This window comes from Pongo abelii, chromosome 4, assembly GCF_028885655.2.
Source record: "Pongo abelii isolate AG06213 chromosome 4, NHGRI_mPonAbe1-v2.0_pri, whole genome shotgun sequence".
Taxonomy (NCBI): Eukaryota; Metazoa; Chordata; class Mammalia; order Primates; family Hominidae; genus Pongo; species Pongo abelii.
In genome coordinates, this window is record NC_071989.2 from 29,877,619 (window position 1) to 29,949,707 (window position 72,089).

General features: G+C 35.4%; 1 long non-coding RNA gene across 1 annotated transcript; it reads right to left on the minus strand.

Moving 5' to 3' along the window:
• Positions 1 to 12,879: 12,879 nt before the first annotated feature.
• On the minus strand, positions 12,880 to 28,698 carry LOC112133477 (uncharacterized). Its single transcript, XR_008525190.1, has 3 exons — positions 28,583 to 28,698; positions 17,044 to 17,140; positions 12,880 to 13,075 (listed from the first exon to the last, which is right to left on the minus strand). It is a non-coding gene; the product is annotated as an uncharacterized LOC112133477 (long non-coding RNA).
• Positions 28,699 to 72,089: the final 43,391 nt, after the last annotated feature.

Consider the following 72,089-nt stretch of genomic DNA (forward strand, 5'->3'; position numbering starts at 1 on the left):
GTGCAGGTATTTTTATGTGGTAATGATTTCTTTTCCTTAGGGTATAGACCAAGAAAATGGATTACTTGGTCATATAATACTTATATTTTTCCTTTCTTTCAAAATTTCCATACTGTTTCCACAGCAGCGATACCAATCTACATCCCCACCAGCAGTGCACAAGAGCCCCCTTTTCTCCACACCCTCACCAACATTTATTTCTCATATTTTTTATAATAGTCATCCTAAAAAGTGTGAGGTGATATGTCATTGAGATTTTGATTTGCATTTCTCTGATGATCAGTTCTGTTGAAAAGTTTTCATATACCTATTGGCCATTTTTACAACTTATTGGGAGGAATGTTTACTCAAGTTCTTTGCCTATTTGACTTCTGTTAAATATTTATGTATTTTGAATATTAACCCTTATCAGATAAAAGGTTTGTGAATATTTTCTCTCATTCTGTAGGCTGCCTTTTCATTTTATTGGTTGCTTTCTTGACTGTGAAGAAGATTTTATCTTAGGGTGGTGCCATTTACTTATTTTTGCTTTTGTAGCCTGTGTTTTTGGAAATTATATTTTGCAGCTTGTAACAAAGTTAAGCACATACCTTTTATTTGTGTTCACCCAGATATTGAAGTGCAATTACATATGCATGAATGCTTGATCAACATTCGTCCTCATAAAATGTTATTCTCAGTTACTTTAACTCAGTTAGCCATATTGATACTGACTGATTCTGGAACCTTGTATTTGTGTCATAACTGTTGAAGTTAGTTTCCACTAATATTATATCTTTAGTAAAAAAATCCAGATTAAAAATCGAAGGTGGAAACCAAAATGCAATATAAAGGAAATCTGAGGGAGAATGAGCGAGATGGAAACAAAGGTATTCATAATTGACTACATGAATAAAATTACAATTATGACAAGCATCAATAGAGCACTTGAACAAGAAAATAGAGGGTTTTGCATAGAGTGTAGCAGATTTTCATAACTTCTATTATTTTCAACAATATTAACTTGGAAATTTTTTGTATATTTGTTTAAAGTTTAGCCATTAAATATTTATTGATAACATACATAAAATATTTTTTAAGGAGACAGCTTTTAAATTTATTTCACAATGGTATTTTTGTTTCTAAAAATTAAACTAAGAAATACACTGTAACAAGAAAAAATACCCCGAACATTTTCCCCATACACACACTCACTCACACACACCCCCCCCCCCCACACGCACATACACATTGAAGGTCTTACAAAAAGTCATACATTTCAGACAATGGAACAAGTCACAATGTGCCGTAAGAGGAAGAGGTAAGCTCATGTCCTGCTGGGTTAATCAGAGACCTATTCTTACAAAAGGAACTCAAAAGTTGAGCTTTGGAGAATCAGTCAATAGGATTTTGAAAGCTAAGGAAGAAAATAAACGACAATAACAGGTACTCTCAATAGTGTGATAAGGAACATGGGGCGATATCTCCAGGAAATTAAAATAGTTCAATCTGTTTGGAGGTTTGAATGCATGCAGTACTGGCTGCCTCCACTTGTCGTCAGTATTGACAGCTTTCACAGTACAGTTATGACAAGGATCAATAGAGCCCTTGTTGAAAAAGTAAGTATGTGGAGGGGTTTGTGTAGTGTGTAACAGATTTCTTAGGCATCACAATCAAAGAGACCAGAACATCAATACAAACAAATAAAAAAACCCTTTCCCAAGATATTAATTTCCATAAAATATATTTTCTCTAAGCACACTGTGGGCCTTTGTTCTTCCCTTTATTAATTTCCCTTCTGGAGGAATAGAATAACTAATTATTAAGTTTGGAAAGAAAAGCTGGGCATTCAATGCACATCTTCACCATTTATTTAACCTCTCTTGGTAGTTGTTGTTTAGTAAAAAATCCAGATTAAAAATAGAATGAAAAATAGAATGAACCTCAGAATGAACCAGTTAGCTGCTCTCTAATGACTGTCTTAGAAGTACAGGCCTCTTGCCTATAAGTTGAGAGTAAGTCAGTCTTATTCCGTGATTTTATTCTAAATTCATAGTTCCAAATTACATAAAGCCATTCAGAATCTTATTTCATAATTTTTTGCAAAATTGTAATGTTAACCCTTCAAATCTCTCCCAAATTACATTATCATCTATACCTGCGTGTTTAACAAATCCCTTAACTCACGATGGTTGCCCTACATTTCTCATGTTCTTAACATTTGTTTGAAATTCCTTCCCTGTATGAAGAGTGATGTGCCCATCTACACATACCCGATGTTACCCATGAAACATATTTCCAATATCCAGCCTGCCAAGATATGGTTTCCTTTGTATTTCTTATTTACGCTACAAATCCTGACATTTGCTGTCAAATAATTGTACCTTTTAATGAAATCAATAATACCTTTTTTCTCTCTCCTAAACTGGTGAAAAATATTCTTAAGCTACATTACATGTAATGCCATATTTGTGAAAATAAGTTCATAGGAAATATTTGTATTAATCTTTTCTTGCATTGCTATAAAAAAATACCCGAGACTGGGTAATTTATAAATGAAAGAGGTTTAATTTGCTGACAGTTCTGCAGGCTTTACAGGAAGTATAGTGATGGCCTCTGCTTGGCTTCTAGGGAGGCCTCAGTGTGCTTTAAATTATGGCAGAAAATGAAAGAAGAGCAGGCCAGGTTACACGGCGAAAGCAAGAGAAGGCATGAGAGAGAGAGAAAGAGAAAGAGAAAGATGGAGAGGATGTGCCACACACTTTGAGACCACTAGGTCTCCTGTGAACTTAGAGAAAGTGGTCAATTATCACCAAGGAGATGACCAAATACAATCATGAAGGTTCTGCCTCCATGATCCAAACATCTCCCACCAGGACACACCTTCAACAATGGGGATTAAATTTCTTCATGAGAATAGCATAGGTGCAAATATCTAAACTATATCAATATTGACTAATGTATTGATTAAACAAGAAGTTTGCAGCCATATGCAGGTTTTCTCTTCCGATTTCCACCAGGGAATCATAAGAAAGTTTAGGGGCAGATGAAGAGACAGAGAAAGCACTCCTTGTGGTGAAGGACTGGGCGATAAGAATGGTTGCCACTGGTGAAAAGCGGAGCTCTTCTTGGCTTGTTTTTTTTCAGGTAGAGCAAAAGTCTTAAGCTGTAAGAGAATGGTCAGTAAAAATATTGGTTTCAGGGCAACAATGGTAAGGCTGAAAGGAGCAAATAAAACGAAACAAAAATACCTCCAAAACTGGAATATGAGTAGAATACCATCTTGGGCTCTACTATCAGAGGTCTTCTACTATTGGGAGTAGAGTAAGATCACTAATAATGCCTGAACCCTGAGATTCAAGGACACAAGTCCTGCCTAAAACAAAGATGGAAATACGAAAATAAAAATATCCCTGCCATTACTACAAGACTGGACAGCAGCTAGCCTTAAATATTATAACAGCATTCTACAAACAGGAGATTTAAAAAGAGTGTAGAGACATTTCATGTTGTGAAAGGGCGGGGGAAAATTCTAAAGTTGGGGTTGGATCAGGCTTACCATCATAAGCAGAAGGCAATGGATAAGAATTAGAAACAAATGGAGGACCGAAGGTAGCCAGAACAATGTAAAACAATAACAAAAGGGATAAAATGAAATCAGCTCAAGAGGTGATTAGATCGATTCAACTGCCCATAGTGGAGACCTAGGTTAGGAAGAGGCAGGCCCATTTCCAGGCATAATTACATTTATCTGCAATTTCTACTCTCCACACCATGTGCAGCCTTTAACCAAGATTTTTGAGACATACACACACAACAAGGAAATATAAGCCATTATTGAGAAAAAGTAATCAACAGATGAGACTCAGCCAAAGACCACATGTTGGCACAATATTGCAGGGAGCTTAGAAAAAAACTGTGAGAAATATCATAAAGGTAAACAGAGGTGACAAATGCCTTTGGTGGAAAGTAAACCCATCAGAGCCAATGACAGATACAGTGAACTTGATGATAGAATAATGAAGTAGGGGGAAGAAGGAACAGAGTGCCCAAGAATTGTGGAGCAGCATTAAATGGCTACGATACTTCAATTAAAATCCCAGAATGAGAATTTAGAAACAAAAAAAAATGAAGAAATAATGCTGAGAATACTATAAATATTATACATATTTCCAAGGAAATATTTTTATACATAGTATAAATGATAATCTTTATAAACACTATAAAGATTTCCAAGGAATATTATAAATATTACAAATATAGAAATGCTATAAATATAATTTTAGAAATATTATAAATATTTATGATATTCAGAATGTCATAAATATTTCCAAGAACTATTATGAATCTATCCTATGGACATACATCATCATATTTAAACTGCTAAAGAGCAAAGATAAAGAGAAAATCCCAAAGGCAACCAGAGAATAAGACACATTCCATACAAAAGGAGGAAAAAAACTTCAGAATTATTATAGAGAACTGTCACCAGAAACTATGCAAATCAGAAGAAAAACAAAAGCTCAACTTAGAATTTTATACGTAATGAAAATATCTCATAAAATTAACAGGAAAAAAGCTTAGGTAAACAGAAAATGAAGAATTCATTAGAGGGTAACTATATTAAAGCAAATATTAAAAGATGTTCAGAGACACTGCATGTGAGCATAGACATATCTTTGGATCTTCATAAGTAGATGATGATTTCTAGAAATAATTAAAAAGAAGATAAAACAGATGTTTAGTAGCTCTAAACTATAACTGGCTGTATAATAAATAATTGGCCTTAAATACTTTTTGATGTATTACATATTATTTATACTGCATTATGGTTTACAGTATATATAAAATCAAAGCTGGCAGTTAATTATCAATCAGAACTAAATCATAACTATATTTTGTAATTAATTCCATGTCAATATAAATAGTTTCCTGGACCAGGACTGGTGGCACATGCCTGTAATTCCTGTAAGTCAAAAGGCTGAGGCAGGAGGATTGCTTGAGGCCAGGAGTTTGGGACCAGCCAAGACCCCTGAATGTTAAAAGAAAAAAAAAATAGCTAGGTACGGTGGCATGTGCCTGTAGTTCCAGCTACTGGGGAGGCTGAGGTGGTAGGATTGCTTGAGCCCAGGAATTAAAGGCTACAGTAAGCTATGATCATGCAACTTCACTCCAGCCTAGGCGGCAGAGAGAGACAGTGTCTCTCAAATATATGTAATAGTTTTCTTACTACATTTTTGTTTCCAGTGTTATTTGTTCTGTACTATCTGCAGCCATTTACCTAAACTTATATTTAGTTTGATTTTTTTTTTGGCCAAAACATAATGAAATGAATGAATCATATGATAAATAGTATATTTTAAGATACATTTTTAGGAATTGTATTGCTATAATAAAGGACATGTGTAACTTCAGATTTTGAAAATAATTGTCAAATTGTCATTTCCAGAATTTGGGACAATTATATTTTTAGCAATATATAAATATCCGTCATTCCCCACTCTCTTGCTAACACAATGTGCTATGTGTTTTTACAATGATTGATAATTAAATAATTAGCATTCTGACAGGTGAAAAAATGATCTGAATATACATGTGATTTTATGCTGAACTCATAATTAACTACTCAAAATTTACCTTTTGTAGTCTCTCCACAATCAAGCTGTGTGTCATGCTCTACTGAGCTCTCTTACAAAACTATTATGAAGCCACAAACCCAGCTAAGAATCATTGTTTAACTGTAATTAACAGATTTTAATGTTTTAGTTTGAATTCATTTATTATAACAAGTACACAGGAATAAAAGTCACAATAATTGTTTTGAGAGTAAAAGTAATTATTTTGCTCCGGTGAAGGTGATACATTCTTACTTTCTTATAGGTGCATTTAAGAAGGCTTCTGTTTTTGATTTTCAGCAGTTTTGTTATTTTTGGTTGTGTACATTTTTTGTTTTATATTTTCTAATTATTTCTCGAAATTATCAATATTGTGTTTTAATTCCTTGAATATTTTAAGCCATTTTATTTCTAGGTATTTACTGAAGAGAAATAAAATCACATGCCTATGAAAAGATAAATGTTTATAGCAGCTTTTTCTTTGTAACAGGCAAAAACTGGAAACAACCCAAATGGCCATCAGGGAATAAATGAATAAACAAGTTTTGGAATATCTATACAGTGGAATATTAATCAACAATACAAAATAACAGACTATTGATACCTGCGATACTGTTGACCAATCTAAAAATAATTATGTTGAAATTTAAAAGCCAGGCAAATAAGGGTACACACTGTTAAGTTTCTAATTATATAAAGTTCAGGAAATTTTTTTAGTGTGGGTTGGAGGGATTACAAAATGACATTAGGAGATATTTGGGGTGTGATAGTTATGTCAATTTTCTTGAATGTGGCTATGGTTCTACGAGTATCTACCTATGTCAGAAATCCTCAGATTATACACTTAACACATCTAAAGTCTTTTTGTGTATCAGTTTATTTCAAAACATATGGTAAACTTTAAGAAAATAAAAGTGTCTGAACTATTGGTATGCAATATTGAGATTTTAAATGCTAATTTTAGAAATAATGTCTGATACTTGAAAATTCTACATGTTTTATAGTAAAATGTTATTTTGCTAGTTCTTTTTAACAAATGTCTATTTTACGTATTGTAGTTTCTATTTTGTATTGAGGATCAGTGAACCTTCAAAAAGTAAAGATTCATATTTTTAAAATGTGAATATATTTCAGAAAGAGATATAAAACATATGGCTCATTTATTCTTTAATAATAGGATCAGATCAGCAAATACCACCTATTTTTTTAACCAAATAGAAAAAAATAATGAAGGCTCATTTCATTGAATACTATGGCCAATTATGTGGAAAGAACATAATTTAGAAAGCTGTAAACTAGAGAGAAATACAGTTAAAAGGGGAGGGAAAAGAGTTATGGTAGTAAAAATGGATACAAAATAAGAGCTGGACTTCAAATGTGTATAGGAACACATCCATGCACATGCACAGAGAAAATAATATACAGAATCGGAGAGATACACAATGCCTCACCAATGTATGTAAATAACATAGAAAGATATTTGATCCTTCCTCTGTTACCCCTTAAGACACTGGAGCTAAACATTTTTAAAGCCATATTTTGTTATCACAACTGCAGGTATGCGGATTACTGCTGAAATTATTTTTCCTGGGAGCCACAGAGACTTTCCTCTCCATATGTCTATGTTGTTTTGCAAACAGCAAGTTGGCATTTAAGCTAAACTTTAGGGGATTTAACATTTAATTGTTATACAAAGAATAAACATTATGGTTTGAAATATTACAAATCTCAGATTGTCTCCATATAGCACTGCTTTTATTCTAATTTTTTTGTATGTACATGCATGTACATATGATGATTGTATTTAATTTTTGGTTTCAGAAGCAAATAAAGTTTAAAAATATCAGTGCTAGAAAAGAAAGAAACTTTAAAGTTTACCTAATTTAACTGGGGCTACAAGAGTCGTTTTTTAAATGTTTTTATGTATGTGGGTTTTTTCTTTATTATATGTGTTTTACTGATATATAATAAAATTTTGACCAAATCTCAGATCTACTGAACCACAATTATTTCTTCTGTATTAGACTTCCATAGATTCATCCATTCTCTCCTTCTTTCACTCTACTTCTTTGAGAGTTAGGTTATGGAACTTTTCTACCTAATGTTGATGACACTAGAAATCAGAAATGTTCATGACACTTCATATAGTCTCCAATCTGTATTTTAAATAATATTGTAATACTAAAGGGAAAATTAGTACCGATGACTTTTATTAGGTTACTCCCTAAAACATTATATTTAAAGATTTTCTTGGAAGCAAGAGCTTGTAATACTCTTTCTTCTTTCGCTAAAGTCCTCTCTCAATTGACTGATAGACTTCATTTAAACTCAAATAAAGTGTCCTCTCCTCTACAAGTTATTTTTGCTATCAAGTTAATATAAAAATAAATACGTTCATTTTTGTGCCTTTATTCTGATCCCAATAGGTCTTATATTACTAGGGCCTGTGTCTCTGACTGATTATACCATGGATTTTTTCAGAGCGGGAGTTGTCAACATGCTTCCTATCACATGGGCAAGGAGAAAGTATTAGTGAGAGAATGAGTGAATGAATAAATGAATGAATAAATAAAATTCTCTCGTCTTTTACACTGTTTTTTTTTGCAAAAAATATACAATGTTGTTCTTATAAGTTTGTTTTACCTAAAACAGTTATGAATCACTGCATCTCAAACATAAAACATTAAATTTTACAAAATTGATATCAGAAAAAAATTACTTTGCTAAATAATTTTTTTCAAGTGAAATTTTGAGATGATTTTGTAATTTGCTTTTATATATGTTTATATTCAGATGTTCTGTTAAATTTGTTCTTTTTTTTGTTTTTCTGAGATGGAGTCTCGCTCTGTCCCCCAGGCTGGAGTGCAGTGACGCGATCTCGGCTCACTGCAAGCTCCGCCTCCCGGGTTTCTGCCATTCTCCTGCCTCAGCCTCCCGAGTAGCTGGGACTACAGGCGCCCACCACCGCACCTGGCTAATTTTTTGTATTTTTAGTAGAGACGGGGTTTCACTGTGGTCTCGATCCCTAACCTCAGGATCTGCCTGCCTCGGCCTCCCAAAGTGCTGGGATTACAGGCGTAAGCCACTGCACCCGGCCTAAACTTGTTCATTTTTAATGTCAAGATTTAGAAATCGTGTTTTTAATGAATGTTTTGAATAGACCAATGGATAATTTGGCCTTTTTTCTCCACGGCCTAAATCCCAATTGAAAAAATGCATACATGTTTGGATATATGTGTATGTCTTTGTGTGGATGGTGTATGTATGTTTATATGTATGTGTATATTTTTGCACTCACATGTATATGCATGTATACATCAGTAATATATTGCATTTTGCATATATTGTATTTACATCTTCTATTTCATAGTTATGCCATATACTGTAATATGACTTATTTACATTTTCTATTTCATATTTATATTATATATTTTAATATAAAACATTAAAGTTTGAACTATATATTATATTATATTATACTACATTATATTTAGAGGCATATACATATATACAAAATTCAAACAGATTAGAGAATATGGAGTATAATAACAAATATTTCTAACTATTGTAACAATGTTAACATTCTTTTGTTATATATTGTTATTATAGAATATTTTAATATAACTGATTTCTTGAGAGTCTTCAAATAATTAGAAGGTATATTTCCTTCACTATTGGTAGGCTGGTTGCTATACATCTAATCTATGTTTTATATCTTAAGAAAGAACTTAACATAATCTAGAGGTTATAAAGTACGGTGAATAAATACAATTTTTAAGTATACTCTGATGAAAGAGAAATCCTAAGCTTTATATCAAGGTCCTTAATTCTAAATTGATTTAGGAATTATACTTTAATTTTCCTATTGATAAGACTAGATATTAATGGCCATTAACTGCTATTCTAAGTGGATATATAATTCTTATCTCACTCGGGAAACCTTAAATTTTTAGGGTAAATCTCGGCAAGAATTGTGCAGTAAGTACAAAACATTTTCAAACTTTTAAGCTGGAGTCTTAATATTAGGTATGGATGTATACATCAGGAGTTCTATTCCAGCAGCATGGCTCCTGGTAGGGGTCATTAGTCAGCTCTGGATTAGAGTCTTCATTAGGCTTCACCTCTGCCACATGTGTATTTAAACCTATCAATGCAGGATGTCAATTTAATAAGAATTAAGATGATTCCAATCTGCATTGATAAGATAAACACCCTTAAAATACTTCAAGTATTTTCTCAATATATTTTAAATATAATAGATTTTTAAATATAATTTTAAACTCATATGCACTTTACTGCATATGAGTCCATTTACTGAAGTAGTTCCATGGAAATTTTTAAGGACCCAAATGTAGAAGGACTATAAATGGTTTTGATAACATAGCTGATTAAAAGAACAATGGCTAGGAGAAAAATTCTAGAAATAGTACTTAGTAGAGAATAAGTATAATAATTCCATGAAAATCTCCTGAATATAAAATTGCATAATTTACTAGAGAGAGTAATATAGTAAAATGTCAGATTCTTCTTTTACCAAAGACAGATTCATTATTTTTCAAAGATTAGATTCTACCACCTTGAAAAAAAAAGTATACAAACACACACACACACTCAAACACACACACACACACCTTTCATGTGAGTATAAATCCTATTTTTAGAATGACATTTAAGAGAGCTTGATTTTTATCAACAAAATTGAAGTTGATGCTAAATTCATGGGTACTTTCATAAAGTGTAAAGATTTGTAAAGATTTGTAAAATATTCTATTCCCCCAAATGATTATTTCAATCTCTATTTGCCTTACTTTTATATGGGCAACTTTATTATCAAAATGTAAATTTGATGTTAAGAACACTGACATATGTATAAATTATGCAATACAACAAAAATTAAATGAGAATGGATATTAAAGAACTCAGATATATTTTATATATTATCTTACCATAATTTAAATTATTGCATAACTTATTTGTATTGATTAATAGATAAATATATGTAATATATAAATATACAAAGTAATTATATAATGGTTTATATTATGGATTATATATAGTTTATATATATTATATATTCTTAGCTATATTATAGCTATGTTATAGCTAAGAATATATAACATAATACATATTTAATATACATATGAAAGAAATAAAGATGATTAAAGATTCCAAACACAACAATTAGATTACAGTCATGTGGCACACAACGATATTTTGGTCAATGAGGGAATGTATACATGATGGTGGTCTCATGGGTTTACTCCATATTTGTACTGTGTTTTTGTAGATGTAGATATATTTAGATACACCAATACTTACCATTGTATTACTGTTGTGTACAGTATTCTGTAAAGTAACATTCTATACAGGTTTGAAGCTTAGGAGCAATAGGTAATACAATACAGCCTAGGTGTGTAGTTGGCTATACCATTTAGGTTGGCGTAAGTACATTCTGTAATGTTTGCACAATGACAAAAATCACCGAATGACACATTTCTCAGAATGTATTCCTGTCACTAAGGGAGGCATGACTGTGTCTTGTTTGGTTAAAGATAAAAAGGCCACACCCACCTATAAAAGAATTTAATGTTATAAACTCTGAATTGGCTTAAGTGAAAGCGTGTATGGATTGTGATGCCTGTATCAAAGTGGAAAATTATGTTCACTTCACATCATTCAAATTACATGTTTGCAAAAGCACTGTGTGGGGGTCAGGCGAAGGGAAAATGTGCAGTTTTGGTTTTGGCTGAAGAGTTTTAGTACCTCTACTTTAGTACCAATGATTTTAATACAGCTACAACAGAGCACTATATGGGACAATGAAACCAAACAATTATATCATTACCCATTTATCTAAAGAGTCAAACTTATGAATTATTACTTTTACTTGCTTATTCAATATTGGATTTGCTGAAACATGTCACCATCTACATTTGTCCATATAAATAAAATGATACTAGGCATTTAAAAAGAAAAAAGTTCCCTGAAAAAGCTCTTTATAGCTTGGAGGATATCTGTGAAGTCTGATGAGAGCAGAGCCAATTCATAAATGAGTTATCATCTATAAGCAACACCATATAAACTGTGCTGCACTTGCACGGTTTAAGCAGAAGGGCAATTTTCTCAATAATGTCTCTCCACTAACTTTGGAACTTGCATGAAGATATGTGAGTTTCTCTATCCCATTGCAACTCAAAAAGTAGAAAGCTGATCAGCAGTTTTGGTATCATCTGTGAGCTTTAGAAAAGCAGAACCTCAGAATTCATTCCAGATCTCCATTTACATGAGACCCACAGGTGATTCCCATGCACAATGTGGTTTAAGAAACACCCCTTTAACCCACAGTTAGTTGCACAGTATGGAGTCACTGGCTTTTTGAGCAAGTCACACACTTGACTCACCATACTCCAATAACAAAACGGAACTGAGCTGTGTAATATATAGGGGCCTTTTAGCCACTTCACCAGGTCCTTACTCATTTACTCTTTTTTTTTTTTTTCTTTGAGATGAAGTCTCCCTCTGTCACCCAGGCTGGAATGCACTGGTGCGATTTCGGCTCACTGCAGCCTCCACCTCCTGGGTTCAAGCAATTCTCTGCCTCAGCCTCCAGAGTAGCTGGGATTATAGGCGCATGCCACCACGCCTGGCTAATTTTTGTATTTTTAGTAGAGACGAGGTCCTGAACTCCTGACCTTGTTATCCACCTGCCTCGGCCTCCCAAAGTGCTGGGATTACAGGCGTGAGCCACCGTGCCTGGCCCTCACTTACTCTTAAACTCTTCAAGTTGTATAACAAAAAATAAATGCAGACTCAAGTAAGGAGAGAGTTTATTCAAAAACACTCTCGCAATGGGGAAACGCTCTAACCTCAGGATCTGCAAGTGTCTCAAAAGTAAACAAAAAAGCAAAAAAATAGGGAGGTTAGTGCTAGCAAGAACTTTGTGATAATAGGGCAGATAGTGGACATGAGCCAACGACGTGGTCAGGATGATTTAACATAAAATGTTTCTGTGGTCTGCCAATTTTCAGAATGAGCTGTTCAGAGGAATGTTCTGTAACGGTGCTTTAGCGCTTACTTGAGCTGGTAGGCAAGCCAATGGCTAGGGGCATTTAGGGAGGAGAAAAGCCTGACTAAAGTTCGGTCAAGCCAAAGTATGTTGGGTAAATAACGGACAATTTTTAGCACTCGGTCACATGCAAGTCTTTGGTGTACAACAAATCATCCCAAACTTAGTTGTTGTTTTTTTAATGTTATTTAATTATATAATGATTCTACTGGGATATTTCTCTGTTGACTGGGCTGGGCTGATCTCAGACCTGTCACTTGCATATCTGCATAAAGTTGACAATTTGACAGGTGGCTTATCCTAGATGCTCTCTTTCACATGTCAGGTATTGGCAGGCCTTCTACTGAAGTGATGGGGGTGACCGGGTGATATCACAGACTCGGACTATTTGAGGCTGGTTTATATAGCAGCAGAACTGTAAAAGAATGAGAGCAAAACCTGGGAGTTTTTGAAATGTATGCTCAGAACTGACACTGTCATTTATGCTATATTCTATAGTTGAAACCCAGTAACAAAGCCAGACTTGATTCAAAGGATGGGGAGATAGATTCTACTTTTTGACGGGAGGAGTTGCAAAATACATATAATATTCTGCCTTCATATCTTTCTAATGACTGATTATTATCAGATTTAATATTTGCTGTCTGCTTCCTTATTGCCACAAATCATTGCACACACCTACAACTGATCGGAAGACTAAACTATCTCAGACTAGCTCAGAACTTTGTTATAGTTGTTAGTTTTGATTTTAATTGTTTGTTGATTTTAATTGTTTAATTGTTTGTTGAGTCTTCCGCTGCTGTCATCATGATCCAAAAGAACCCCATGATATAGATTAGACCCAACCCTTCTAAACAAATTAGGATATTATATTTTGTGTGATTTTCCAGGCCATTTTCTTTGTGATACCATGAAGAAACTAGACAATGGTCAGATCCTGCTGGAATAAGATGGAAACAAGCAAAATTCATGCATTGTTTTTACTTATACAGGTATAAAAATAGAAGCAGACACTCTTCCCTGCTTCTAGGAAAACTGGACACCAAATATAGAAACCGAAGCTTATCCTCTCATTTAACTCACTAGGCCAAGTACCTTCCTACAATGATCTGGTAATTTTTATACACATACCAGCTATAAAATAGGCCCCTGCCTTTTGTCTTATAAATTTCGTATAACTTTGTTGTTCTTTTCTGCTGCTGTTGTTCTGGTTTGTTATCATTATTAATGTATTCTGTGTATTCAGAAGTTTAGGTAAAATTAGATGACTCTAAACTCCGAGATGATTTCCCAAAGAGCTTTCTTCCAAGTTGTTATATTTCCTTAATAAATGCAAGTGAAGTAATTATCTAGTTAAATTTTGACTAGGCATTATTCATTTGAGAAATTGTTGTTTTATCGTGCAAAGGAAGCATTTTTTCCACCTTTGGCACTTTACAATAAACTCATTCTGATCTAAATTGATTGCTTTGGGATTATCTTGGAGTCATTAAAATATTGCTGTATTGACATTCACTAATGTCTTTAATTAGCAATTTCAAATTCCAGTGTTCGGCATTAGTATGAACAGATATAATTTATAATATCACTATAGCTATTTATTCAGTTTTGTTTGTATATCTGTTGAGTTTATAAAACACTTATTTGGCATTCTTGAGCTATACTCAAGCCATTAATGTTTATAAAATATTTAGATTAGCATGTCTGCCTCTTTAATAAAGATATGGTTGAGATGCTGAACTTCTCTGAACCTGGATTAAAATGAAGGGTATGTTTTTATTTTGTTTTGTCACTTTCAAATAATTTTTAAACTTTACATTTGTTATGAATTTAAAAGCTCCACATACACAAAATGTAAGAATCTCTGACTATTTAGAAATTAGTATTTTTCAAAAGCCTGACACTTTTGTTCAGAGGGATGAAAATGTTTTCACCTGGAATCCTTGTACACATTGTAAAGTTATTCTCAACTGGCTTGGCACTTGCTCTTTTTGACAAATGTTATATTCATAAGGTTGCTTTTAAATTCCTGCAAAGAAAAAGCCTAAAAAAGAAGGAACCAGTCACAAAAGTATAAAAGCAAAAATTCGTCAATATACATTGACCAGAGAACAACATTAGGCTAATGGGTTGAGTGCCTTTTCTCCATCCACATTTTCCTTCTTTTGAGACAACAAAGAAAAAAGTAGAGATCACACACTTTGAGTTAGGATGGGGTTAGATCTGTATCTCCACATGATCACCCCTTCTACCTATTAACTTGGTCATTTCCCCTCTGTAAAACAGTTTTCTGGCTACTAAACTGGCAAAAAGCAATATTGATTATATGGGACTGTTGTGAGAAGCAGACAAAGTAAGGTCCCAAAAGAAATATGGTTTTGCACAGATGGTAATCATTACATTAGGTTCTCTTCCTTTCTTATATTCTATATATGCTTACCAGCAAGAATGGCAAAATGTTCTTCTTTAAACATAAGAACGTCAAAAAAGAATAAATTTTCTCTATTCTTTCATGAATGTGTTTTATATCAAGTCCTGAGTATTCAAGTATATTGTTATAGGGCTTTCCAAAATAAGGCAGCTTTTACAGGGTGTCATATTGTTTATAAGTAAGTTTAGTTTGAGATTTTAAAACTCATTTTTTACGGATGAATGTTACTGAGCAAGGAGGATAGGGTCTGGAGGCAGGGAACCTAAGGCTGTTTCACGCTGACTTTCTAGAACTAAACTGAAAGGAACCTCCTAACTTTACACATCTAACAAAAGGAACAGAGGCTACTCTCTTTGACCTTTTCTGTGTGGCAAATGGAAAATTGGCTGTCTGCAACAAATCAGACTGATTTCCGGCCCTGTCTTTGTTTGCAACTTTGTAACTTCACTCCTGCCTCTGAATGGTTACTGTCCACAACCGATCAGACTGATTGTGGGCGGAGCCTTCATTTGCATAGAAGTATAACTTTGTAACTTCACCCTATCCCCTGATTGGTTGCTTTTTGCAACCAATCAGATATTTGCCCAGGACTGTGACCTTTGTAACTTCACTTCAGCTTCTGATTGGCTGCTTTCTGTAACCAATCAGACTGAGTGTGGGCTACCACTTCATTTACATGAGGTGAGCATCGTGTGGCCAATGGGAGACTTGTAGGGAGTTTTTGGACCCAAGAAGATTCTGTTCTGGGCCTCTGAGCCACTGCTGAGGTCCACTCCCACACCGCGTGCAGTGTGCTTTCGTTTTCAATAAATTCCCGCTTTCGTTCTTTTGTTGCTTCATTCTTTGCTTTGCTGCGAGATTTGTCGAATTCTTTGTTCAAAACACCAAGAACCTGGACAACTTGCAGTCACGATCCTCTACCAGTGCCATAACCTGGAAACCATTACAACTATAGGATGAAAGTACAGTGCAAAAACACAGTAGTAGCACTGTGATGTTTATAACCCTCCAGCATTTCAGGTCCATTTTTAACTAGGGCCCTTTGCTGTAGTGTTCCTTAAGCTTGAAACATTATTCTAGAAGATATTTTCACTGCTGCCTTTTTTTCATCATTAGGGTTTTATCTTCCTGACAATGCTAGCTAAAGGAGAAATCTCTCATTAGCCACTCTCAGTCAAATGCCTCCTTAGACTCTTGATCTTAGCACTCAGAACAAGAAATTATCTTATGTGTTTATGTATAAACGATTAATATCTGTATCCTTTTAAAATATGTAAACTCCTTTAGGCCAGAACTCTAATTTCTTTGTCATCCCTATATCTTCAGTGTACAGAATAACATGTGCTACATAATATTCACTTCATATGAGTTAATATTTGTTAACTGATGAGTAGGTGAGAGTATTTCACTTTTCAATCTTTAAATTTCTTTATATTCACTCTAGATTTTTTTTTTTTTATTTTTCTAACTATGAACTGTTGACAGTTACAGATGGATCTGGATACATTTCTTCTTAAAACCCTAATAAGCAATTTATATGGTTTGGATTTGTGTCCCCACCCAAATCTCATGTTGAACTGTAATCCTCAATGTTCGAGGAGGAGCTTGATGGGAGGTGATTGGATCATGACAGTGGATCCCCCCGATGTTCTCATGATAGTGAGTGAATTCTTACAGTATCTGATTGTTTACAAGTATGTGGCACCTCCCCCTCTCTCTTTTCCTTCTTCTCTGGCCATGTAAGATGTACCAGCTTCCTCTTCCACCATAATTATAAGTTTCTTGAGGCCTCCTCTGCCATGCTTCCTTTACAGCCTGCAGAACTGTGAGTCAATTAAATCTTTTTTCTTTATAAATTGCCCAGTCTCAAGTAGTCTATAACAATGCAAGAATGAACTAATACAGCAATTGACTGTGACTTATTTGTGTACAATGATTAAAATATTCCTTACCATACTGAATATATTCAGGGTACCTTAATGATGTAAAGAGTCCAGAGCTAAATGAGGAATCACATGAAGCAGGATCAGATGCCATCTATTTCAAATGCTAAAAAAAGGAATACATATTTTAAGGCACATTTTAATATATAGACTAGATAGGCTATTTAGACAGTTTAAAAATTGAGAATCAAATGTTTCAGAAAGTCTATCTTAATATACATGTAACAAAGATGATTGTCTTGACCAAATTTTATTCAGGCTCCTGAACCTTCTAGGATCATCTGTATACTTGCTTGTAAAAATCCAGTTTTGGCAGAAGCCCTGCTAAATCAGTTCAGTAAGAACCTCCCACCCTCGTAATCTTATCACCTTTGATATTAGCGAGGATTTCCATCCTCCACCATCCCTAGGTAATGTCTAATCACCTTGACATCTCTTCAGCAAGAATCCTGTTACATAGATTTAGCCTGAATCCCCCTTACTTTTAAGTTACCTCTTAGTTATTTTTTTATCCACTGACTGCCATCCTGCTGAAGGGATACAAATTCCCACTTTCCCATACTGTATTTAGAATCGAGTCTTATCTTTTTCCCTCACTACAAAATACCATTTCCATGACCTCCAAATGTATAGCAGTGGTCCTGAATAAAGTCTGCCTTACTCTATTTTAACAAATAACATTGATTTTTTTTTATCTTTAACACATGGTAAAGCATCTATATTAAAATATAATTTTTATGCCTATAACTTTGGATATTAAACAGATTGACACTTTGGAAAAGAGACTCCTATAGCTATTTTAATTCTCCTGTCCCATTACACTTTATCTCCTTACTGCTTAGTTTTGAGCTCAAAATGTGATACAAGCTCTTCCTGTATGAATATTAAAGGATCTAATAATTATAGTTTAATAAAATGAAACTCAAGGGTGAGATTCATCAACTAGAGAAATGTAGATTTTTTTCATGCAATTTAATAACATCAAATGGACTCTATAATCATTTTCCATATAAAGGATCAAAAATGGCTTAACTGGGCTTATGCAGGTAGTTAAAAATATGCTCAGACGGATCATATGGAAGTACAGAAATATCATTTAAAATTAAATTTTATTATTCGTTTTATATATAGTAAAAATTAGATTGGCTACTTGACATTTAGTATTTAACTTTTCTAGGGTTAGACATAGAAACATTGAAATAAAGGACTGAAAAGGATATTTAGTCCACTTAAATACTTTTAACTTAGTATGCAATATCTAATCTTGTGAGGAATAGTTGTTAATACCATAATTACAGACCCTCCAGAGAAAAGTGTTAACAATACTCCATAAGATTTCACTAATGTAATTTTGATATATAGATATGGAGTATTTTTTATGCGAGTCCTGAGCACGTATAAACTAGGAAGTGAATCTTCCTATACGAGGTCTCTAGTTGTAGTCCTTAGCAGGAGAAATTGATTTTTCATGATATGATTAGGGCAGGGGATACACAATCAGAACATTAAAATAAAACAAACAATAAGGACTTTAGAAGAAAATGCACTCCTAACTTAATTCGAAATTAGATGGTATGATAAAAGTAGAAAAAGGAAAATCCCTAGCATTACGAGTTAACTGAATTTCTCATGCTAGTTTGCTCACATGGGAACAATTTGACTTTGAGAAACTAAGAGAAATTCACTGAGTCTTATTTTCTCATCTGTTAAATGGCGAGGGTACTACTTTCACCTAAATAGCATAAGGATTAATATTCATAAGACTATAGGTAAACATTCCATTATTTAATATACAGTTTTCAGCCATTTACTGGAGGTCTTATATTGTGAAATAAGACATAAATACAAAGAAAAGGTATAAAGCTTAGAAAGAAAATTACAGCTCTCATAGTTTGCAGATAATGTAGTTGTATAAATGTAAAATTCACCAAACTATTAATAATGAATAAGTAAGTGAATTAATCAAGTTTGATAGACACAAAGTTAATATTAAAAATCACTTTTTAAATCAATACTAGCAATGATATATAGGTGTTATATATGTGTAATTTAGAAGGATAAGAAAAAAATACCAGCAATATATCTAATGAAAGATGGATAAATCATCTACACTAAAATAGTAACAGAATTCTTGAAAAATTTAATATTTGCAATAATAATTAGTTATAAAGCTTAATATTTTTAAAATTTTAATTCACTTCAGAATATCTCTCAAAATACCAGATTTTTTCTGTGTAGAAATTCACAAGCTGATTTTAAAATTTAGAGTGAAATAGAAAATATCAAAAATATCCATGACAATTTTAAAAACTGAAGTTTGAGGACATTCTCAATTAGAAGTCAGAAATCCTTTAAGTCCAAAATTCATATAACATGAAGATATTGGTCAAATAGTATATAGTATATATAAGAAAGTTATGAAAGAGATTAAAGACTCAAAATCTCTGCCACCTCTATAAGGTGTCCTGCAATCATAATATCGGATACTGTGGAGTAATAAAAATAAACTAGATATTGTGGTAACGCACTGTTTGGATATTTCTTTAAAATATTTTATTGAGTGTAAAGGATAATAATTGAACAGTTTGAAGAGTCACAAAATGCATATTGAGGTAACACAATGCATTGGAATGTGAAATAAAATTCACATGAATTAACAATCTTACCCAATATGGCTAATAATTTTAAGATCGCAAAAAACAAGAGACAATTGTAAATCAGGCAGAGGTTTCCAATGCTTGGCTATTTCTGCTGAATGTAGGGCTTTTTAAAACGACCATGTGTATTCTGGAATGCCCCACTGACTTTCTGAAGAGTCAAATTTGTTTCACAATAGGTGGATCTCCTTGCCCAATTTTCCTTTTAAGTTTCAGATAGATATTACAGTCCGAAGACTTTCCTAACTAACTCATTCCTTTTCCTTTTGTCTTGCACAATAAAATGCTGATATTTCTACCTCTCAGATATTCTACTTTCCAGGTAGCCAAATTAACACACTTAGTATCAGGAGTGATTCAAGGATGCTGCTGGAAAAATGTGGATTTGGGACTAGATCTCTCACTACCTGACCGTTAATGATGATCTAATCTTGTAAGGTATGTAGGGCATGGATAGTCTATGGTACAAAACTGTGGTCCAATTTCTGAAGTTTAACCTTAGGAGATATGGTAATATTCCAGTGGAGAGAAATACCCAGGTTGTTATAATTGTTTAGTACTATGAAAAGTAAAGAGTGACAGATAATGTGTACGAGGAAAATTAAATTGGTTGGTTGTTATTAAATTTATTTCTCAGTGTCCTATATAGTGACATCGTCAGGCTGGGAACAGTTCTGACATTGGTGACTGAATATGAAGTGTAAAACATCTTTTTGGTAGCTCGCAAAGGGAATAATTGGTGACTAAGTACAAAGTGCAAAATGTGTCTTGGTAGCTTGCAAAGCACCTTATCTCCTGTAATGGGAGAGAAAATAATTCAAAAGATCAAGCCCAGGATTTACTAGTTGGAGTTCCTGAGCTTCAAACACGATTCAGCCTTTAGCCCAAGTAAGTCTGTTATAACAAGCTTAGTGTTCTTGTTGGGAAATCTGAATCTTTCACACATGGACTAGCGGTGCATAGGCAGATGCTTCTGAAGACCAAAAGTACCATAATCCCTACAAACTCCCATTAGAAAGATATTATACAGAGGCCAGATAATGGATGGGGTCATGGTTAAAGTTATCATTACAGCAGGACTTTTGAGTTTCCAAATATATAATTGAGAGAGACACTTGGCAATTGTAGTACTTCTCACATTTGCTCTTACACTATAGAGTAAAAGCTATTGTAGTAGAAAAGATAAAGTGGAGGGCTCTGAAACTAACATTTCTATCTCCATCAATAACCAATCTACTAAATCACAAATATTACTGCAACGTGGGTGGAATGGTGAAGATTAGTGCAATACTCAGGCATCTTATGAATTCAAAAATGTCAGTGCCTATTTTATCTTCATGTTATCCAACATTCTGGACACTGAAGAAAAAGTAACCTGAAAAATGCCTCAAATACTACTACAAGGTCAACAACATAGTATACAATATAGCAGATGCTATCAGAAGATGGTGCATTTGCTAGAGCAGATTATAGGTACAGTTTCAACATTTAAAGGCATTTGCTTCCCAATTTTGTTTTTTTTCCCCTTCCTTCTATCTTTTATAACTTTAACATATCTTTTACTGCTGGCATCTTAATCTCATTTCAGCATCTCCTTCCTGAAGGACTCCACCAGCCTAATTGTCAAACATGACAATAGTCAAAGCATGCCTAAAACACAATACATTTGAGCATGAGATGTTGCCCTGTGCAAACCTGTTGTAGCTCAAAATGATAAAAATATGTTCTTATCTGTATATGTGATAATTGACAAATAGAAAGACCTGACACCAAATCTCTGAGGTTAGTGTGCTCAAGAATGTCCTTTTCCTGAGGTTGAATGTGCAGCCCGCTGCTCCTCGTGTTTGATGGTTATAGCTCTTTTCTTATTGTATTGACAACTTTCAGGAGAGGCATGTGAGACTCAGGTAAAACTGTTGTCACTGGTTACCTGAAGTTATTATGTTTTAAGGAGTAATATTTGTGCTAAGTTATTATGAAGGAATAGCAACTGATACAATCCAGAAAAGCTACATAATTAATAATATCTTGTAAGTTCTTATCCAACGCTCATCCTTCTACCTTTTTTTATGTGTAAACTAGGATGGTTCAATGTTTAGTATTCCTCTTTACTTAACTGTTAAGATCTGTGTCTAGAGAAGCATAGTTTTGCACAGTGGTAAATATATCATGTTATTTGCCTCACCTACTTCATTAATCCATCTCTTTATTCAAAATTTAATTATATAAAATATTTTAATGCAGTTTTATGTATTTGTTTTTCACCCATTAGCATCTTGTATTTAATATAAGAGTATCACAGAGGCGTCTCTAGTTATAAAAATTCAGGGAGATTTTATTGTTCAACATTTAATATTCTAGAAGAGGACAATTAACGTCATCAAACATGATATTATTCCATAAATTCATTATTTCCTCTTGATATACATTTTGTGGGGAGGAGTGAAGAAAAGCATTACTTGTAAATTTTTTGAGAAAAATTTGAAAAATAATATATAAAATTCTACTGATTGTGAGGTTGTTGAAATTATTTAAAGAATTCAATATAAACGTATTTTAAAAATATTCCTGCCAAAAATAATTTCAAGACTAACAATAACTTTTATCTTAACATTTTTGTTGATGTTAAATGAAAATTCAAGAATTATCACAGTAAGCCAAATAGAGTGTCTGATATAGTCCATGTCCACTGTAGGACATTTTCCCATGATTAAAGAGCAGGGTGCTGAAGTGAAACAAATGTATTTACATACCGCAGAAAGACTCCCTTAGAGAATTAAAAGTAGCAGCTACAAAGAAGGCTGTATCACCATGTAGAGATTCACTAGGAATGTTGAATTTGAAGTGAGCTAGCTATTATTTAAAGAGAGTAAAGGATACCTTGTATTGCATTGGTAGAATATAATTGATATTCTTATGATCTTATAATTTTAGTGTATGGCTGTCTTGAAAAATACATGAATCACGGAACCTCTGTTGGATGGGTATTTAGATGATTCTGCAAATCTTCCTTTTACAAATAAGAAAATGGTACAGTAAATATTAGATGAAGAAGCTCTTGTTAGAGATCTAAGCTACCCCTCCTGCTCCTCCATGACCTTCCCAATACAGTCCTTTGTGACCACCTACAAGCACCCCCCACCCTTTTCTACAGCTGCTTGTGCAAGACTTTCAGTAGAACTGGTAAACAGTTCCAGTATGCGGTTAAGACATCTGTCCACCTTGCCTAGCCGAGCAGGCAAAAACATTTCCACGAAACAGTTGCAACACCTGCAACCCTACTCAGTTTCCCCCACCCGAACCTAACCCCTTGCCCTATGAAACCCCACAGCAGCCTGTAAAAGGGGCTGCCTCCTCTGTTTACAGTGGAGCAGCCCAGCAGGTTAATAAAAACTTGCTTGCCTGACTTTGGGGTCCACTCGTTCCGTTCCTTCTCTTGGCTAACCTTACCTTTCGGTGCGGAAACCCAGGAAGGGGTAGGCTCTGGCTGGGTGTCCCTAGAGGACACTCTCTATCTCCCTTTCCCTCTCCTTTTTGCTCCCTCACTCCTCCCGGGCTCACTCGTCGTGATGCGCTGGAGCCTCAGTTCCCTTCCCTATCTCCCGGCCACCCTCCCCTTCCTGAACCTGCCGAAGACCAGGGGGATTTCTCGGACCCCCCCATTGTTGGCAACTTCATTCATCACTAGAGTCTACACAGAGGTGAGTAAGAGAGACTCTTGCCATTTACCCAGGACCCTTGACCATCTCTGTCTTCCTGAAAGACCCAGCGCTGGGCCAAAGGCTCCCTCCCGTCTGTAGGCCTCTGGCATCTCCGTTTCAGGGATGCCAGACTCTGTGGTTGCCTTCCGTATACTAAACAAGGCCCCTGGTACTGGAGACGCCCTCTCCTGCTGTCCTAGCCACCGGCAGTCTCTTCTTCCTCTGCCCCCTCCTCCTTCCACTATGCGAGCCTCTCACTCTACTCTGTCTAAAAGTATTCCCCCCGGGGTGCCTCTTGCAGAACCTCAACACTCTCGGCCTCCGTTCAGAGGTTCGTCCCGAGAGGCTTATTTTATATTGTAATATGACTTGACCACAATATAAATTAAACAATGGCTCCCAGTGGCCTGCAAATGGTCTTTTTGATTTCAATATACTCAGGTACTTAGACAATTTTTGCCATGCAGTGGGAAATGGTCTGAAATTCCTTATGTTCAGGCTTTCTTCACCCTCTGTAACTGCCCTTCCCTTTGCCAGTCCTGCTCCACTTTCCAAATCCTCGTCGCCCATTATAAATCCGACTTGCTCTCAGCAGACCTCACTTGTCTACCAACCGACGACTCCTCCTTTGACCCTGCAGACTTCCCCCGTCCCCGGACTCATCCTGTTCCTCCTCCAGAACATCATGACCATGACCATAGGCTCCTGTCCCAGCATTGCCCCTCTTACTCCTCTCTCTAACCACCCCGCTTCCGATTCTGAGTCCTCTCCATCTCCAACCCTTACCTGCTCTCGGACCCAACATGCCCAACAACCAGCTCCCATACTTCCCCTCTGGAAGTTTGCTAGCGCTGAAGGAATTGTCTGTGTCCATGTTCCTTTCTCTCTTACTAATCTTTCCCAAATCGAAAAGCGTCTCAGGCAGGTCCTTCTCCTCTGATCCTGATACTTATATCAAAGAGTTGAAACATCTCATGATCCTTATATCATTCCCTCTTCTACCCTCCTTCCGGAAGAAAAGGAAAGAGCGTGGCTCACGGCCCAGGCACACGCTGATGACCTCCATGGCAAGATCCTACTAAGCCAGTAGGGGCCACCGTAGTCCCCTGAGAAGAGCCCTCCTGGGAATACCAACCCACAGACCCTGGCCAAGCATCCCGTAACCATATGGTCACTTGCCTCATTGCAGGCCTTAACAAATTTGCTCACAAAGCTGTAAATTAAAAAAAAAAAAATTCAAAGAAATTTCCCAGAAGGCAGATAAAATTCGCACTAAATTTCTCTCCCGCCTTACAGAGGCTCTCAAAAATATGCCTGCATTGATCCTGCTACCCAAGAAAGCACTGTAGTTCTTAATATCCATTTTATCTCCCAGTCAGCTCCCGACATCTGGCATAAACTTAAAAAAGCCAAAGAAGGTCCTCAAACCCCACAACAAGACCTTCTCAACCTGCCTTTCAAAGTCTTTAATGATAGGGATGAGCAGGAAAAAATAAATAAGGCCCAACAAGATCGTGCCAAATACCAGCTACTAGCCGCAGCTATTCACCAACCTGGCAATAGCACCCAAGGGCACAAAAGACCCAATTGCAGTCTTCCTCCTAGGGCCTGCTTAAAGTGTGGCAAAGAAGGCCACTGGGCAAGGGTGTGTCCTAACCCACAAGTACCGAAGAGCCCCTGCCCAGTCTGCCAACAGTCCACTGGAAATCTGACTGCCCTCTTTACAGGCAAACAAAAAAGCCTGGCCCCCCAAGCCGTTGTCCCCTCATCGAGCCAAAAAGTGAAGAATCACTCGCACTCCCACAGCTCCTCGGCCTGGCCGGTAAAGACTGATGGGGCCCAGGGCCCCCGACCCCCTCTGCCATCATTGCATTGGAGCCCGGGGTAACTCTACTAGTGGCAGGTAAGCCAATCTCTTTTTTAATCAATAACGGAGCCACCCACTCTGCTTTACATAAATTTGCAGGACCAGATCATCCCTCTCAGGTCTCAGTTGTGGGAGTTGATGGACTTGTCTCCAATTTCTGTGCCACTGGCCCCCTGTCCTGTTCCCTGTTTAATACCATTTTCTCACACTCTTTCCTTATCATGCCTCCCTGCCCTACTCTCATTCTAGGCTGAGACCTCTTAACCAAATTTAAGGCTTCTATCACCTTTTCCTGCCTCCCTCAACCAAAGTCCCTCCTGCTCCTTTCCACTAGTCTGGCCCCTGACCCCTCTCCCCAGTACCCACTCCCTGCCTGTCTCATTAACCCAGTAGTATGGGACACCACCACCCCGTCCCTAGCTGCTTACCATTATCCCATAAAAATCCACTTAAAAGACCCCTCCAAATTTCCCAGTGTACCCCAATACCCCATCTCTCTCACCCACCAAAAAGGCCTACAGCCCATTATAAACAAACTCTACTCATGCAGTATCCTTAGACCAACTTACTCTCTATATAACATCCCCATCTTCCTTGTTAAGAAATCAGACGGCTCGTACCAACTTGTCCAGGGCCTCCAAGTCATCAATTAGGCTGTCCTCACTATTCATCCCATAGTCCCTAATCCCTACACACTTCTGTCTCTCATCCTCTCCAACACCACTCACTACACCACGATTGACTTAAATGATGCCTTCTTTACCATTCACCTACACCCTGATTCCCAAAACCTCTTTGCCTTCACCTGGACTAATCCTTACACTTTTCAATCACAACTCGCATGGACCATCCTCCCTCAAGGCTTCAGGGACAGCCCTCACTTCTCTGGACAAGCTCTAGCCCAAGATGTCACCTCCTTAAACCTGTCCCCCAGCCATCTCCTTCAATGCGTAGATGATCTCCTTCTCTGGAGCCCCTCCCTAAAAGACTCTCAAACTCACACCATTACCCTTCTAAACTTTCTTGCTAGCAAAGGATATAGGGTCTCCCCCTCCAAAGCCCAACTATCCACCCCAACAGTAACATACTTAGGAGTCAAACTCTCCCTCGGGGTCTGAGCCATGACCCTGGCATGGGCAGCCTTAATAAACAGCTTGCCTCCACCTTCCTCAAAAAATAAAATTCTCTTGCTTAGGACTGGCAGGGTTCCTTAGGATATAAATTCCCAACTTTGCCCTCCTGGCTCACCCCCTCTATGAAGCAGACAAAGGCTCCCTCAATGAACCCCTAAGTCCCACACGTAACATACTTCCCAGTGTCCATAAACTCCAAACCACTCTTGTCACTGCATCTTCCCTGTCCTTACCCAATAGCTCCCAACCTTCATTCTCTACACTGCCAAAAGCCGAGGGATAACCCTCGGTGTCTTAGGGCAACAGAAAGAGGATCCTCCTTCCTTTGTCCCTTTAGCCTATCTCTCTAAACTATTAGACCACACTTCAAAGGATGGCCAACCTGTCTTAGAGCATTAGCAGTGGTGGCCGTTTTAGCTCTGGAAAGCAAAAAACTAACACTTGGCCAAAGCACCACCATCCACTGCCCTTACAATTTACAGGATCTCCTCTCCTCCCAGGCATTAAGCTCCCTCTCTCCTTCCTGAGTTCAGTCACCCCATGCCCTCTTTATTGAAAATCCCAAATCCAGTCTTGCCAAAAGTGCTCCCCTCAACCCAGCATCCTTACTCCCTGTATCTTCTTCCCCTCTTACTCATTCTTGGACTGATGTCCTGGACCATCTACAGCCACATTTCCCAAATATTTCCTCTGAACCTCTCAACAATCCCTATGACCAACTATTCATAGATGGCTCCTCTTCTGGGCCTACCGGCTCCCCCAAAATTGCTGGATATGCAGTTGTTTTCCTTGACCAAGTAATTAAAGTCATACCCCTACCTACTGAGATTTACAGTCCTTAATACGTCTCTCCAATTCCTTTTCCAAAATGGAAAACCTCCCAACACAATAAGGCAAGCAGTTCTGTAAATGTGCCCCTATTTCCATAATGGTTCCCCCTATACCAACCATACTAAGCCCATCCTCGATCCTATAGCCACCAACAGCTTCTTAGCTTCTCAAGCCCCTCTATGCATCCAATGCCACCTCCCCTCAGGTCACATCCTAAGACACCTACCTTCAAACCACTGCAACTTCACTGCAACTTCACAAATTCACTCTGCAACTCCAAGGCCCAGGTGACCATACTAACATTTCCAGTTTCTGGGTTACTATGAGCTTTTCTGTCCCCCTGAAAATTAACACCACTGTACTACACAACATAAACTCAAGATACTGCAACAAAATACACCTACCCTGCCTATCCCTTCAACCCTGGACTCCATTCCCCTATAAAGCTCACCCCCACAACCCCAAACGAATATCTCCTAATCCCTCTATTAAACAGTAACCACAAACTCCTGGTAGACACAAAACAGTTTCTCCTCCACTAGGAAAATAACCAGGTTCAGCCTTCATCACAGCTGCCTACAAGCCACTCATATAACCCCTACAGCCACTCATCACAGCTGCCTTACAAGCACCCTAGGAGCATGGATACACAAAGACCACAAGCTTACACACCTTTTTAACATACACAACCAATTTTGTTTACCTAGCCAAAGAATATTCTTCCTGTGCTATACCTCCACCTACCTCTACCTCCCTACCAACTGGACTGGTACCTGTACTCTGGTTTTTCTAAGCCCCAAAATTAACATTGCCCCGGAAACGAAAGCCTATGAATCCCTGTAAAAACTAAAGTGTGCCAATGCAGTGCCGTTCAGTTAATACCCCTCCTAGTAGGGCTAGAAATGACTACTGTGGTTGGAACCAGAGAGTCGGGGCCTTCTACTTCCCTCATGTACTATCACTGTCTCTCACAAGATCTTAAAGGCAGTTTAAAAGACTTAGCTAACACTATTTCAACCCTCCAATCACAGGTAGACTCCTTAGCAGCAGTAGTTCTTCAAAATCACGGAAGCCTTAATTTGCTCACTGCTGAAAAAGGAAGGCTCTGCATCTTTTTAGATAAACAGTGCTGCTTTTATCTCAATCAATCAGGCCTAGTACAAGATGCAGTCAAAAAACGATAAAACCAAGCCCCACCTCCACCCACCCACCCCCCAAAAAAAACACATCCTCTACCTGGTCCCTCTGGCCGTCATGGTCCCTTAGCTCTTGGTCGCCCTGGCTACTTCCCCTCCTTCACCCGGCTATAGGCGTCCTTCTTCTCTCAGCTCTTGGACCCTGCTTCATACGTCTCCTTACCCAGTTTTTACAGGACCGCATGAAAGCCTTCACCCATAGGACAGTTCAAGATATGCTGCTTCTTCAAGAATACTGATGGCTTCAAAAACAACCATCCGAAACCCCCAGCCTTTCCCCTTCCACGCCGCCCCTCCCCAGCTACAAGCAGTCAGACAATAACGTTGCCTCTCTTACTTTATGACCTATTAAAGGCTGGAATGTTAGAGACCCAAGCTACCCCTCCATCTCCTCCATGAACTTGGCAATACAGTCCTTTGTGACCACCTACAAACACCCCCTCAACTTTTCCACAGCCGCTTGTACAAGACTTTCAGTAGAACTGGTAAACAGTTCCAGGGTACAGTTAAGACATCTGCCCACCTTGCCCAGCCGAGCAGACAAAACATTTCCAGGAAATGGTTGAAACACCTGCAACCCTACTCAGTTTCCCCTACCCCAACCTAGCCCCTTGACCTATAAAACCCCACAGCAACCTGTAAACGGGGCTGCCTCCTCTGTTTACAGTGGAGCAGCCCAGCAGGTTAATAAAAATTTGCTTGCCTGAGTTTGGGGTCTACTCGTTCCTTCTCTCGGCTGACCTTATAGCTCTCATCTCAACCAATTCTAAGAATTATGCCTTTATATACTGGTGTATGTGTACCACCATTTACATTTTTTGATCCTGGAATAACAGACTATAAATAAAAACTATTCATAACTAGTTAAGAACTTGGGTTAATAACGCATGTTTCTGAAGGAATTCTGCCAGAGTCAATCTTTGTCAGTCTATGGCACAGATTTCTGTCTTTAAAAATGGCTTGAGAAGAATTGCTAGCTCTATTTCTAGCTCAAAATTATACACCCCATAACCAGCCATGACAACTGAGGGTGACATGATTTTTGCCTACATTTCATTTACCAGATCTGGACACATGGCTTTATAAAAGAGCTGGAAATTATAGCAGTGAGAATAAAATTGTCCATATACTTTGTCATTCTATCACAAAAAAAAATCATAAGATATTACCACTTAATACATTTCAGATACAAAAGCATAATAAATCGTGTGAACTGAAAAGAAAATTTCTTTAAATATGGGTCTTGGAGGACAATTTTTAAATGGTAGAGTAAAGATATTTGAAAATGCACTCCTCCATAAAAGTGATGAGAATGCTGGGAGAAAAAAACGTCAAAATTAATATTTTCAGAATCCGAAAACAAAAGCTTTCAATTACTCAGTGTTTACTCAAGAAAAATCATTGAATCTAGGTAAGAACAGAAGATTCATGACCCTTTAACTTTCCCTAATCCCATCATGCTGTCCCAGATTCACAGTACTCTTGAAAACTAACAACCTCATAATTCCAACAGCTGTGAAATCCAGCTAACCAACAACCACTGGAAGAAACAACATATTTAGATATCCAAAAACACCCAAACCCCAGTGGATTCTCATTACTTGACCTGTCAGGCAACTCCCTGAAAAGCTTCATTCTCTGGGCAGTTGTATAGTTGATATAGCACAGAGCTTCCTCTGTGCAAATAGCCCTATCCTTAGAGCATTTATTTCAACACAAACGAGGACAATTATTTAACAGCATAGCTGCCTGAAGTGGTGATAACCATTGGGGCCAATAAAAATCTGGCCAAAAATCTTAAAAGGAAAAAATGAGAAATGAGTTTTTCATGGGCACTTTGAAAACCACTCACATGTTGCTGGTATTTTGCAAAACCACATGCCTCTACAGAGTCATGTGCATACTCAGGACTTTGCACACATCCAGAAGAGACCTGTGAAGGCCATGATCTCTGACCTCTGGAAGCCTTAAGACAGTAGGTAAGTAGGAAGTAAAAACAAAGATGTAGCTAAAAACTACTTTTCAGAATATTAAAAACATGCTTTCTCTCTCTCTTTCTCTCTCTCTCTCTCTTTCTCTCTCTCACACACACACAGACACACACACAAACACACACGCAGAGCCCATTGGCAAAGGCTAAAAGACTTACTGGTGTGAGTAACTTAAGAGAAAATATTAGATAACTACTAAGTGAACCAAGCAGACACTTTAGTGGCTGCAGAATTCCTCCAGGATAATCCCTAAATGAACAAATAGCAACAATGAAAACAGCAACAAACAATAACAGGAAATACTGAAGATTGGGGGTGGTAGGGTGCTTTCTAAAGTTCACACATTTAAATTGTCAACTAGATAGACAGAGACAAAACAACAAAGCCTAAGGAGAAGGGAGAAAATCTGATTCCTGGAGTGACTACATTTTATTATTAACAATATTGTTTAAACAATAATAAAATAAATGCAAAGAGACAGCATACTTCATATACACAGGGCAAAAATACAGTCAATAGAAGCTGTTCCTGATGAACCCTAGAATATCAGTAAGTACATACTTTTAAAATGAATCAAATAGAAATTATAGAGTTGAAAATAAAACACTGAAATGAAAAGCTCACTAGAGTGTTTCAAAAGCAAATTTGAACATATAGACTAAATACTTATATTGAGATTACCCAACCTGTGAAACAGACTAGAATAAAGAATGAATAAGACCTCACACACTTGTACAGCATCATCAAGTATATCAGAATATTTATTACAGGATTTCCAAAGAAAAGAGAGAGAAAGAAGCAGAAAGAAGACTTAGAAAATAAATGACTCAAAGTTTCCTGATGTAAAGAAAACTATTCTGCATTCCCCAAAATTCTAATGAGCTCCAGGTAAGATAAACTCAAAGAAACTATACTGACGTTTATAGCCAATCTGGTAACATATAAAAACAAAAAGACAATCTTCAAGATAAAATCTACTTATTACATCAACAAGATTAGCAGCTTACTACTCAAGAGTTAGAAGGGAAAAAGAAAACTGTCCAGAATTCTACATACAGCAAAATTATATTTTAATGACTAAAGAGAGATAAAAAAAAATTACCAGACAAAAACAAATAAAAGGTATTGCTAGCAGACTCTTGACTTATAACAGTTTTAAAAAGTCCTTATGACTGAAATAAAAGGACACTGGAAAGTAATTCAAATCCACACTACGAAGTTAAAAGCAATGATACAAGAAACTACATAGGTAACTATAAAAGGTTTAGAATGTAGCATAAATATATTTTTATTGTGATAAAATACACATAGCATACAATTCATCACTTTAATCATTTTAAACATATAATTGAGTGATATTTGGTACATTTGCAGTATTGTCCAATTATTGATACTATATAGTTCCAGAGCATTTCATATATCAAAATATAACTCTGCATTCATTATGCTTTTTGTCCTTATCTTCTCTTTCCCCAGCTCCTGAGAAACAAAAATCAGTTTTCTGTTCTAAAATTTGCCTATTCTGGATATTTCATAGAAATGGTGTCATACAATACGTGGCATTTTGTGTCTAGTTTCTTGAACTTGGCATGATATTTAAGATTCATCCATGTAGCATATACCTATGCCACATTCCTTTTTGTGGCTGAATAATGTCTGTTTTTATCTGTAATATTTTTCTTGCCCAATTTTACTAAAAAAGTAACAATTATAAAACATTCTTGATAAGCTTATAATGTATAAAGATGTAATTTCTGTGACAATAATAGAAGTTCCAAGAAGAGAAATAAATTGAGCTATATTTGAATAATTGTTTTGTATATTACTTAAGCTATATAGGTAGTAAGGTGAATCATATTGTGTTAAGTAATTTGTAATCCACATGACAGCAACAACAAAAAATCAGTAAAATATATTACAGCAAGCTAAAAAAGAATTAAAATTGTACACATCAATCTGTCTTGATGCTTATTAGTAGTTACATCAAGTATCATTAGACTAAAAACTACAGCGGAAAGTAAACATTGGCAGAAAGGTTAAAAAACACAATCTAATCACAGTGCTATCTATAAGAGACAAATTTTAGGTTCAAAGTTACAAGTAGGTTAAAAATAAAAGGATTTAGGAAGATACACCACATAAACACTACCTGAGAGAGCTGAAGATGCTATAAATACATCTCACAAAATAGACATTAACACAAAATTGCTGTTAGAATCAAACATTTTACAGTGATAAAATGATTTATTTAACAGAAAGACATAATTATAAACATAGTTACAACACCACAGCCTCAAAATATATAAAGCAAAACCTGAAAAAAAGAGACAAATAAAAAATAACAGTATGAGACTTTGTTCCTCCATCTAAAAAAAATGGATACATGTCGGTAGATCAAGGTAGAAATGGAAGGTGTTAACAATACCGTAAATCCTCTAGACCTAATATCAATAGAATACTCTAAAGTGAAACAATAGAACACACATTCTTCTCTAGAGAAAGTTAAGCATTTATCCAGGATAAATCATATTTTCAGATACAAAATAAGACATAATAAATGTGAAAATACTAAAATCATTCAAGTTATGTTTTCTGACCACAACACATTGAAATTAGAAATCACTAACACAAAAATTTTTTAAAGTCATAAAATGTGGAAACTAAACCACATGTTCTTAAATAATGAATGATTAAAGAAAAAATCACAAGGAAATTAGAAAAAAATAACATTGAGATGGATGAAAATGTAAATGCAGTATATCAAAACTTATGAATACAGTAAATGCAGTGATGGAATAAATATATACCTACAAATACCTGTATTAAAACAAGATAAATGATCATAAATAATAACATACCATTTTAATAAATTACAAAAATAAGGAAACAACTATACTCAAAGTAAACACAAGGAAGGACATTGTAGAGCCTATAAAACATAATAATACTAATAATAAATAAAGAGAACTCTAAGAGAAAAAATGCAGTAAAACCAAAGTTTAGTTCTTTGTAAGGATCAGTAAGATTGGTAAACTTTTAGCTATACTGATGAGATAGAGATTTGAAGATATAATTATTAAAATCAGAAATGAAGAAAAGACATCATTAGTGACATTGCAGAAATGAAAAAGATTAATTATAAGAGGATACTAGGAAAAATTGTTTGTATGTCATCACATTAGATAATGTAGAAGAAATGGAAAAAATCATAGAGATATATAAACTACCAAAACTGTCTCAGAAGAAGGAATAGAAAGCTTTCGTAAACCTATAACAAATCCAGTATCAGTGAAAATAACCTCACAAAGAAAAGCATGATCATAGATGACTTTACTTGTGAATTGTACCAAATAACTATAGAAAAATTAACACTAATTACCAATAACTTATTCGAAATACTTCCAAAATATTCTGAGGCAGGTGTTACCTTGATATCCAAAATAATAAGGACATTACAAGAAATAAAAACAACAAATTATTCTCCCTTATTGATACAGATACATAAATCCCCCCCACAAAAAATACCTTCAAACAAAAGCCAGCAACATGTAAAAATGATTTGTATACCAGAACCAGTGGGAATTGTTACAGAAATATAGGATTGATATAACTTGTCAAAACTGATCAATATAATATGTCATATTAAGTGAATTAAATAATTACAAATAAAAATTAATTTAGTTTCAATTAATTACTGGATATAAAGCATGTTATTCCAATACATCCTTAAAAAGCCTTTGACAAAATTCAACATTTTCTTTTTTTTTGGAAATGGAGTTTCACTGTGTCACCCAGACTGGAATGCAGTGGCACAGTCTCAGCTCACTGCAACCCCTGCCTCCTGGGTCGAAGCGATTCTCCTGCCTCAGCCTCCCGAGTAACTGGGATTACAGTCATGTGCCACCACACCTGGCTAATTCTTATAGTTTTAGTAGAGACAGGGTTTTAACATGTTGGCCAGGCTGGTCTCAAACTGCTGACCTCAGGTGATCCACCCACCTCGGCCTCCCAAAGTGCTGGGATTACAGGCATGAGCCACTGCATCCAGCCAAAATTCAACATCTTTCATAATATAAAGTACTCAAGAAACTAGGAATATGACAAAACTTTCTTAACCTGACAAAGGTCATCTACAAAAATGTTCACAGTTTATATTCTACTAATGGTGAAAGTCTTGAAGTTTCCTCCATGAGATAAGGAACAAGACTAAGACGTTTACTGTTGCCACTTCTATTAAATATTATACTGAAGATGCTAGCAAGTGCAACTTGTCTAGATAACTCCATGGATAAATAAATTTTAACAAATGGTGCTAGATCAACTGGATTTCAACATCCAAAAGAATGAAAATTAAACTCTATCTTATGCAATGTACAAAAACTTAACTGGAAGTGTGTCACACATATAAATGTAAGAGCTAAAACTATAAATTATTAGAAAAATACCTGAGTAATCATAATTTTGAATTAGATTTTCAAAAATATGATATCCAGTGCACACATGACAAAAATAAAAGGCAGATTAGACTTTATCAAAATTAAAAACTCTTGGAGTTTAAAAGTGCAGCAAAATGGCAGAATAGAAGCCTCCACTAATCACCCCCTCTGGCAAGGACACCAATTTAACAACTATCTACACAAGCAAAGCACCTTCAAAATCAAGTGAAGACTCACAGTACCTGGTTTTAACTTCATATCACTAAAGTAGGTGCTGAAGAGGAAGTCAAAAAGTCTTAAATTACCCATGCCACCCCTCCTTCTCCCCTGTTAACAGTGTTGTGCTTTGGAAAGTGTTTCTATGCACTGGGAGAGGGAGGGCACAGCTATGAGAGGCATTGAATTTAGTGCTATTCTGTTAGAGCAGAAAGGAAAACCAGACCAAACTCTGATGCCCGTGCCCACAGGGAGCATTTAAAACAGTCCTAGGCAGAGGGGAATCACTGAACCTAGAGATAAGAACTTGAGTTTTTACAAACCTGACAGCTTAAATGCTGTGTGTCTCTATGTAAAGTTGAAAGGCAATCTAGGCCACAAGGACTGTGACTCTTAGGCAAGTCCTAATGCTGAATTGTGGCCCAGATACAATAGACTTGGGGGACACATAATCTACTGGGAAACCAGCTGGTATGGCTAAGGGAGCACTGGCATCACCACTACCTCAACCCCAGGCTGCACAATTCATGGCTCCAAAAGAGACCCCTTTCTTCCACTTGAGTAGAAGAGAGGAAAGAGTGGGGAGAATATTGTCTTGCATCTTGCATACCAGGTCAGCCACAGCAGGATAGGACACCAGTCAGAATTGTGAGGCCCTCATTCCAGGCCCTACCTCTTAGCTCCAGGGAGACATTTCTAGACATACCTTAGGGAAGAAGGGATCCCATTGCCTGGAAGGGAAGGACCCAGTCCTGGCAACATTCATCACCTGCTATCTGAAGAGCCTTGGACCCTGAAAAAGCAGCAGTGATACCCAGGTAATACAGCGCGGGCATTGGGTGGGCTTCTGAGACTTGCTGACCTCAGGTACCGGCTTGGCCACAGGGGAATAGAATACCAAGTCACGTCTTGGCATCCCTGATTCCAGGACTTGACTCTTCGCCCTGGCCAGAGGAGAGTCCACTTCCTTGAAGGGTGAATCCCAGGCCAGACATTACTCACCACAAATTGATTTAACAGCCCTTGGTCCTTGAGGGATCATTGATAGTAGTCTGGCAGTATTCCCCATGGGCCTCTGGTGATGGTGGCAACAGGATAAGACTGCTCTGGCTTTGCAAAGGGGTGGAGGAATAATGGGAAGGACTGTGTCTTTGGTTTGAGTGCCATCCCAGCAGCAAGACAGTAGAATACTAAATCGACTTCTAAGGTTTTTGACCGTAGTCCATGATTTCCAGACAGCCCTTCTGGATCCACTCAGGGCCTGAGGGAACTTGCTGTCCTGAAAGGAAGAACCTAGACCTGGCAGCATTCATCACATGCTAACTGAAGAAACTTGGGCCCTGAATAGCAAACAGTGATACCAAGGTACTATGTCAGGGACCTTGGGTGAGCCTCTGAAACTTGTTGGCTTTAAATACCAGCACAGCCACAGTTGGGTAGATAATCAAAAGGGCTCTTGGCAGTTTTGATTCAAGAGATTGACTTATGGATGGCATTTCTGGACCTACCCTGGGCTATAAAGAAGCCCACTGCCCTGAAGTGTGAGTCTCAGGCCAGGCAGCATTCAACACAAGTTGACTTAAGAGCCCTTGGGCCTTAAGGAAACACTGGCATTAATCTGTCAGTAGTCTGCATGGCCTGTGTTGATGGCGGCTATGGGGTGAGGCTTCTCTGCCTTTGGAAAGGGAAGGTAAGAGGGGGAAAGACTATCTCTTGTGGTTGGAGTGTCAGCTCAGCCATAGTATAAAAGAATACCAGGTGTTTGCCTCTAGTCTCTGACTCCAAGAGAATACTTCTGGACCCACTTAAGGCCTGGGAGACTTCACCACATGAAGAGAGAAACACAGGCCTGGCTGTCTTTACCACCTGTTGATTGTAGAGCTCCTGGGCCTTGAGTGAACATAGGCAGTAGCCAGAGAGTGGTTACAGTAGTACTTGGGTGAGTCCCAGTGCTGTACTGGCTTCAGGTTTGACCCAGAACAGTCATAGTAATGGTGGCCATAGGGGTTCTTGTGTTACTTCACTCCCATCTTTAGATGGATAAAGAACTGAAAGAGAGGCTCCATTTGTTTAGGAAAAGTAAGGGAAGAGAAAAGAGTCTCTGCCTGGTAATCTAGAGAATTCTACAGATCTTGTTCAAGACCATCAAGGTTGCACCTCTAAGAGGCTGCAAGAACCTCAGCGTTACTGGGCTTGGGGCATACCCTAAAGCAGATACAGCTTATATCACAACACCAAAACCCTTTGGAATATCCAGAAAGCCTTCCTGAGAAGGACAGAAAAAACAAGCCCAGGCAATTAACACTACAATAAATACCCAACTCTTCAGTGCCCAGACACAGACAGACATCAACAAGTGTCAAGATAATCCAGGAAAACATGATCTTACCAAATGAAATAAATACGACACTAGGGACCAGTCCTGGAGAAAGAGAGATCCATGACATTTTGGACAGTATATTCGAAATAGCTGTTTTGAGAAAACTCAGGGAATTTCAAGATAACTCAGAGAAAGAATTCAGAGTTCTATCAGATCAATTTATCAAACAAATTGAAATAATTACAAAGAACTCAGGAGCTGAAAAATGCAGTTGGCATACGGAGGAATACATCAGAATTTTTTAATAGCAGAATAGATCAAGCAAAAGAAAAAATAAGTGATCTTGAAGACAGACTACTTGAAAATACATGGTCAGAGGAGTTAAAGGAAAAAAGAATGGAAGGCAATGAAGCACACTTATAGGATCCAGAAAATAGCCTCAAAAAGGCAAATCTAAGAGTTATTAGCCTTGAAGAAGTGGTGGAAAGAGAGGTGAGGGTAGAAAGTTTATTCAAAGGGATAATAACAGAGAGATTCCCAAACCTAGAGGAAGATATAAATATCCAAGTACAAGAAGATTATAGAACATAAAATATTGGATATGGTCTGGCTCTGTGTCCCCACCCAAATCTCATCTTGAATTATAATCCAAATCATAATCCCCAGGTATTGGGGGAGGGACTTCATGGGAGATGATTAGATCATGGTGGTGGTTCCCCCATGCTGTTCTCATGATAGTGAGTGAGTTCTCACAAGATCTGATGGTTTTATAAGGGTTTTTACCCTCTTCGCTCTGTACTTCTCTCTCCTGCTGCCATGTGAAGAAGGACATGTTTGCTTCCCCTTACACCATGACTGTAAGTTTCCTTAGACCTCCTCCCTAACCATGTGGAACCATCAGTCAATTAAATCTCTTTCCTTTATAAATGACTCAGTCTTGGGTACTTCTTCATAGCAGCGTGAGAACAGACTTATGTAATATTTAACCCAAAGAAGCCTACTTCAAGGCATTTAATAATCAAACTCTCAAGAGTAAAGGTAAATAAAGGATCCTAAAATCAGCAAGATAAAATAAACAACATACAATGGAGCTTCAGTACATCTGACAGCAGACTTTTAGTGGAAACCTGTCCACCCAGACCCAAAGCCAAAGCATTATTTCCAACCAACTGACAGTCTAGAACTGAGCTACAAGAAAATTCCTCTTTATACAAAAGCACTTTATTAAATTGGTAAAAGCAACTGGGTCACTAGACACAAATATATCAATTAAGGGCCAAAGAAACATGAGGAAAGCAAGGAAACATGACACCACCAAAGAAATACAAAAGTCTCCAGGAATAGACGAATTCCAAAGAAGATATTGATGAAATGCATGAAAAGGAATTAAAAATAACAATAGTAAGAATATCAGTGAGATACAAGAAAATACAGACAAATATTTCAATGAAATCAAGTAAACAGCTTATTATCTGATTAATAAATTTAACAGAGGTGGATATAATAAAAAAGAATCAAAAACACATCTAGAACTGAGAAATTCCACAAATAAAATAAAAAAATACAGTTGAGATCTTCAACAATAGGCTAGATGTAACAGAAGAAAAAAGTCTTAACTTGATTGCAGGTTGTTTGAAATAATCCAATGATCTAAGCTGCTACAGCACAGCACTATTTTGAAACCAGACAGTTTCAAGAGGAAGGAGACAGAAACAATAATACAAAAGAATGGAGATAGCCAGCAGAGTTATGGGACACCATTAAAAAAGCAAATAATATTTCCAAAGTGACAGAGGGAGAAGAAATGGGAAAAGGTACAGAAAACTTATTTAACAGCATGATAGCTGAAAACTTCCTAAGTCTTGGGAGAGATATGCACATCCAGATTCCAGAAGTTCAAAGGTTCTGAATGACATATAACCACCCCAAGTTTTCTCCAAGGCACATTATAATCAAACTGTCAAAAGTCAAAGACAAAGAGACAATTCTAAAAGCTGCAGTGGATAATTGTCAAGTCATGTATAAGGGAATTTCCATTAGATCAGCAGCAGATTTCTCAACAGCAACCTAGCAGGACAAGAGAGAATGTAATGATATATTTGATATCATCACATATATTTGAATAAAATATGATATATTTGAATAAAAGCTGAAAGAAAATAACTTAACCAAGAATACTATTACCAATAATTCTGTACTTCAGAGATGAAAGAAAAATAAATATTTCCCAGACAAGCAGAAACTGAGAAAATTTATCACCGGTAGACTGACCTTACAAGCAGTGCTTAAAGGAGTGCAGCAAATGGAAAGAAAAGGATACTTATTCCTAAAACATGTGAAAGTACAAAACTCACCAATGTAAGTAAACTTATTAATTTAACATTACTTCACTGCTGTTATGGTGCTATGTAAATCTTTGAATACTCTAGTATAATAAAGTCAAAAAGGTAAAAAAAATCAACAGCCCCAATTCATAGCTAAAAAAAAACACACACACAAAATATATAGATGCAAATTAAGGCAACCAATGTACTATTTTGGGAGAGAGGGACAAAGCCTAGAATATTTTTATGTGAACAAAGCTTAGTAGGTATCAGGTTAAAATAGTCTATTATAACTACTAGGCCCTATGTTAACCTCATGATAATAAAAAAAGAAAGAAATTATATCAGATACATAATGAATAAAGAGAAAGGAAGCAAAGCTTAGCACGACAGAAATCCATCCAATCACAGAGATAAACGACAAGAGATAAAGAATGGAACAAATGATCTACATAACAATCAGAAAACAATGAACAAAATAGCAGGAGTAATTCCTTACTTATCAATAATAACTTTGAATGTAAATGTATTAAATTATCCAATTAAAAGAAACAGCATGGCTAAAATGGATTAAAAAAAAACAACACTCATATAGTTGTAAGAAACTCTGTTGCCTAAAAGATACTTGATTTCACTATTAAAGACAAACATTGAAAGTTAAGAAATGGACAAAGTTATTTCATGTAAATGTGAGCAGGAACAGTCATACTTAGATAAAATAAGCTTTATGTCAAAAACTGTGAAAAGTGACAAAGCAGGAAATTTTATGATGATAAAGGGATTAATTCAATAAGAGAATATAAGAATGATAAATACCTATTATCGCAACACAAGATCATCCAAATATATAAAGCAAATATTATTAGATCTAAAGGAAGATACAGACAGCAATACAACAATAGGAGGGGAATTCAACTCCTCAGTTACAACTACAGCCAGATCATCTAGACAGTAAGTCAACAAAGAAGGATTAAACTTAAATATCACAGACCAAATAGACCTAAGAGACAGTTAGACACTATTACATCCAACTGCTGCAGAATGTACATTCTTCTCAACCATACACGGAGCATTATCCAGGATAGATAATATATTATGACACAAAAGATATCTTAGCATATTTAAGAACAGTGAGATTATATGAAGTATCTTTTCAGAATTCAATAATTTAAAATAGAAATCAACAAGAAAAACAAAATCTTTAGAAATATGTGAAAACGAAACAGCATGCTCCCAAATAATAGACCACTGAATAAATTAAAACAAATATTAAAATATTACCTGAAACAAATAAGAATGTAAACATATCAAATGAAAATCTATGGTACAAACAAAACCAATTGTAAGTTGGAATTTCATAGCAATAAACAGCTATATCAAAAGAGAAGAATAATTTCTAATAACCAAACTGTACCTCTCAAGGAACCAGTGAAACAAGAGCTAAATCCAAAATTGGTAGAAGGAAGAACAAAAATAAAGCTCAGAGCTGAAAAATCTGAAATAAAAAATGTAGAAAGTAAACAAACAAATGAAACAAAAAAGCAAAAAATTAAAAACAGCCGCAAAATTAAGAGATAATTTCTTAAAAGAGTAAATAAAATAAATAAATCTTTGCCAAGATTAAGAATTAAAGAGAAATGAGTGAAATAAATAAAATCAAGAGTAAAAATGGAGACATTACATGTGATATCACAGAGATACAAAGATCCTGGGAATATGATGAACAACTATAAACTGACAAATTTGAGAACACAGAAGAAAAAAAAGAAAAAAAGAAAACTATGGACCAATATTCTCAATTAACATAGATGCAAAAATATTCAACAAGATACTAGCAAACTGAATTCAACAGCACATTAAAAAGGTCATTCGCTGTGATTCCTGGGGACTCAAAGATGGTTCAGCATATGTAAATAAATAAATATGATATGTTACTTTAACAAAAAGGAAGATAAAAACCACATCATCGTTTGAATATACTCAGAATAAAAGCATTTCACAAAATTCAAACTTCCTTCATGATAACAATTCTCAACAAATTAGATATAGATGATATGTAACTCAATAAAATAAAGACCACATAAATACATACCTAATATTATACTTGATGGGAAAAATTTTGAAAGCTATTTTTGCAAGATTAAGAACAAGACAATGATGCCCACTTTCACCACTCTTATTCAACATAATACTGGAAGTCCTACCCACAGCATTTAGGCAAGAAAAAGAAATAAAGGGCATCCAAATTTGAAAAGCAAAAGGTACTTTGTCCCTCTTCAAAGATTACATGATCTTATATATGGCAAAAACATAAAGATGCTACCCAAAATTTTGAGAACTGAGAACTGATAAGCAAATTCAGTAAAGTTAAAAGATACAAAATCAACATACTAAAGTTAGTAGCATTTCTATACACTGATTGCAAACTAGCTGAAAAAAAAATCAAGAAAACAATTCCATTTAAAATAGCTACAAAAAAGATACCTAGTAATAAAGTTGTCCAGAAAGGTAAAAGGTCTCCACACTAAAAACTACAAAACATTGTTAAAAATACAGAAGGAGACACAAGCAAATAAAACGTATCCTGTGTTTATGACTTGGAAGAATCAATATTGTTAAAATGACCATACTACTCAAAGTGATCTACAGATTCAATGCAATCTTGGTCAAAGTGACAATGATGTTCTTCACAGAAATAGAAAAAAGTCCTAAAATTTATGTAGAACCACAAAAGACCCCAAATAGCCAAACCAATACTAAGCATACAGAACAAATTTGAGGCATCACACTACCTAACGTCAAAAGAGACTACAAAGGTATAGTAACCTAAACAGCATGATATAGGCATAAAAACAGACACATTGATCAATGGAACAAAATAGAAAGCCTAGAAAAAAATTAATTCATCAACTCCCGCTTCTTTTAGACAAAGGTGCTAAGAACACATATTAGGGAACAGGCAGTTTCTTCAATTAATAGTTCTTGGGGAATTGGATATTTATATATAGAACATTGACACTAGTACCCTACATCTCACTGTACAGAAAAGTGAACGCAAAATGGATTAAAGGCTTAAACTTAAAACCCAAAACTCTGAAACTACTGAAAGAATCCATAGGGTAAACACTTTACAAGATTAGCCTGGGCAAGAATTTTTCCAGTTAAGGCTTTAAAAGCACAGACAACAAAAACAGGCAGATGAGATTACATCAACTAAAAGCTTTTGGATGGCAAAGGAAACAATTAACAAAATCAAAAAGACAACCTAAAATTTGGGTGAAAATACTTGCAAACTATACACCTGACAGAGGATTGATATCCAGAATATATAAGAAATTGAAATAATAGTAAAAAAATACTTCAACTTATACATGAACAAAAGACCTTGGTAGACATATCTTAAAAGAAGACATACGAATATCAAATAGGTACATGAAGAAATGCTCAGCATCACTAATCATCAGGGAAATTCATATCGACACGACAATGAGACACCACCTCACTTCAGTTAGAATGATGATTATCAAAAGGACAAAAGAATACAGGTGTTGGTGAGGATGTGGAGTAAACGGAACCCTTACACACTCTTGATAAGCCACTTTGACAAACAGTATGGTGGTTCCTCAAAATATTAAAAATAGAACTGCCATATGATTCAGCAATACCACTACTGGGTATGTGTCAAAAGGAAAGGGAATCAGTATGTCTAAGAGATATCTGCATTCCCATGTTTAACGCAACACTATTTACAGTAGTCAATATATGGAACAACCTAAGTGTCTAACAACCATTGAATGGATAAAGAAAATGTAGTATATGTACACAATGGATTACTATTCAGCCACTGAAAGAATGAAATCCTGTCACTTGAGACAAGAGGGATGAACCTGGAGGACATCACGCTAAGTGAAATAAATTCGACGCAGGAAGACAAATGCCATATGGTCTCATATGTGGAATCTAAAAAAAAAAAAGAGTTGATAAAATACAGCACATCAGTGGTTAACAGAAACTGGAGGAAAAAGGCAGGAGGGGAAGTTGGTGAAAGATTAGTCAATGGATACAAAGTTACAATTAAATAGGAGTAATAAGTTCTGTTGCATGGTAAGGATAAAAATGCTTCAAAGTAATATAGTGTATCTTACAAAATAGCTAGGAGAGAGAGGTTTGAAAGTTCTCATCACATACAGTTGAAAAATACATGAGGGGATGGATATGCTAAATACCATGATTCTATTATGCTACAACGTATATATGTATCAAAACACCAAATTGTACCTGTGTATATGTATAATTATAATGTCTTAAATATAATAAATATCATACATAATAAAAATATTATTATATTATTACATTATATGTCAATGTATAATACATAATTTATATAATTATATAAACATAAATTGCATATAAAATGATGTATTATATAATAATATATTACATTATAATATCAATAAAATATAATTATAAATGGTATAATATCTACAGTATAACAAGATCAAAGAAAGTGAAAAGACAATTCATGGAATAAGGGGAACTATTTCAAAATTATGTATATAAGAATTCTGAATCCAGCATGTGTTTAAAAATCTTATAGCTTAAAAGACAAAGAACCTCATTTAAACAAATAGGCAAAGTATTTTATCAGTTTCCTTAAATACACAAATGAACAATAAACACATGAAAAGACCTCAGCATTAGTGGTTACAAAAATGTAAATGAAAACTACAAGACAGAGCTTCACACCAGCTAGGATATACAGAATAAGAAAAGATAATGTAAGATAATGTGCATTGGCAACAACTTGAGAAATCAGACCCTCCTGCAGTGCTGATGGGAATATAAAATAATGCAACTGCTTTGAAAAACAATTTTGTGTTTCCTCCAAAAGTTAAACATGGTACTATATAATGTAACAATTCTATTCCTAGGCACATACCCAAAAGAACTGAAAACTTACATCCACAAAAATTGCACACAAATGTCGATAGCCAGGTTATTAACAGAAGCCAAAACTAGAAATATCACAAATATATATCAACTGTTGAATGGATTAGAAAAATGTGGTACATCCATGCAACACAATATGATTCAGCTATAAAATGGAATAAAGTCGTGATTCATTCTACAACATAAATAAATCTTGAAAACTATGCTAAATGAAAGAAGCCAGACACAAAGGCCACATATTTTTTAATCCATTTGTGTAACATGTTAAAATAGTCAAGTTATATATACCAAAAGTATGTTTGTGCTTGCCAGGGACTATGGACAAGAAAGGATGTGCAGTGATTGCTGATGGGTATGCTATTTCTGTATGGGGTGATGAAAATATCCTTGAATTAGTGATTATAGTCACACACCATTGTAAACACACTAAAAAAGACAAACAGTACATTTTAAAAGGTTGAATTTTTGGTATGTGAATTATATCTCAATCATGCCTTTATAAAACAAAAATAGAACTCAGGATTGGAAACGTCTCTATAGACAGAAATTTAAAACTGGTTTTTCCAAAAACAAATTAGTAATTCACAACTTAATTTTAGGGGCTGTGCTTAACAAAACCTTAAGATGTAACAAAATGTTCTCTGCATATAACACTAAATATGGATATCTTAGATTGTTTGTGCAGCTGAAACAGAGTACCTTAAACTGGGTAATTTATAAAGAATAGAAATGTATTTCTTACGGTCCTGGAGACTCGGAAGTCCAAGATCAAGGTGCCACCATTGGTATCTGGTGAGGACTGCTCTCTACTTCCAAGATAATGCCTTGTAATTGTGTCCTCACATGATGAAATGTCGATTTCTTAATACTGCTGAATTGTGGATTAAGTTTCAACATGAGTTTTGGAGCAAACACTGTCTCTCAAACCATAACAATGGACAGTTTCAGATCACTGTAGGCAAAGCAACAGTGTGTTCCTGAAACTGACAAATGCAGTTCTTTCTGTGTTTCACCATCAGGGAGAGTTATACTTTTGCAATAATTTGCTGTGTTTCTATGATGTATGATTTAACTAAAAGCTTTGATTAGAAACTATAAGATGAAATAATTGGTTTTTGGTAGGCAACATATTCAAGTGTTTAGAAAGCAGAAGAAGAAGAGAGTTGAAATAATTCTAGCTAGTGGATTTAGAGTGCTTAAAGGTAGGAGAACAATTTCTTCGAAACAAACATTTTCATTTGATCGTGAAATGGATGATTTATCACTTCTTTCAATTCTTTTATTTACATAACGGAAGTAAATAGGATTTCCAAGCTTAGCAGTGTCTTTTAAAAAAATTAGCCATTTTATATACCTACTTTGTGCTTTGGAACACATTTAGCAAATGACTGGGGTTGCATTTTTCAGAGATGGTTTTGCTCCCGTTTTTAAATTGTTTCTTCTTTGAAGTATGAAAAATCTAATGCCTACTTACATTGGTGGTAAAAAAAAATCTTTCAAATATAGTAAAAATAACTGCATATATCTTACCTACAGCTATCACATCTTAAGAAGTACTTTTATTCAATAAAACAGTGGTAATTTCTTTTCTACTAAATGTAGTTTATTCTGCTAAAGACAATTTGACTTTACAACTCTAACACATTTTTACATTTGAATTTATTTTATTTTTGAGTAAGCATTATTTTATAGATGCAATTTTTTATTTTTAAATTTGAGGGTACATAGTAGATGTATATATTCATGGGTTACATGAGATTTTTCGATACAGGTACGCAATGCATAATAATCACAGCATGGAGAATGGGGTATCCATCCCTTCCAACATTTATGTTTTGTACTATAAACAATCATATTATACTCATTTATTTATTTCACAATGTACAATTAAGTTATTATTGACTATAGTCACCCCGTTGTGCAATCAAATAGCAGGTCTTATTCATTCTTTCTAACTCTTTTTTTGTACCCGCTAACCATCCTTAACTCCTCCGCACCACCTCCACTATCCTTCCCAGCCTCTGGTAACATAGAGAGTGGAAGCATTCTTATATATTTCATAACGTGTGTGTGTGTGTGTGTGTGTGTGTGTTCAAATCATTATAAAGCCACTCTTTCAGTTACTTATTTTTATTCTGAACTTTATTGAATATATTTTGGAAGAATGAGACCTTATAATTAAAATAAAAGTAACCCTCTCTCTTCTCTCATACTACTCATAGTTATTTTCATATTATCACCTATATTTACATTTGGGGTTTCAGGAAGGAATCAATTAAATTTTTAAAAATGTGTGATAACTTAGATTGATAAGAGTTTTGTTTTCAATAATCATTACATTTGCCTATGGATAGCTGCTTACTTCTCCTCTTCTTTTTAGAGGGGAAGACCATTTTTCTATTTCCAGTTATTGTAAGAACATATTTCCCCTGTTTACTTCTGAACTCTTGTTGCATCTCTACTCCTATCCATTACAGTTGTATGGACTTACTGCCTTGCAAATGACTAACAATGGTGACTGGTTCTGAACTGGAAACAGCCAACATTTTGAGACTGGACATTTAGTATCTCTACTACCTCATTATTTCCTCTTGCACCAATCCAGTGAGAGAGAGAGAGAGTTGTCTGGGTAAGTGTGTCTTCTTATTACATTTTTTCTCAGATATGCAGCTGCAAGATCTGGACTTCAAAGAAGTTAGTTGGGAAGTGAGTAGACACAGCCAGCTGTCCCAGCAGCTGAGATGTCCCATATGGTTTTGTCAGCAATCAGGCTGATATTCTTAGTGTTTCATTTTCTGACTTTGCTGTTGTTTCTCAGTTTCATAAGAAAATTTAGTAGAGAGTGTAGTTTATCAAGTTCTTTCAAAACATTCAAAGTTCTCTTGGTTATTTAAGTTGCATTTATAACAATATATCTAACTGCTCAGATTTCTATGTAAATATAAACAGGCAGCAGCTCAACTCAGCTATAATATCTCCATGAACTTCTGAATTACTATGTATTTTAACTAATTCTGCTAACTTCCTTCATCATTTAAAAAAACTCAATTCTTATTTTTCTAATATAGCTTCTCTTTCCAGTCCTTAACTCAACTCATATACTATGTTTGATCAGTGAATGTACACATTTTTAAAAATGTGACTAAAATAAATATAAATATAAATAGATTTGAATGGATGAATACATAGATACATGCATGTTGATTGAGTTTGTACAGTCTGAGTGTCACATTCCAACCTTAACAACAACAAAAAGCTCAAAGCTCCCGCTTGCTTAACTCTCAGGCAAAGAGTTGTATTAACCTTCAGTAGAGTCAAGATCAAGTTTACAGTTGGTCCTTAGTTCTATGAGAAGAACAATGTAGCTTTAAGGAATCTTGCATTGAACAACTGTGGCTTATTGGTAGATTTATCGAGCTTTAAAAAAATTCCTTTACACTTTGGCTTAATTTTTTTATAGTCTTTCTGATGTTGCATTCTCTGTATGTGTGTCTGTGGTGTGTTTGTGTGTGTACATAGGTGTGCATGTCTGTGTGTGAGCGTGAAAACATAAATATGCTTGCTTACAGGAACAGTAAAAAAATGTTGAATCCAGGAACACATTTTTCCATAGTATCCCTATAAACTTGCACAGTTGTTTCAAAAAAAGCTAAAATTTGCTATGTAAAATACTTAGGAATAAAATTAAGGAGGTAAAAGATTAGTACACAAAAAACTACAAAATGTCAATGAATGCAATTGAAGAAGATACAATCAAATTAAAGACATACTGTGTTTATGGATTAGAAGACTTAACATTGTTAAAGTGTTCATACTACTTAAAGCAATCTCCAGATTCATTGTAGTCATTATCAAAATATCCATGACTTTTTTACTTAATTATAAAAAATAATTAATATTTATATGGAAACACAATAAACCCAAATAGCCAAAAACTACCTTCAGAAAGAAGAGAAAATCTGAAAGTATCCCACTTTCTGATTATGAAACATATTACAAAGCAATGGTAATTAAAACAGTTTAATACTAGTATAAAGACAGACATAATGACCAATGGAACAGAATAGAGAGCCCAGATATAAATCCATGAATATGAAGTCAACTAATCTTCAACAAGAGTGCCAAGAATACACAATAAGAAAAGTATATTCTCTTCAATAAATAATGTTGGGAAAACTGAATATCCACATAATGCCTAATTAAATTGAACTTTTTTTACATCATGCATAAATATAAACTCAAAATGAATTATAGACTTAAATGTAAGACCTAAAACTATAAATCCCCTAGACTAAAATTCAAGAAAAAAATTTATGATATTGGTCTTGGTGATAATTTTTGAATACAAAAACTTAGACAATAAAATATTATTATGCTTTAAAAAAGAAAATCTTGCAATATATGAAAACGTAGAAGGAATTTAAGACATTATAATCAGTGAAATAAGCTAGTCACGGAAGACAATATTACATGATTTCACTTATATGAGGTATCTTAAAAAGTCAAACTCATGAAATCAGAGAGTACAATTGTAGTTGCCAGGGTCCGGGGATAAGGGAGAGTGATGGAGTTGCTAATCAATGGGCATACAATCTTCATTATGCAAGATTAACATGTTATAGAAATCTATTTTACAACATTGCACACATAGTTAAACCATAGTGTATTGTTGTATTGTACAGTTAGCAATTTGTTAATAAAGCAGATCTCATGTCAATGTCCTTACCATAATAAACAGATTTTTAAACTAAAATTTAAAAAAACATAGTTCTGAGTTATTAAACAGTAGGCTAAAAATGTGTCATAGGCAGTAAGGAAGCAAGGAAAAAATAAAGAGAAAAATATTTTTAAATTACATGGATTGTTATGAATTTTCACATTTTTTCATTTGAAAGATTAAAGACATTTGCAATTTTATGTCTACCCAGCCACTTTCAAAATGCGTTTTGACCCTTGCATTTTTTAATATTTATAAAGGAAAAGCATCAAAAGAAGGGTACAAGCAAAGTGTCAATACATTTTCATGTTGCAAATAACATGTCATAATAAATATACAACCTTTATTTAAATTGAACATATAAAGCCAACCAAAAAAAGAAGTGTACATGTGAGTAGACACTGCTAGAAAACACTGACATTTGCCACATCCATCTTTTTACATCCAACCTCACCTCCATTCCCCTCTCAAATCCCTAAGTGTGAGAGATCAAGAGTTAAGGGATTAGTTTATGGATCTAGTTCAAATTTAGTGAAATTTAAAAGTCAAATAGACTAAGATATAATTACATATAAATTTTAAGACAGCTCTCACAGTCTGTGGAATTCAAGTAAGTGTGGTAACAGATTTCTATTCACCTCATTGTAAAGCAGGTTCACTGTGTACTGGTTACCAGCTTGTCTGAATCTGATGAGACAGAATACCTGCATATACAAGTTACATGCAGTGGGTTTATTACTTACAAATAAGCAGCAAGGAACAGCAGAAGCCTAAAGATTCATTGTGAGCCTATCTTCCATTGTTGAGGAAAGCTGTGCAGGGTAGATAGAATCTCAGCTGTGTATGCCGCACTTGCACCATAGCTGAGGGAGCTCAGAGAGTATCCTGCCCGGGGTTTTAAACCTCAGATGCAGCAGGACTGCTTGGCTAAAATATTGAAGGACATCCTGCATCCAGGGGGAATCAGAACAGAGCCTGGGCTGTTCTGGCCAGTCCCCCATTTATCTCAGGATGTTGTATGCATAGCACAATCTACAGTTATTCTTAAGAACTACAAGTGAGAAAGGGGGACGAACTCCCTAAGTCCAAGGCCACTGGGAGAACTGTACTGAACTACTCTGTTATGTGGAAGTGATTTACCTGTCCCTTTCTTATTCAAAAGCCTGTCAGAAAGCATTCTTTAGCAAAACCCCCCTTACATTGTTGTACAACTCCTAAAAACTGCTCTTAAGAACATACACGCATGTATTCATGGTGACATTTTCTCTCAATATTTGAATGATTAGCTTATTCTTCCTGTGCTGAGTGAGCTCTTTGTACTTCAGACAAAAATAAATGAGATTCGTATGTACGTCAAAACAAACAAAGCTTGACATTGTGGGAAAACAATCATAAATGTATTTCAGTTTCTAATTTATCTGATAAAGTGGTAAGGAGTGTTTGTGATTCTGAGAATATCTTTTTTTTTTTTTTTAAGCGAAGTCTTGCTCTGTCACCCAGGCTAGAGTGCAGTGGCACTGTGTCCGGAATTGGTGGGTTCTTGGTTTCTCTGACTTCAAGAATGAAGCCGCAGACCCTCCCGGTGAGTTACAGCTCTTAAGGTGGCGCGTCTGGAGTTTGTTCCTCCTGATGCTCGGATGTGTTAGGAGTTTCTTCTTTCTGGTGGGTCCGTGGTCTCGCTGGCTCAGGAGTGAAGCTGCAGACCTTTGCGGTGAGTGCTACAGCTCATAAAAGCGGTGTGGACCCAAAGAGTGAGCGGTAGCAAGATATATTGCAAAGAACGAAAGAACAAAGCTTCCACACTATGGAAGGGGACCCGAGTGGGTTGCCACTGCTGGCTCCGGCAGCCTGCTTTTATTCTCTTATCTGGCCCCACCCACATCCTGCTGATTGGTAGAGCCTAGTGGTCTGTTTTGACAGGGCGCTGATTGGTGCCTTTTCAATCCCTGAGCTAGACACAAAGGTTCTCTACGTCCCCACCAGATTAGCTAGATACAGACTGTGGACACAAAGGTTCTCCAGGGCCCCACCAGAGTAGCTAGATACAGAGTGTCAATTGGTGCATTCACAAACCCTGAGCTAGACACAGGGTGCTGATTGGTGTGTTTACAAACCTTGAGCTAGATACAGAGTGCTGATTGGTGTATTTACAATCCCTGAGCTAGGCATAAAGATTCTCCACGTCCCCACCAGTCTCAGGTCCAGCACCGGGGCTGCAGGTGGAGCTGCCTGCCAGTCCCGCGCCCTATGCCCGCACTCCTCAGCCCTTGGGTGGTCGATGGGACTGGGCGCCCTGAAGCAGGGGGCGGCGCTCATCGGGGAGGCTCCGGCCACACAGGAACCCACGGAGCGGGGAGGCTCAGGCATGGCTGGCTGCAGCTCCCGAGCCCTGCCCCGCGGGGAGGCAGCTAAGGCCCGGCGAGAAATCAGGCACCGCGCCGGTGGCTGGCACTGCTGGGGTACCCAGTACACCCTCCGCAGCCGCTGGCCCAGGTGCTAAGCCCCTCATTGCCCGAGGCCGGCAGGGCTGGCCGGCTGCTCCGAGTGCGGGGCCTGCCAAGCCCACACCCACGCGGAACTCCAGCTGGCCCACAAGCGCCGCAAGCAGCCCCAGTTCCCGCTAGCGCCTCTCCCTCCACAGCTCCCTGCAAGCTGAGGGAGCCGGCTCCGGCCTTGGCCAGCCCAGAAAGGGGCTTCCACAGTGCAGCGGTGGGCTGAAGGGCTCTTCAAGTGCCGCCAAAGTGGGAGCCCAGGCAGAGGAGGCGCCCAGAGCGAGCGAGGGCTGTGAGGACTGCCAGCACAATCTTGGCTCATTGCAACCTCTGCCTCCAGGGTTTAAGCGATTCTTCTGCTTCAGCCTCCCGAGTAGCTGGCACTACTGGCACGCACCACCGCGCCCAGGTAATTTTTTGTATAGTAGAGACGGGGTTTCACCATATTGGCCAGGGTGGTCTCGCAGTTCTGACCTCCTGATTCGCTCGTCTCGGACTCCCAAAGTGCTGGGATTACAAGCGTGAGCCATCGCGAATACAAATATTCATTAAACGTATAGGCTCTCTACTTACTCTATGACCTTTCTACCTGGACTAAAGCCAAAAAACTCTGACACCCTAAAAGATTCATAAATTATTTGCTACATAAGGTTTAGATACATCATTACCAATATTGCACATAGAAATTTCATGTTGTTAGTTGAGCAAACAGATGCCATGACAATTTCTTCTCTTTATAAATCTTGGTGGCTTATGGCAGCAGAAGCCTACTCCGCTATTTAGGCTCCTATGACGGCTACTTGTCCCCCATTGAGCAAGTTTCACCTTAAGTTACTACCAAGAAGATTATACAATATATTTTGCAACTCCTGAAAATAATTGTTTATGTTATCATCTCAAGTAAAATAAAATATTTTCATAGAGAGATGGAGAGATGTGTAGGCAGTTTATCAAATATTAACCTCTTCTAAACACGGGGTTGAATTCCTCCAGTAACATTATAATGTTGTTCGAATTATGTGAAAGGGGGCTTTGTCTCAACTATCCTGCTAGTCATTCATTCAACAGCTATCTATTTATGTCGTATATTTCCCCGTATGTTTCCCCAAATATTTCCATTTTTGCTTCCAAACACTGCTAATTTGGTTTGGTTGCTGTTTATTTTATACTGTCTTATAAATCCCTTGGAAAGTGTATTGCCCCATGCCTGCACACACCGAAGTACAAGAGATTATGGAAGAGTTGGTTTTGTCTGCTACTCCATCCCTTGAGTTTAAATGATAAGGAAACATATAAATCTAAAACATTTTTAACAGTTAAGAATTATTAAAAGAAAGTAGAATGACAAATAGGAAAATTATCTATCTACATCTATATATGTATATCTCTCTAGAAATGTCCTTATAAGGACAAAAGAGGAAAAAATGAAGGGAAAACTGTGAATCCTTGAATTTGAGTCCTTTTGACCAAAACTCTGTTCTTAGCATTTCTCCACTATTATCAAGTTTCTAGTATCCTCCAAGAAAATACCATACTATCATCCTGGAACTTTAGTAGTATATACCTGTCCTTTCTCTTTTTTTTTTTTTTTTTTTTTTTTTTGTGATGGAGTCTTGCTCTGTTCCCCAGGCTGGAGTGCAGTGGTGCAATCTTGGCTCACTGCAAGCTCTGCCTCCCAGGTTCACGCCATTCTCCTGCCTCAGCCTCCCGAGTAGGTGGGACTACAGGTGCCCGTTACCACGCCCGGCTAATTTTTTGTATTTTTAGTAGAGGCGGGGTTTCACTGTCTTAGCCAGGATGGTCTCGATCTCCTGACCTTGTGATCTGCCTGTCTCAGCCTCCCAAAGTGTTGAGATTACAGCCGTGAGCCATCACGCCCGGCATATACCTGTCCTTTCTATCCCTATCTACAGAGACCTGTCTGATTTAGGTTCTAAACTGACCTTCCTCATTTCTTTTTATTTTTTTTTTGAGACAATATTTCTCTGTTGCCCATGGAGTTTAGTGGTCTAATCTAGCCTCACTGCAACCTCTGCCTCCCAGGTTCAAGTAATTCTCATGCCTCAGCCACCTGAGTATGTGGAATTAGAAGTGTTCCTTGTTTTTAAAACTGTAGAACACAGAAATTTCATTTGTCTCCCAAAGTCCAAAAATTCAAGAACAAAAGAGAAATTAAGAGTTGGCTTTGATATCCTGACATACAGTCCTCTTTGATATCCTGACATACAGTCCTCTTTGAGATACTAATACCTTTTATAATAAAAATGAATGGGTATTTTTATGACTCTTTAGTAAGAAAATAGTGAACCAAACCTGCTTGCACACATTTATAAATACATAATTCTCAAGGACAAATATTTAATTATAGAAATGGTATATATATGTACACACATACATACATTAGTGACTCATGTTCAAGGACTGATATTCTAGAGTTCATAGTTTTCCCTTCTATATATATACATACACATACATATGTATATACACATATATACACACATATGTATATACACATATATATACACATATGTATATACACAAATATATACACATATGTATATATATACACACACATACATATGTATATACACATATAAAATACTAAAAAATGTTTAAAAGTTAACTTGTAAATCTTATATTCAGATATTCTGAATTACTGTGTCTGTATCAAGACTCAGTATGGTTTTGTAAAAATAAACACTTCAAGTAGTTTTGATGCAAGTCATCTAAATCACCCATTAAAAAAATTCTGGCTTGTAAGTGTTCATTAAAAATAAATGGATAAAGAAAATATGGTATAAATACACAAAGGAACTACACAGCCATAAAAAGAATCAAATCATGTTATTTGCAGAAACATGAAAGAAACAATAGGTCCTTATGTTAAGTGAAACAAGCCAAGCATAGAAAGACAAATATTGCATATTCTCACTCATTTGTGGGAGCTAAGACATCTGATCTCAGGAAGGTAGAGAGTAGAATGATGGTTAACAGAGGCTGGGAAGGAGGCAGGATGAAGATAGATATTGGTTAATGGGTGCACATATAGAATTAGATAGAAGGGATAAGTTTTAGTGTTCAATAGCACACAAGAGTGATTATACTTAGCAATAATTTGTTGCCTATTTGAAAATATTCAGAAGAAAAGACTTAAAATGTCCCCAACACATACACACGAAATAAATGTTGGAGGTAGTGGATATCCTAATTACCATGATTTGGCCATTATGCATTGTATGCATGCGTCGAAACATCACATGAACCCCATAAATATGTACAATCAGTATGTATCAATTCACAAAGACGGAAAGATGGAAATGTTTTCGTTTATAAAAACAAGGATAGAAAAAAAATCCTTACCTAAATACTGTCTACAATGTCACTGGTGCTTTGCATCATTCAGGTGAGTGATGTTAGTGTCCCTTCTACTTATCCCCTGGGTTTAATTTGCACCAAGATTGTTGTCTGCACGAAGATTCAATAATATACAGAAAATCTTATGGTGACCCAGAGAAAATGTGAAATGATTATAGCTTTATGCCTTAGATGATTTTGCATTTCTAGCCATGGCAACTCATCCCCAGAAACTTTTCTGTAATTAAAATGGAAATACTATATAATTTATCTTTTCATTATAAAAGTAGTTATTCTATATGTGGAAGGTTTTAGTGGTGTAATTTCCCCAGATATGTATATCAATATGTGCCAGCAAATGCTTGTAAGTAAAAACAGATAAGATAATTTTATATTCTATATGATGTTAAGAGTGTTAAGCCAGAGCAAAATTTCATTTTGAATATGATAACCCTGGATTTGTTGTTTCAATCTGGATTTTATATTTTAGATAGAGTTAATTAATCAGAAAATAGATCACTCTTACTGTCTCTTCTAAAATTTTAACAAACAGTTTTGTTATCTGTTAAATATCAGCATCTTTAAAGTCTTTGGAGAGACTCTTTTCGGTTTCAGTAAAGCATTAGTGTTTGTACACTAATGTATGTTTGTCAGGTTTATTTATTTATTTATTTACCTCAGTGCACGAAAATTTCACCCCAAGGGGTCTTACATTATTTTTCTGCTCCAAAATACATAGGCTACACAGAACAATATCATTAGTAACATTGTTTCAGCAAGGAAATAATCCTTATTGGCAAAGAGAAACCAAGGAAAGAAAACTGTTGTTTTCTTCAGCTACATGCTGTCTGCAAAGCACCCCATGGATTCAATTTCTCATCAATTCAGAAAGGAATACTAACATGCTGCCTAGAGATACAGAAGTGGGATGAACTCAGGGCTTTACTCAGTGTCTGGAACAAAACTGTGAGAAAACTTTCAGGCATGACATGCTTACAGTCAGTCATATAGGAAAAATAGAAGTCTCAAGTCCTATTCACAGACATCAATTTACCAAAGTTTACACTAGTATACTCCTTATTTGCACTGGTGCTTTCCAAAGACCCGGATGCGACATTAGCAAAGTCTTCTCATGACCGTTCGTGTGCAATAAATTCATAAAGGTAAAATATGTGTATTTATTCTCCATATATTTTTTAATTGTATAATCTTCGGGCTCAGAGGTGGCTTGGAAAAGATGTCCCTGACTGCATCTCCCTTTACTGCATCTTTGTTCAGCAAAATCTTAATTAAGAGCAAATCATCCTTCACTGATATCAGTGAGTATGGTAACATGAAAAAAATAATAAGATGAAGGTAGAGAGAACATGGAAGGGGAGGTGAATAATGAACTGGAATGTCCAGTTGGAAAAATCATCTAGAAAGTATTGAGAAGGTATAATGATTGATATTATGATAGTAAAGTAAGAAGACATAGAGAAGTAGTGTTGACACATCCCATGTTTTGCTAGTCTCAGAATTAAAACTTAAAGAAATAATAGTCAATAACTTTTAATGATCAAATAAAAATGATGAAAAGACAATGGATTAAAATAAAACAAACAAAACTGCCTCTACATTATCGATGTTAATGTTAAGGAAGTTAAAGACAAAAAAATAAGCTTCCAGACAGAAAAAAACTTAACTACAAGAAGTCAGGTGGAGATGAACATAAAATACGAAAAAAATCCTTCTATGCAACATGCAATTAGAAATATCTAATAACTTGATAATATATAATATAGTATAATACATCTTGTTAAAAAGAAGCATTTAGAATGCATTAAGTTTACCTATAATTTATAGGTTCGTTAGCCATAGTAAACATGATAATACATAAATGTAGTTCTGTAATTTCAGTATGTAATGACTTCCTACAATAACTTTTGGAAGAAGTGTACATATGGGGGGAATCAATGAGACATACTCCATCAATTAGCTATTGTTGAGTAAAAACCACATCAAAACTTAGCAAATTAAAACAATAATTATTTATTATTTCTCATGATTGAGCCAAATCTGGCTGATCTAGGCTTATATATCTGAGAATTCAATAACAATAGGTTAGTGGAAGTCAGTCTGTACTGAGACTACTGGTATCTGCTCTGTTGTAATTAACCTTGTGGGGCTAACATTGCTCATGACATTGACAGGGCTCCAAAAGCAATAACAGAAACAAGAAAGCTGTTTGAAGCCTAAGCTCATAGATGACACATTCTCAATTCGGCCGCATTTATTGGTAAAATGTCATTCCAGAATCAAAAGGTGGGGACACAGACTATAGTTGTCTGGAGAAGGTGCAAAGTCATAATTCAGAAACTGGATGCAAAGAGAGATAAAAGCTTGCTGCCATTTTTGTAATCAATCAACAACAAATGATAAACTGGAGTGATTAAAGACATTAGTAAATTAAGATGGCCCGGACCAACAGAAAGCACCTGCTATGGCCTGAGTTGTGTTTCTCCAAAATTCGTACATTAAAGCTTTAATATTCATGTGATGATATTTGGAGACAAAGTCTTTAGAAAGTAATGGAGTTAGATGAGGTCATGAGGATGGGGCTGTTATGATGAGATTAAGGCCCTTATAAGATGAGGAAGAGACAGCAGAGTCTTCTCTTTCTGAGCACATACATGGAGAAAAAGCCACGTGAAGACATAGTGACAGTTAACAATTCACAATCCAAAGAGAAAGCACTAAACAGGCCCTGGTCCTGTTGGCACCTTAATTTTGAACTTCCAGTCTCCAGAACCGTGAGAAAAGAAATTTCAGTTGCTTATGCCACCAGTTCATGGTATTTTGTTATGGCAACTCGAGCAGACTAACAGACCATCTCTTTGGAATGGCTTTAAAATGTTTAAACAGCTCTCACTTTCTTCCATAGTTTCAATTATTCGTGCTAAGCCAAGAATCCTCAGGTGTTTACAGGCTTTTTGGGATATTGATTTTAGAATGCTGACACTCCAAAAGATTTATATCCATGCCTTCGGTAAACTCAACAATGCACTAATGCCACATGGATTCAAATATTCATGGATTTTATTTTATTTTATTTTATTATTGTAGTTCATTTTATTGAGGAGTCTCACTCTGTGGCCCAGGCTGCAGTTCAGTTGCATGATCTTGGCTTGCTGCAACCTCTGCCTCAGGGTTCAAGTGATTCTCCTGCCTCAGACTCCCAAGTAGCTGGGATTACAGGTGCCCACCACCAAGACTGGCTAATTTTTTGTATTTTTAGTAGAGTTTGGGTTTCACCATGTTGATCAGGCTGGTCTCAAACTTCTGACCTCAAGTGATCCACCTGCCTCAACCTCCACAAGTGCAGGGACTACAGGCATGAGCCACTCCACCTGGCCCATGGATTTTAATACACAAACTCATAGACATGAGGATCCATTGCTGATTAGTGAATATTCACACTTCAAAATTAATCCAACGGTCTATTCCAATATTTTTTAAATATTAGATTCAGGAAGATACAATTCATATATCACAAGATAAAACAGTTTAAAGTGTATAACTCTGCGGTTTTGAGTATATGCACAGAATTGTACAAACATTAAAGGTATCTAATTTTAGAAAATTTTCATCAACACAAAAAGTAACCAACACTCTTTCTTCATTCCCCTGGCCCCTAGTTTGTGGGAACCGCTAATATATTTTTTGTCTCTATGGATTTGCTTGTTCTGGATCTTTTACATAAACTGAATAATACAATATGTGGTCTATTGCATCTTGTTTCTTTCACTTAGCATAATGTTTTCAAGGCTCATTCATGTTGTGGTATGCATCAGTATTTCATTCCTTTTATTGCTCAATATTTCACTATATGATTATTGTAGTTTCAATGTTCAGTCTCATATATTGGACATATGCACACACCTGATAAACTGTCACCATAATCGAGAAGCCAAACATATCCAGCATAGAACCAAAAATTTTCTGTGTATCTCTATGATCCTACCATTCTATTCCTTCCTCAAACTCCCTCCTGCACCAGCCTCAAGCCATCACAGATTCACTCTTTATTATTTAGATTACTTTCTTTTTCTAGATTTTTATATAAATGGAATCATAAAGTGTGTACTTTTTGTCTACTGTTTTTCAGTAAGTATAATTAACATTTATACATGTTACTGTATGTATTAATATAATAATTAGAATATATGAATAAAATAATATTTATATATGCAATTGTATGTAATAATATAATGAATAAAAATATTCATTATATTATTTGAGCATTATTATTCCTTAATAAATTCCAATTTATGTATATACTACAGTGTGTTTATCTGTTCACCTAGTTATGGACATTTGGGTAATTGCAGTTTGGTTTCTATTTCCTAAAATCATGTACATTTCTTTACATCAATAGCCGTAGTCTTAGTTTAATATTCTTTTACTTGCTTCACTCTCCCTAACTCAATTCAAAGAACCCAAACTGTAATGTTTTAATTTTAGTTTTAAAAACTTTTGATGACACAAAATTGAGAAAAAATTGTCATCACTAGTAAATAGATAAAAACTCTGATACACCCACACAGTGGAATATGACTCCACAATTTTAAAAAGCATCATCTACTGATACATATGACAAGGATGAGTCTCTAAATAACCTAATAAGTAAAATAAATTGGACTGAAAAAACTATATACTCTGTGATTCCATTTATATGACATTCAGAAAAAGAAAATTATGGAAACAGAAATAAGAGCAGAGGTTGCCACAGAATGGAAATAGAATAAGGAAATTGACTATAACTGGCATGAAGGAATATTTTTAGAGATAATGGAAATATTCCGCATCTTTATTTTGATGCTGGTTTGATGAATGTACATTTTTCAAAAATTATAGAACTGTACACTTTTAAAGAGAAATTTACTATATACAAATTATGTTCAAATAAATCTGACCAAAATCACTTTTCTATATAGCAAAAATAACCACTTATGAAATATACTTTTAAGTTACCATTTACCATAACATCTGGAAATACCAAGCACCTACAAATAAACATAACCAAAAATGTGTATATGATTTCTGCACAGAAAACTATAAACTGTTATTGACAAGTTAAATAAATCATTATAAAGTGGAAATATGTGCCATGTTCACTCCTTGGAAAACTCAATATTCTAAAGGTGTCAATCAATACCATAGGGCCATTAAAAATCTTATTTTTTTTCATAATTTGATGAGAACATTTAAAAAATATATTCAAAAATATAAAAATAGTTAACATTTTATTAAAAAGCTCAGCAACAGACAATATTTCAAATAAAATGATTTATAAACCTACCAAACACTATAATGTGTGACAGTAAATTAAAAATAGACAGAGGCCAGTCAAATAAAATGAATGTCACTAAAGCAGACTCACATATTTATGAAAGTGTGATTTACACTAAACAGTGCACTGCAGAGCAGTTGTAGAAGAACTTGTTTCCAAAAACTAGTGCTCAGATAAGTAGACATATATATAGAAAACAATGAATATATAGTGTGTTTGCTTGTGTTCATTATAAAGAAACACCAATAAAAGATTGGATGTTAATATGGGAAAATATCTAACTCATGATCTTTGAGTAGCAAAATATTTTTTAGTAACAAAAAATACTAACAAGTATAAATGATGAAGAGTAGTTGTAGAAGAACTTTGTTTCCAAAAACTAGTGCTCAGATAAGTAGACATATATATAGAAAACAATGAATATATAGTGTGTTTACTTGTGTATGTTATAAAGAAACACCAATAAAAGATTGGATGTTAATATAGGAAAATATCTAACTCATGATCTTTGAGTAGCAAAATATTTTTTAGTAACAAAAAATACTAACAAGTATAAATGATGACATTAAAGTGGAAAACATCTGTTTAACAAAAGATACCAAATTACAAATTGTAAAAAAGAATAATATGTCAAGCAGGCATGGTGGCCTGTATTCCCAGGACTTTGGGTGGCCAAGATGGGAGAATCATTTGAAGCCAGGAGTTCAAAGCCAACCTGGGCACCACAGTGAGATCTCATCACTAAAAAAAAATATTTAAAAGATCGACAGTGGCTCAGGCCTATAATCCCAGCACTTTAGGAGGCCAAGACGGGCAGATTACCTGAGATCAGGAGTTTGAGACCAGCCTGGCCATATGGTGAAACCATATCTCACATAAAAATACCAAAAAATTAGCCGGGTATGGTGGAGGGCTCCTGTTATACCAGCTACTCAGGAGGCTGAGGCAGGAGAATCGCTTGAACCTGGGAGGCAGAAAATGCAGTGAGCCGAGATCACGCCACTGCACTCCAGTCTGGGCAACAAGAGCGAGACTCCTTCTCAAAAAAAATATAAATAAATAAAATTTAAAAAAATAATAAATAAAAAGAAGCCAACCAACCAACCAAACAAACAACAACAAAAAACTTAGCTGGGCATGCTGGCATATGCCTGTATTCCCAGCTTCTTGGGAGGCTGAGGTAGGAGGATCCCTTGACCCCAAGAGTTGGAGGCTGCAGCAGTCCAGCCTGGGCGAGAGAGTGAGAACTTGTCTCAGAGAAAGGAAAAAAAAAAAAAAGTTGAAGTATTGCAAGCTAGAGAATCATCGTTTGTAACACCCGTATCATTTATATTTTCAGGGAGCAATGAGAGAGAAGCTATTGTGTGAAACTTTGAAAGGCAAAAATATTTAAACAATATTAAAGTAACTCCTTACAGATCACCTATTTTGTAACATTTAAGCTTCATTTAAGTAACATTTTTGCCAAAAAGGAGAACCTCAATTTAATCAGGAATACTCAGCCTATGTAACTAAATGTAAAATCATTTGACCAAATGTCTAGGCTGTAATTTTTGTTCCATCTTTGTATCAATGTCATGAATGTCATGGAGACAAAGAGTAGATGAAATAACCTAGTACTCCTGAGGGTACTGGTAGGATAGATTAAAGTCTTCATTACTGAAAAAAGTGAGGAATAACTTCTTGCTTTAAGTCACAGTACCGAAAGGAGAATCCTAGCTAAAAAGTTTTTCAGAAAGAGAAGACATTTGCGGAAGTTGAAGCACAGATTTGAATTGTTTCAGTTCCAGAAGTCGGATGGAGATGATCCTGAATTGCTTGTAGAATTATGCAAATGACATTAAAAAGGCAAATCCTGTGAGGGTACATACAGAGTCTCTAAATTATTTTTTTAACATTTAATTATATAGAATATTAAATATGTGATAAATCTCTATGTTCATATTTTGTATTTATTTAAATATCAATTAATTGCTAGTCTTATTTGCTCTATACCCTCATTCTAATCCCACACACTGTATAATCAGTAATATTACTCAGTAAATCCTAGACATAATATAAATTCATCCATACATATTTCACTGTGTATTTCTATAAGAGATGAACTATAATTTTTAGCAAAACCATATATCTATAATTTCACATATAAATAAGCAATATTTCCTTAGTATAATAAAATATCTGACGAGTTTTAAAAGTCCAATTCACTTATAAATCTCATACATTTGTAATAGAGCTTTTTAAACATCTTAATTAGTAACAAGGTAAGCTCTATACTTTGCAACTTAAATCATTTATTTATTTTTTCCCATCCCAGACACTGCCAGGCGCTGGTCGCTGGTACAACCCTGCTGGGCCTACTAATTAAATTATTTTGAATTGCAAAGACAATGTTTGGAACAAATAAAAGAACCAAGAAGACAACAAGACAATAATGCATAAGTGAAATCATAGAAAAGCAACAGATAATATAAACAGAAATATATATTTCCATGTATTGAAGTTATTGAACAAATTATAAAAATGATTTTATTTAGCATTTACAAGGAGATAGAAAACATGACTCACAATTTTAGCAGAGAACTCAAGAATAATTGGACAGCCAAATTTAAAATTGTTAATTAAAAAATACAGTAACAACTCCATGGATAAATTTAAGAGCAATATAGATTATTAAGAAAAAAAGTAAACTACAAAATAGATGAGACAAAAATGTTAAGAAAAGATCAAGAGACACAGTAAAGGAAAATGGAGAAATGAGTTAGGGACACTAAGGATACACTGTAAAAGCTTAATGCAATTATCAATGAATTTTTTAAATCAATGAAGATTGCAAGGTGCATGGCTGGCTCGGGCCTGTAATCCTAGCACTTAGGGAGGCCAAGGTTGGAGGATGGCTTGCATCCAGGAGTTCAAGACCAGCCTGGGCAACATAGTGAGACCCTGTCTCTACAAAAAATTAGCAGGGCCTGGTAGTGAGTGCCTGTAGTCTGGGAGGCTAAGGTGGGAGGATCACTTGAACCTGCAAAGCAAAGGTTGCAGTAAGTCCAGACAGCACCACTGCATTCCAGCCTAGGAGACAAAGCAAGACGCTGTCTCAGAAGTAAAAAAAAAAAAGAAAAAAAAAAGAAGATGATGAAGAGTGATGATGGGGCTTAAAAGGCTGACTATTGAAGAGTTGAAACCCAAGAACTGTCTAAACGATGATGAAACAACACATCAATTCATAGATCTAAAAGGTACTGGCCGGGCGCGGCGACTTCTGCCTGTAATCCCAGCACTTTGGGAGGCCAAGGCGGGCAGATCACCAGGTCAGGAGATAGAGACCATCCTGGCTAACACGGTGAAACCCCGTCTCTACTAAAAATACAAGAAAAATTAGCCGGCGGTGGTCCTGTAATCCCAGCTACTCAAGAGGCTGAGGCAGGAGAATGGCTTGAACCCGGGAGGCGGAGGTTGCAGTGAAGAGCCACTGCACTTCAGCCTGGGGGACAGAGCAAGACTCCGTCTCAAAAAAAAAAAAAAAAAAAAGGTGCCATCACCATAAAGAAAGATAAAAAGAAAATTTCTTCAAAGCTATCAGAATAAAACTGCCAAGAGCATAAGGTACAGCAACCAGAGCAAAAACAAAGCCTTAAAAGCGGAAACACATGTTTTCATATTAACATCAAGATAATACATGTTTTCATATTAGCATCAACAAATATGAAGAAATTAGAATGATATATTTAAAGAGCTGAAGAAGACTAATGGACAACTTAGACTTCTATAACCAGCAATAATTTATTTCAGTTTTGAAAATTAAATACAGACATTTTCGGGCATATACATACTGGTTTCATCACCAGCAAAGCTGCCCATCATGAAAAGGTTCTCATGATAAAGTTAGAGATGCAGGAAAGAGTAAGTGTGACAAATCAATAGTGCATTTAATGTTGAGATTATAAGATTTAAGAGCAAAAGCATGTAAGGCAGAAGCTAATTACAGCTTAAATATATGTTCTCTGAGAAAAAGTTAATACATTCAAGAAATAGCAGACTTTCAAATAAATTTGGTACATTCTGCAATCTCTAGGTTAGCTAAATAACTAATGAATTAAAAAATAAAATAATGAAATAATTACTTAAGGATAAAAATAATTACATGCTTTATCAATCTAAAGTTTTTAATAAAAGAAAGCATTTATAGATTACGTGATGCAAAATTAGACATATAATAAGATGGATCATTTAAAACCCAATATATTTGTAGAAGTCTGAATGAAAAAAGAAAAAAATAATAAAATTAAGATACAGAGGTTGTGGAATGGATAAGAGTAACAAACATAACTGTGTTATATTTACACAAAATATATCTAAAACATAACAATATAGGAAAGTTTAAAATATAATAATAAATTATATCCTGTGCAAATACTAAACAGCTAAAGTTTTCCTTAAACCAAATAGTTTTAGAAAAAGAAGACTTTAAATGAAAAAAAAAAGAATACTACACATAGAGCTTATTCAGGGGATCAATGCCAAGTTTAAATCCACATGCAATATAGGTTTGAAATAAATAAACATTTGCTTAATAAGGATAAATAATCAGTTGATAATGAAAGTAAAAGATCCCAATAAAATTTTCATAGCATATGATAGAATATGCAGACAACAAATCAGAAATTATCTAAAACACTTGAACCGTAAAATTGTTCTGAAAGGCACATATGGCATTAAAACACAATACCCAAATAATGGCACATTTATTTCCAGGCGCTCATTTATTTCCAGATATCATATGTGTGATATCTAGGTAACATCATGTTAAGGAAAAATTTGTACTTTAATTTCATTTGTTGGAAAATACCAGGCTGTGGGTGGTGGCTCACACCTGTAATCCCAGCACTTTAGGAGGCTGAAGCAGGAGGATCACGAGGTCAAGAGATTGAGACCATCCTGCCCAACTTGGTGAAACCCCGTCTCTACTAAACATACAAAAATTAGCCAGGCGTGGTGGCAAGCGCCTGTAATCCCAACTACTCAGGAGGCTGAGGCAGGATAATCTCTGGAACCCGTGAGGCGAGGTTGCAGTGAGCCAAGATCGCACCACTGCACTCCAGCCTAGTGAAAGACCAAGACTCCATTTCAACAACAACAACAACAACAACAACAATGAAAATACCAAAGTCTGAAAAAGCAATGATCAAAGTATACATTCCAAAGAGATGAGAAAAATAAATAAATAAATAAATCTGAAGACAGCATAAAGGCAGAAATAATGGTCACAGAGTAGAGATTTACGAAATAAAAAACGTGTACATTTGAAAAGTTTGACTCTTTACAAAACCGTATATTGGATAAAGCCCTGGTAAGAGTGCTCATGATTTTCGAAGACTGGAGTCTTGACTCAAAGCCCATTTCAGCATTAAAATGACACATGATCAGCCTGAAATGTACGTGATGCTGAAAATAATGTATTTAGCAGAGAAGAAACAGGAGTTTAGATAATAAGGATGAAAGAAAGAAGGCATTGGATGAGCAACTATTACTGCAGAATACTGAGTAATGAAATTCAAAATCATTATAATGAAAACAAAAATTCAGAAAAAAATTGAATGTGATAATGATGTCTAAAAAAATACAGCAGATATGATAATGATACAATGTTGAAGTCCTTTTATTTTGTAATCTGGCAAAAGACAAGAAAGTCTATTTACAAAGAATTGATTAAACATTGTACTGGATGTCTTTGCCAGTGCAATAAAGCAAAATATAAAAATAAGAGATATAAAGATTGGAAAGAGAGAAATGAAATAATTTTCAGAGTATATGGAAATCTAAAATAATTTATCACTTACTCTTCTAATTAGGTTAACATTAGAATTATTATAACTAATGGTGAATTAACAATGGTATGAAATATATGACCCATATTCAGAAAATTATAGCATTTCTGTATATTAGAAGTAATACTCAGAAAATAAGTATATACAATATTATTCATATATACCATTTAAATGGAACCCAAAAATATAAAATCCTAAGTAATAATTCTAGCAAAAGTTATGAAGAATTTTACAAAGAGAACTTTAACATAGAGACAGTATAATTGAGAGAAATTTAAAATGAGTTTAAAATTGAAGGAGTTTGGCGTATTCATGAACTGAAACATTGAATATTGTAAACAGTTTTATGAATTCAATTAAATACTGATCATAAAACAAGCAGGGTGTTTGCTTGTTTGCTTTGTTTTTTGGAAATGACAACATGATTCCACAATTTATACGGAAATGCAAAACTGCAAGTAGAGCAATATCGAAAAAGAAAAACATGAGTGGATTTGTATTTTTTAATATTAATCCTACTCATAAAGATGGAGAATATAGTATTGGAAAAGAAGAGAGTATTCAGATCGAAAACCCAGGAACAGACTCATGCATATATGGATATTTGATATATAACAAATATTGCACAGCACAGCTGAAATGGCGTCATTTCCAATAAACTGTGTGTCCCATTTTGGTAGCCACATAGTGAAAAATAATTCCTTATTCTTTACATGTTTCAGGTCCACATAGTGAAAAAACAAATTCTCTACTCTCCATATGTTTCATGTATAAAATCAGTGCTAATGGGTTGTATAGATGAATATAATTATTCAATAAATATTCTAGAAATTTATATTGTAGAATATCTTCAAGAAATATACACACATTGCATTGTTACATTTTGGGCAGGATAATTCTTTGTCATGGTTGGGCAGTCCAAGTACTGTAGCATGTTTAGCAGCATCTGTGGCCTCTACCCACATGATGCCACTAGCATCTCACCAGTTAAAACAACCAAAACTGTCACAAGTCATTGGGAAATATTCCCTAGGTGACAAAACAAAACCCATTTAAGAACCGTTGAATTAAACTACATTAAAATTGTCATTAATGTTTATTAGATATTGTAAGGTAAGTGAAATGACAATTCATAGAGGAGCTCTTCTGAATGTATGTAAGTGATAAAGGCTTTTATCATATATATATATTTATTATACTTTAAGTTGTAGGGTACATGTGCACAACATGCAGGTTTGTTACATATGTATACATGTGCCATGTTGGTGTGATGCACCCATTAACTTGTCATTTAACATTAGGTATATCTCCTAATGCTGTCTCTCCCCACTCGCCACCACCCCACAACAGGCCCCAGTGTGTGATGTTCTCCTTCCTGTGTCCATGTGTTCTCATTGTTCAATTCCCACCTATGAGTGAGAATATGTGGTGTTTGGTTTTTTGTCCTTGCCATAGTTTGCTCAGAGTGATGGTTTCCAGCTTCATCTATGTCCCTACAAAGGACATGAACTCATCATTTTTTATGGCTACATAGTATTCCATGGTGTATATATGCCACATTTTCTTAATCTAGTTTATCATTGTTGGACATTTGGGTTGGTTCCAAGTCTTTGCTATTGTGAATAGTGCCGCAATAAACATATGTGTGCATGTGTCTTTATAGCAGCATGATTTATAATCCTTTGGGTATATACCTAGTAATGGGATGGTTGGGTCAAATGGTATTTCTAGTTCTAGGTCCTTGAGGAATCACCACACTGACTTCCACAATGGTTGAACTAGTTTACAGTCCCACCAACAGTGTAAAAGTGTTCCTATTTCTCCACATCCTCTCCAGCACCTGTTGTTTCCTGACTTTTTAATGATTGCCATTCTAACTGGTGAGATGGTATCTCATTGTGGTTTTGATTTGCATTTCTCTGATGGCCAGTGATGATGAGCATTTTTTCATGTGTCTGTTGGCTGCATAAATGTCTTCTTTTGAGAAGTGTCTGTTCATACGCTTTGCCCACTTTTTGATGGGGTTGTTTGTTTTTTTCTTGTAAATTTGTTTGAGTTCTTTGTAGATTCTGGATATTAGCCTTTTGTCAGATGAGTAGATTGCAAAAATTTTATCCCATTTTGTAGGTTGCCTGTTCACTCATGGTAGTTTCTTTTGCTGTGCAGAAGCTCTTTAGTTTAATTAGATCCCATTTGTCAGTTTTTGCTTTTGTTGCCATTGCTTTTGGTGTTTTAGACATGAAGTCCTTGCCCATGCCTATGTCCTGAATGGTAATGCCTAGGTTTTCTTCTAGGGTTTTTATGGTTTTAGGTCTAACATGTAAGTCTTTAATCCATCTTGAATTAATTTTTGTATAAGTGTAAGGATGGGATCCAGTTTCAGCTTTCTACATATGGCTAGCCAGTTTTCCCAGCACCATTTATTAAATAGGGGATCCTTTCCCCATTGCTTGTTTTTCTCAGGTTTGTCAAAGATCAGATAGTTGTAGATATGTAGCATTATTTCTGAGGGCTCTGTTCTGTTCCATTGATCTATATGTCTGTTTTGGTACCAGTACCATGCTGTTTTGGTTACTGTAGCCTTGTAATATAGTTTGAAGTCAGGTAGCATGATGCCTCCAGCTTTGTTCTTTTGGCTTAGGATTGACTTGGCAATGCGGGCTCTTTTTTGGTTCCATATGAACTTTAAAGTAGTTTTTTTTTCCAATTCTGTGAAGAAAGTCACTGGTAGCTTGATGGGGATGGCATTGAATTTATAAATTACCTTGGGCAGTATGGCCATTTTCATGATATTGATTCTTCCTACCCATAAGCATGGAATGTTTAAAACTGATATCAAAGACACAGTAATATAAAAGAACTTGAGACTTTATAGAAGAGGAAATCAAAATGTAAAATGAAAATCAGAATAGCCATTATTAAAATGCAAAAAGAACTTTAATGTGATAATATGAGAAAAATCAAAATATTTTAAGTTAAGTAGACTGCCCATGTCAACTATTGCCAAAAACATGTAGCTGTTGGTGAGAATCTTGTTAGTGAAGTATTTGCTATTGCTCAATAAAACTAATCATATGTTCTGTATGATTCTATTTATAAGAAGTTCAAAAAATCAGGCAATACGGAAATGTCATGCTTGGGGAAGCACGTGAGGTATAGGTATAAAAATCAAGAAGCAGATTACTGTAAAAATCATACCAGTAGTTAACTTTGTGAAGGTAAGAGGTAGTGAATGGGCAAAAGTATTTGCCAGAGCCCTGTGTGCTAGCAAATTCTAGCTTCTGACCTGTATACTAGTTATACAGGTTTTTCTGATACATTGTTGAGCTACACAGTTTTTCTTAAATATTTGTGTTTATATATCTTCAAAATATAAAAGGATAAAAAATGAAATATTTCTTCAACTCTGGTTCCACTCCCCAAAGGTAACCATTGTCACCAAATTCTGAACTATTTTTCCCATTTTTTTGCACATATGTGTCTACATACGTATTTATATACCTTAAAAATAGCATGCATAGTATCTTGCATTTTTATCACATAATTTACCCTAGTGATTATTCTGTATTGGAACCTACATTACTTTATTATTTTTTCCAAAACAAGTTTATATAAGTGCAGTGCATTCCTAAAAGAAGTATGTATAAGTGCAGTGAATTTCAAAAGAAGTATGTATAGCACAGTGCTTAAAATAATATACTGTAATAGTCTACAACTTGGCAAGAAATTAAGCTTTCGTCTATGTCACAACAGATATACTACATGAAGATTAATATATACATATACTATATATAATATATACATATTAATCTTCATGTGTATATATATATACATATATATATAAACCATTTATATATATATATATATATACCATTTATCTTTTAAGGGCATTTTTTCATAACCTTGAAATATAAACAATAAAAATTATGAAGCAATAATTTATTTTTTAAAAATGTTCACTTGCCAAACAAACAAGATACTCCTTCCAGGATGTCAATAATATCAAGAGAAAATGCCAGAGAATTTTAACTGAGTATAGTAAATCAAACAGCTAATTTGTAACTTTGGTGGAGGAGAAAATTTGATAAATTCTGAAAATTCATCTATTTATTTTTCTCTCTATATATATGTTAACAACAAGCAAACACATTAAATCCTTAAATTTGGTTACTAAGTTCACAAATGTCATGGACACAGTGAGATAATATTTACAGACTAAATACTGATTTACTATCCTTTGAGTTTGTTTTTACATTTCATAGAGTAGATGCTCTTTATAGATATACTCTTTTGGAAAAAGTCCAGATAACTAGATAATTAACTATTAATCTCACTTTTTGAAAATTAAATATTAATATAATGTTCCTTCTGGGAAAAATTATTTAACAAGTTTTATTCAGACCACTAAGACATATAAAAACAGGACGTTAACTCTTTGGTTTTCTAAAGATTCTCTTTAGGAAAACATGCTATCAGTGTTTCTAAATGTATTCAATTTTATCTCAGCAGTCTTGAACTTCAATCTACATGATGTTAATATACCTCCAAACAGCCATTCACATTGCTTAAGGTGATGAAATATGTATTACCTATAATATTCTTAACTAATTTATTGTAAGGCATATTTATCATGCCACATAATCCTGGGGGAAAATTAGGTATAATAACAATTCCCAAAAATACCTCTTGACGAAGAGTTGGAATTCAACTTTTTTCTTCTACTGCTAAGAATGTTTGCATCATGTCTTTGGAAAAATGTATCTCATAATTGCAAAGCCCTAGTTACTGATGCTCCACTAACAATATTACTAAAGATGTTGATGCTGATGTGGCTTCTTATATTATTCCCAAATGAATTTGTAGATATTTAGCAATAGCTGAGGCCATCTACAATGTAAATTCCTATCTATGTTACGCCTCTTGAGAATCTACTCTTGGTACATTTATCAAAGGAAGACACTTTTAGCAACACAGCAGTCCCCCCTTACCAGCAATTTCACTTTTCACAGTTTTAGCTATCAGGGGTCAATCATGTTTTGAAAAACATTAAATAGAAGTTATAGAAATAATAACTTTCAAATTGTGTACCGTAACGTGATAAATTCTCAGGTTGTCTGTCATACTCCCTGTTTTCTTTATCACAAAAAGAAAAGTAGATAATAATAAGGTATTTCAGGAGAAAGAGAGACCACATTCACATAACTTTTACTACAGCATATTGTTATAATAATTCTATTAATTATTAGTTATGTTCATATAATTATTAGTAAAAAGAATATAATTATATTCCTATATAATTATAGAAGTATACTACTCCTATAAATAATATATTAGTATAACTAATATAATTCTATTATCATTAGTAGTATTAGCCTATTAGTTTAATACTACTCCTAAAACAAATACTACTACTATAATAATTAGTAGTAGTTTAACTAATACACTACTATAATTATTAGTTAAATTTCACTATGCCTAATATTTAAATTACACTCTATTATAAGTATGTATGTGTAGGGAAAATAGTGCATGTTTACTATCCACTGTTTCAGGCATCAACTGGGGGTCTTAATATATATCTTTTTACAGATAAGGGTGGAGCTACAGTTACCTTCCAAAAGGTAGTATTGCCACTGCCATTGTTGCCTGCTAATGTAAATTCCAAAGATGTAGATGATTTTGGGAAGGGCAGAAAATAAAAATTTTCATC